Source organism: Cinclus cinclus, chromosome 1, assembly GCF_963662255.1.
Source record: "Cinclus cinclus chromosome 1, bCinCin1.1, whole genome shotgun sequence".
In the NCBI taxonomy this organism is placed as follows: Eukaryota; Metazoa; Chordata; class Aves; order Passeriformes; family Cinclidae; genus Cinclus; species Cinclus cinclus.
The window spans coordinates 129,309,520-129,370,467 of NC_085046.1; the positions used below are offsets into that span (position 1 = coordinate 129,309,520).

Sequence of the window (60,948 nt, forward strand, 5' to 3'; positions counted from 1 at the left end):
CTCTCCTAACATTTATGCAATTAGCAATAGAGATATTAATAGAATGGAGAAGTAAGATAGATAATTTAGAAGTTTTACCCTTCTGTTAGGATCTCTATCAATAATTAAATAAATATTGGGTGAAGTAAAGCATATTGATATATGTACAACTAAAAACCATTGGCTTTATGAACAGCTGTCCAGAGGGTCTCTTCTGAGATGACACCCTGCCTTGCAGAATTGGAAGGAAGGGAATACATATGGCAGCAATACTACCCACAGCTAAAACAAGGCACAGCCTGCTCACAGACAGGACTCAGAGGCTGGGATGGAGATGGACACAGAACTTCTGTCAAATTAGCCTCTGGTACTTTTCCGCTGCAGGTAATAGAACAGCAGGGATCATCCCTACAAAGACATCCTTGAGCCATGACACATGTGGCAGCCACAGGTCACAGCAGATTAAACATAACGAAAATATTTCTAGCTGCTGCAAACTCTAAATTAAGATGTAACTAAAAGGCAGTTTTCTCTCCCTTGAAGCTGGCCAAGAAAACCTGTACAATGGCCCAAGTTTACCAGGCTCTTTCCTCCCAGCTCAGCAGCAGTGCAGCCTCTGAACCAGAACAGCATTGCCCAGCTTCCCCTGCCTGGACTCCCAGAGTGGGGACTTCCACCAGGTTCAGCAAATCATGTGAGTGCTGCCTGTTGCAGAGGTGGGGAGGAAATTAGATGGTTGTAATTAGGTCTGTTGTATGTAGGTGTCATCTCCAGGCAGGTGACACCGTGCAGGACCCCAGCCAGCAGCACTGCAGCCCTCTGCATTCCCAGGAGTGGGTGGCTCACCAGACAGCAGCCACATGCTACAGCCTTACAACAGTTGGTATCCACTCAGACACAAACTCTTACTGTGGAGTTGTTAACATCATAAAATGCGTCCTACAGTAATTTCAGAGAACTCCACACTCACTGTGAACCTGTCACAGCTGAGACTCTCCTCCTGCAGTTGTCCTTTGCTTGCTAAAGCATTGATTTATTAAAGACTTGATCCTGGTATTATTTCACAGCTATATAATTCCACTCCTATGACATTATCCCAAAAGACTTTAGAATACAATGCATAAATGTGGAAAAATTAGGAGGATTGCCAAATGGTACATGGGCAGAACATCCCTGAACATTACCTCGATGCTGAAGACCATAAGCCTGATTTGTCCCTTCTTGAAGACTGGTAAAAACCAGGGTATGTGTATGTTGCAATTGCAAGGGTAAATATGAGAGGTTAATTAAGATGACTTCTATCACAGAGCAGTATTTTCTTTCATCTGTTTATATACTAAAAACCTTTCAATTTCTGTGTATAATCACCAAGGGTGAGTGCTGGTGACTAACTGTGCTTTGTAATGAAGCACAGTTGTCCAGCTCTGTCCTACAAAGGACCAAGTCACCACTACCAGGGTCTGCACTGCTATCAAGGACTGCACCACTTCCAGTGCAAAAGCCACCACTGGTAGAATTGAAACAAATTTATGGCAAAAATTAAAACATTTATATTTTAACATCTCCAGACTTTATTAGGTGTTCTTTATAAGTCATCTGGTATGTTTAAAGGGTGAGCAATCATATAAAAGGAAATATGGTCATAACTGATTGAAGTAATAAAACCCTGAAACTAAATAACATCTCATAATTCATTACACAGCATATATTAGATTTCATTACATCAGTATATGACTTAGTAGTAAATTCTCCCGTTGGTCATAAACCTCTGAAGTGTTGTCATCCTGAAAAATGAAATTAAAAAAGGGAAGAAGACAATGCCAGGACGTTCTGGTGGTGCTTGCACTGTTACAGCACAGCCCCACCCTGTGTCAGGGTGAGCTGGCCTTGATGGGTGATGAAGATGGGTGATGTGTTTTTTCCCCACTGTTATTGTGTCCAGGACAAGGCCACCCCTCCACCTGAGGCACTAGCATTGCCAGGGGCTCGTTTTCGTGTAGCTGACCTGCTGCAGAGCTTGTGACCCTTGTGTGCTGATGAAGCCACCTGCATCTCTGGCTCGGGCAGCTCTTGCAAGGGTGGTGGCTGAGCACACCCTCCCCGAGTGCACCCCAGTCTGCACTGGGATTCAGGAGCCCCACTGAGCAGGCGCTGGTGAAACAGCAATGTGCTGGTAACAGAGGCCAGAGCCGTGGGCTGGCAGCCTGTGTTCCCTCTGCTGTGGCACTGGGCAGTGTTAGCTGCTGGTGATGTTTGCTGCTCACCACCCTGGGCAGACCGTGTGGGGGTGGTTGCTGCCCACCCAAATCTCTCACCCTCACCGCGCTTTCACCTGACCTTGTTCACAGCCTGATATACTGCCCCAAGCTGGCAAACGTGGCTCTGTCACATGCCCTGAGATGCAGAGAGCTGGATGGACACCCTGGCTGCTGGGACGGTGGGACTGTGGCCTGGGGCTCTCAGAAGGGACCTTGGAGAGGCAGTTCACCAATTCATGTTACCCCATGGAAACACCAGCAAGGGGGATTTTCAAAACCTCCTCTCTTTCTAAGGCTGAAGCATCTCCCAGCTGATTGCCAAAGGCTGTTCAGTATGCTGGTGCCTTCCCAAATCCTTCCAAGGGCTGAGCAGAAGGTCATCAATGACCTGAGCACGCTCCATGAGCCCAGTGACCTGCTGGTGTGTTTAAGGGAGGTAGCAGTCACACGCAATAAGGAGAGGAGCAAGGGCTTATTTCTGGCATAAGCTCACCGTGCCCACAGCTCCTTTGTGCTACAAACAACAAATGCTTCAGAGAAACTGCACAAAAATGAACCTTTGAGCTGGGGACAGGTTCTGGTAAGTGTTTGAGCCACCCAGCTAAAGCATCAGGGACCTGCTCTCCCTCTTCTTGCAGCTCCCAGCGTCTTGAACTCTGGTGCTGCAGCACAGCACCAACACCTCATCTGAGGCTCCATCCTCCAGCTGCTCAGGCCAAGTCTGAGCAGGGGACCAGCCCTGTGGCTGGAAAGTTGTTTTCCCCCAGGGTCTGCAAGGTGGCAGTTTTTACCCAGGCTGCCTCTTTCCCTTTGAGTGTCAGGGCTGGCATCTGCTGCCTCAGGATCAGATGGGCACCAGATGCTAGTGCAGATGCCCACCTCTGCTAGTGAGGTGGGCAGCAGGTCCCTCATTCCAGGCTAGGAGATTCTGCTAAAATTATTTCTGAGCAGATTTGCAAGGATCAGTCCACAACAAACCTCTTGCTGCAGTAAGAGGTCCGGTCATAGCTCAGGTCTAAGATAGGCTCTGAGACATGTCCATGATACTGATCTGGCAAAGTCAGGAATAGGCAGAGACTGTTGTGGTTCTCGGTCAGCTGTGAACAGTGGATCTTCCTCTCTACAATTCCCCAAAAAGCTTTCATGCTGTTTCATTTGAGAACCAATCTCCCCTCCTCCATCTGACAGTTTATAATTACCCAGAACAACTGATTGGCAACTACACCATTTGCAACATCTGGGAGACCTTAAGGCAGATCCCAGTCCAAGCTGCACTGATGTAATTGTTTTGCTGGGTGAAGGATGATAACTCTCCCCGCTTATGATTATACTCCTTCAAAATAATCCAATAGTTTTTTTGAGGCTCACTTATGTCAACACGTGCTTTATTGTGTCTTATGTGTTTTTAAAGGGCTGGGTGGAAGCAGCTGGAGGAGAAGTCCCCTTTCAGAGCAAACCTCCTCTTGTTCTTTTTGAAGTAGCTTGTTGAATAAGACTTTAATGGCTGTTTTGGATATATTCAGTTCAGACACATAACTGGGTTTTAACTGGTACTTATGAAAAGCTAAGGATGGAAATTCATGAAAGAGATCCCCCCAGAGCTCCAGAGGTGAAGATGACTACACTCCTCCTTTCCATGAGAAAGAGCAAGAGTCTGTGACCAGATAAAAACAAAGCCGTATTTCTGAAAGGAAATATGCTCTGTTACTTCTGTTATTTTTCTCAAGAATTTTGTTGATTTATAAAATATATAAATAAAGCATGTCTAGCTGCTGTCAGTGCAGCCCCATGTCCTGACTTTGCCCTGCCCTAGGAGCCTAAGCGCTCCTAGTCAGGGATGACTGCCTCTATAGAGTTCTGAAATTATGATCTCACTCCTCCTCTGGTACCTTGGATTTTGCAGTGCACAGTGCTGAGCCAAGCCTCACCTGGCAGCAGGATGCATCTTGCTTTTTATCAGAGCCACCTCTACACTGCCACGACAGTGTGGTGAGCTCCAGCAGCCCAGCTGAGTGCCGAGCATTGCTGGGGGCCTGCTTCACATTGATGGAGCTTTCATCCACTTTCTTCAGGGTGAGAGACTGCCGCCAAGAAACATGGAGAACTTGGAGAATTTTTAGTTAATTGAAGTAAACCAAACATATCAAGCTGCTTTTATGGTTATTTCATAATAGTATCTTTTTAAACTAATACTCCACTGGGGAACACGACTTGCAGACAGAAAACCCTCTGAAGTGCCTTGAAGAGATCTGAGCTTTGGACTCTGAACTTTGCTGCTTATAAACAATCGTTTCAATCTGCTAGGCTGCAGTGGGAGTATGAGGCTTCATAAAAGGGCTTAGGTGTTGGAATACTGAGTGCAGCAGTGCTTAACTCCACGTCTCACTATGCAGCCTCCCCTTGCAATCCAGAAGCTTTAGACACAAAGAACCAGATCCATGCAGGCCAGCGGGGAACCACTTTAGGAAGGACTGAGGAGAGCACAGCCCAGCTGTGCTGAGTTACCTCCTTCTGATCAGGTTTCAGGCTCCAGATCCTTTCCCAGCACAGGAACCAAAGCAGCACACTCTCATAAAACAGCAACAGCAATTCCAGCACTTGCTTAGGCTTTGGAGCAAAAAGATCCAGTGTTCCTCTTTTGCAGCAGAGATGTGAGCACCCAAAACTCAGACCTACCCTGTAACTGTGGAGGCATCTTCTTGAAGATGTTCCAGTTTTCACGAAAGAAACAGGTGAGCTTGGGCCACAGGAAAAGGACACTTTAGGCCACATCTGGGCACCCTGGAGGCAGGACAAGGACAGTTTGGATTCCACTCACAATAAGCTTCAGTGGATGATCTTTAAATATTCTTTAGGGAAAACTTAAGCCCCGACGTGTGCCATGAACCTGGTGCTCCCAAAGTTAGGACACAGGTGTCACTCTCCGCAGCAGCCTTGTCAAACAACCTCATACCTCTCTCCACATACTCATACTCAGTGGTCCCTTTTCCCAAAACATATTAAACCACATTTGCACATAAACACATCAACTCCACCTCATCCTCACTGTGCACCTCCAAAGCAGGCAAAGGGGATTGGGGTCAACTTATTTCCCTTATACTTCCTTCATATCCCTGCACACAACTTCCTACTCCTGGGTCTACCTCAGCCCCTCACCCACTCTGCATTCCTCACTCAAGCCCTTGGCTTATCTTCCTGATCCAGTGCCAGGGCTCAAGTACTAGAAGAGACAGCAGGGCAGAAGCAGGTGGGCACTAATTTCCTGAGTAAGCAAGTGCCTCTAGGCAGGTAGAGTCAGGCATTGTCCTCATTTTAAAGCACATCATAAACCAGCCTAGAAAAAAGCTCTAAACAACCAATTTGAATCCTTGTGTCTCTTGGTACAGTTTATCAGATTTTTCATAGAAGAAGAGAGATAGCCAAAAGGACTAACAGTCCCACTTGCACTCCTGAAAATATGTAAATATTACATAAAAATATGTAAGCATTCACAGAGAAGGGAACTGTGAATCCACACCTTTTGTGAGGAAAAAGGAATTGAGCTGACAGGCTGCCAGCATAAGCTAGCATTCAATCACAAGTGAGCAGGAAGCATTGAGGGCTCCTTCTCCAGACATGTCTTAACACACCTCACCAGGAAGGCAGAGCTGCAGATGCTTAGATTTAGATGCTAATACAAACTGTTTACAATGAAGTTCATTGCCTAAAATTTCTCAAGAATTCAACTTAGCCCTCTGGTTTGTAGACCAGCTAAGAGAGGCTATGAGAAGTGAAGTCACCCTGGTGTCACCCTGGAAGGGTTGGCTGTGCCTGTTCTGCTGCCCAGGAGCAGCCCTTGCCCTGGCCAGCTTCAGCCCATGAAATCTGACCGCCAACACTGTGGAGAAATCCTGAAGGTCATCTTTGACCTTTGCTATCTAGAGACAAAATGCCTCAAGTCAGAATGTGTTTATCATACTAATGCTAAAATGCTTCCATTAAAGTGACAAGTGTGATGTTTTATCAAAATTCTTATGGGATTTGTATCTGCTGTAGCTCTTCCTCAGATGGAAGTTGGATGTAAAACAAGCATGTTTCTTGTTACAGTGCTGAAAAAAATCCATTGTTTTGGGTTGACCAAAATTTGAAGAAATCAGTCTGACATAGCAAACATGATCTTCAGCAAATGTATTCTTATATTTAATTATGTATTCAATAAAGAGACTTCAAGTGAAGCACAGGTTTGGTCAAAAGCAATGAAGAAGAATTTAAGCTAAAACTATCATCAAACTGCAGGACTAGCAATGTCAACTGAATTTTACAGCATTGATGTAAAATTATTGTCATTAATTTTACACACAACTCTGATGTAGTGAACTGAAACTACAAAAATACCTCAGTAGTTTATGGAATCCCTATAAAATATATATCCAAAAAACTACATTAACCAAGATGAAAGTTTCGAAACCAGGAATAAGGAGATGCAATATTCACTGTTGCATTGTACATGATGACATGACCTTAAAAAAATCTACAGGTTCACATTTTACCCAGTAGGCACTCTTCTCATTAGGAAATTCTTTTCAATCCTCTTCAGTGCATGACTCATCCTTGATTTCTGAAAGTATCAGGTACAGGCCACAAATACATAATCTTCTATGTTAAGTATTTTTGCACTTACCACCAGAGGAATGAGGATTGTGAGAAGCTCGGTGAAATTTGCTTCTGCTACCACCCTGTGTAGTAACCATTGTGTGTATGGATAAATACCAACACTTGCACCTAATATTTTTAGAACTCATGAACCTAATCTAGACATAGATGTAATTACTTTGCACTTCCGCAGATGTAGCTCCAAGCACAGAGATACTAAGTACTTAGCAAAATTCTTATGCAGCTTCTGTGAACTGTCTTGCTTAGCATTACAGAAGAACCTTGTGACAGCAGAATAAATAAACCCCAGTCTCTAAAGCAGAATGCTCCTTTCCTCACCAGACTTTTTTGTTTTTTTCATTTCTTTTCGCCTCTAGCTATTTGACCCCCTTTACTATTACCAAGCTTTTCCTTAAAATGAGGCAACTTTGCAGATAACACGCTAATGGCTCCACAGGCCAGGATGATTCAGAGGGCAGGATCCCACAGAGAAACAGACAGGTGGGATGGAATCATTACAGTGAAACTGCAGGTCTGAAACCCCGTTTTTACAACTGCATTCCTTCCCATCCCAGATATTTTTAAGCATAATTCCGAGCATTCAGAATTTGGAATCATGCTGACCCTTCAACTTGTCACCAGCAGGATTCAAATCTTACATACAAGAAAACTCGCATTTCTTCAGGCTATGATTAATACTTGTCAACTCAGTGTGCACAGAGAGGAACACCAGAGGATAAAACATGAAATGTCTCCCAAATTACTCATTCATTAGGCAGTAGCAGAGGCATACAAATCTCACATCACATATACTAAAGAAGAGTTTGGTCTCTAACACAAAGCTGCTATAGCTCCTGGTTCCCAGGCAACAGATGCCACTCTTACACCAGCCTCCTTCCTACCTATTCCTCACCACTTTTAGATACTCCTAAACATTTCAAATACACACCCATCTCTGCCAAAAAATGGCAAAAAACATTTTCCCTAGTAATAGCCTTCCAAGATACAACTAGACAACAGTAATTTTTTCAAAATACTTTGAAAGAAGACTACTGCACATTATGGAAATTTAAAGTTAAAAAATATCAATCCAAGTCAGAAGCATCTGAAAACTCATCTAAACAAAGCCTCAGTGAGCAGGCAAGCCCTTAACATGGCCTCCTTTTTCCTCTTTCCCTTGAGCTGCCCAAAACATCACTTGGAAAGACTCTTTTATTAACTTCTACTACTTGCCTGACTCTTTAAGATGTTACATTTGAGAGTAAAGGGGTCAGTGATTTCAGATGCTTTAGGCCAACTGGGGAAGGCTCCTCTGCATTTCACTCAAAGGTCAGCCTATTTTAAGCACCTTATGCCAACAAAGCCCTTTTGTCCAAACCAAGTAATTTTTGAGAGACTTTTTTCTTAATCCAGACCTGTGGTAAAATAAGCAGACAGTCTTTCCACACAATTCTAGCTGTCATAGAAATTTGACCAGGTATGCTTTTAAAGTACTTACTTTCAGTATGTAATTAAGTCTTTTAATATAATTCTAAGAGATAATGAAATAGTCCTAATTTCATTAGAAAACTATAATAATTACATAAAGAGAAGTGTGAAACTCCATGCCCTATTTGTCTCTAGGAAGAACATCATAAAGTTCCCAAAAATACATCAAAATATGTATGATTCAGTCACTAGATTTTACTGTAAAACGAAACGTCAAATTCTTAATATAATTTCCACACAGACTTTAAAGGAATATTGGCAATGCAGATATTTTTGCAGAATTTTGTTTTGCCACATCAGGCTGTCAAGTTTTGAGGGATCACTATCCATCCCACAGATGTAAAGGACTTAAGCAAGCAGGTGAAGGTTAGTTACAAAATTATGAGCAGAGCTAAAAGCTTCTAATCCAGTATTTTATTTATTTGGTCATACCAATTCAAAACTGCAGATGTGCTTTGCTCCTTCTTCTTTTGGTAAACCAAGTGTTGCATTTGGCAGACAAGCATGCACAACAAAAGGCCAACGAAACTTTGAGGCCATCGTGCAAGATTCTGTACTTCATTCAGAAGGTTATACAACAGGCTCTGAATTTCATGCCTTATACCAGTATCTGTCCCAAATTCACACTACAATTAAACTATGGAAGGCTAAACTCCAGGTTTTCAGCCAGTAAAGGCCAGTAGTTTCTGGATACCAATCGCTAAAAACTAGAGCATGCTTTAGGTGGCGAAAAAAACAAAACATGAGAAGTTAACTATGTTAGGTGCTACGCTGTTTAAAGAACATCAGAATACAACTTTTCTACTCTTTAAAATAATAAAAAGTCTCAAAAAGCTGAAGTGACAGAGTCGTTACGGTTTACATGAAAACAGTTTTTAAGGCTTAACAACGTACATGGTATAAAAAGTTAGTGAAACACTTCCTATTTTATGATTAAGGAATCACCTGTATTTTCCATTTTTACAATACGCATCTGCTTGGGTACGCAGAATATTATATTCTGCTGTCTCACAATACCATTGTAACATCAAGCACTAGTTCAGTATTACTGTCTACAGTAACAAGTGATGACTGAATACCAAATTCTTTTTAATTTGCAGAGCAACTAGCACCAACAGCTTTGAACATTTCTTACCCAATTCTACTACTGCAGAAAACAGCTGTATGATGAAAAGAGTAAGAATCAAAATTTGGAATGAAGACTGCATACCACTAAGCTAATGTGTAATGTACATGCACACAGGAAAGATCCGAACATTAGCTTGTCAACATTTAGAAAGAACTCTTCCAAGATTTTTATACTTTGACATGTTTATTTTAGTTGGATGATCAGATTCAATGAACAAGCTGAAACAGCATTCCTCAGCCTCACAATTGCCTCCCTAAGGACTTCTACAACCAAATGCATAAAATATCAGAAATAGCTGGATATTTGCATGAAGTAGTTCAATTATTACTTCTTGTTCCATGCTTCCCTTTCATGTCTTTCACGGATTACTTCTTTTAGGTATGGTTCAAGATAACGGTGATCCTGAAAAAGAAGAGAATACATTTAAACTTACAGCAAGGTCCAGAAACATCTCATGTCATTCCCACAGACTATTTGCTTCTCATGCCTCCCAGGTTCGGGAGGACTAAACACCAACCTATCAAGAAAAAAATAAAAAAAAATAAATCCAGCCTTACCCTGAAAAGGTAAACTTTGTATCTGCCAAGTCTGCAAAGACAAGTTCTCTACTGCAGTAATCACCAATTCCTAATGCCTCATCAACATTAACAGGCAAAGTGACACTTCTAGCTATGCTTTTAGAAACAGTGGTGGCTTTGGCAGACACCCAAATGTACCAGACCCACTTTAATTAGTTTGAAATCCAACAACAATATTCCAGATAATCTCTTTTTGAGATTAACTTCTAACCAGCACGGTAAACTTGTATTTGACAGTACACCCAACCATATTTAACACTTAAAAACCAAACTGCTGCTTGAGGAAATATGCGATCAGTTATTCAACGCAGCAGTTACCTAAATATGACCTATGAGACCACAAGAAACAGCCTTTGCTTATTCAGAGGTGCATTAATACCTTTATACTCTCCTACAGTCAAAAGTTCAACAATAAAATTCCTCTCTGCCCGGTAATCTGGAGAAAGCTGAGGTGAACTGTGATGCAAAGTCTGTGAATCAATTCACTACCAAAAAATGTAGTTTTGTTACATCTGATAAGGAAAGTGCAGTATGTTTTTTAAATTATAAGATGACACGCATTTTAATGCATGACTTCCCTTCAAATTATTCTTCCTTGGCACCTTTGTGAATAAAAGCTTTGGCTCAAGATTTTCTGCAAGAAATCAATCAGAAAAACAGGAGAACTTCTTTAAGATTTCCAAAGCTATTTACACTGCATTTCTTTATCTGACAGCTTAGAAGAAAGATTTTGTCTGAACACAAACAATGTGCCGTGATTCTGAGCTGTAGCTTAATAAGCTTCTGTCACCTTGAGAAAAATTTAATAATTCTTAACTGAAAAACAGATTTTTAAACTGCAATCAGAAATGTTTTCCAGAGGCATTCCATGAGATACTGACTCATTTACTCACTACAAAGAACATGTAACCATGTGTCTCCTCAGAGAATGAAAATCCCAACCAACAGTCCTAGCAGTGCCATTTGAGACCTGCACCTTGGAAACACTCTGTGCACGTACCTCCTCATACTTCACCCACTGGTCTTTGGGCAGGATCTGATGTTTCAAGCTTAAGTCCAGTGCCCGCTTTATGCGAAATACTCTTTCATTGTACAGATGTTCTGGAAGTCTCTTCAACGCCTCTTTTACATCATCATCTTCATGCAATGTATCATCTCGCATTAACCCTGTAACAAGAAGAATTTACAGTATCACTGAATAAATGTTCTTCAGTAAGATTTAGGATTGATACATGTACCATGGGCAAAACATCTCCAGTACAAAATTATGAAGAAAAACCAAACCAATCCAGGTGAGCCACTCGTTGCTCACAGAGAATATGCAATTCTGAACACTGACTTTCACAGACTATTTACTTTTTTTACTCCTTTTCTTAAAGAAGAATAAGGAAAATGGGTATTTAATTCAATGTGTTTCATGAGAATATGGATATGCACAACAAAAACTTCTCTGGATCTAAGGGGTGAACTTATGAGCATCTCATTTTATATCTCTGCTTAAGATAAAGGTTTTTTGAGAGCTCTGAATCTCCGAGTCAGTCAGCCACAAATGAGACACCTTCAATACTGAAGAATTTTTCTCTAAACTGCCCCTGCTCATAATGACCAGATCTTTGCTGACTGTTTGAAGCTATGGAAACCTGAAGCGCTATGTTGGTGTGTGAGTTCCAAACTGTAAGTTAAGTAAAGGAGAAACACCCACTCTTCTCAAAACTAAGAACACTCCCAAACCTTCTGTGGAACAAAGGATTTTTACAACTCAACCAACATTTCTGTAAGTATGTATTTGGTATTAACAAAATAGGACAAACTATTACTTCAGTAGCCAATTTCAAGATGATTACTACAACATACCTACTGACTTGTGGTTAAAGGATTTCATCTCAGGTGACTGATCTGGCAGTAGCGCCTCAATAAAACAAAAATTTCTTTTGAGTCACATATTCTTAAATTCAGTTTTGTAATTTGTTTCAAAGGCACAGAGAGCACTACTGCTAGTTTAATCACTATATTAAATTTGGTGTTTCTCTAATTTTTTACTCATATTTCCAGAGAAGCAGCAGAAAAAAAGAATTACTGCAGAAGGGCATTATTAAAGGAGATTTAAGCACTGCAACTGTGGAGGAAGGACCTAAGCTTACTTGATTACATTCTTCTTGTAATTTTTTTCTAACTTCCCCATGGCAGGAATGTTAAATTCCTTTAAGAGATTTGCTTGTATTGTGGCGAGCAATAAATTGCAGCATCTGAATATTAAGACTCTTGTCATCTAAGAACTGTTCTGCCATCTAAATGGCTGAAACAAACTTGGAAACAGCTCTGAATAAACTGAAGAAAATACCATTAAGGGACCCTTTTCTCCTTAAGGAAGCCCTGTTTTGACACCTATTCCCTCACTGTGCAGGCCAGAGTGACACCAGCTGAAGTTATGGTGACACAAAGGGCAGAATAACCATAATCTTTTTTGCACTTTGGATACTTTGCATAAGTACTGCAAACAGGCTGACTACTATCAGTAGGAACCTCTCCAGCTTCAAGGGCAGTCTTTGGGTTAGAAGACACTGGCCAGTGAAAGTGACTCGGTGGGGAAATGTAAATAATTGAGTTTTCAGGACTGCTTTGAGAAAGCTTTTGTCAACTGTCCCAGCTTGACCGTAGCTTTTCTAAGTTAATTCACTGGAACATGAGCAACCACAGAAAGAACTAACTGAAGTTATTGCTAACTTTTTTTTGCCACAGAAGTAGTAGCTAATTTTGATCAAAAATACTTATGCCAACCTGCACATAGATATGCCAGCTATGGAAAAACAACTAGTCTGAGAACTGTTACAATTTCAGTTTTTAAAACTCAATGAAACACTTACCAAGTTTGTTGAACCCAGCTGCATTGTAATACCACTTGCGAATCCTGTCTAACAGACGACCGCCTCCTGCAACTGAACATGACCATCATCAGCTGCACAGCAAGGCAAAATTCAACATTTACACATTACTGTAGCAGTACACAAATATTTGCTGGCCTCCAACACATGCAGTAATGTAATATTGCATCAAATTTTAACTTGGCCACATGTGACTTGGCCTTTATTTCTCAGTGACACTGAACAGGTAGAAGGACTGCTCATTATGTATGAGAGTTTAAGCCATTTCACTAAATCTGAAAATTGGGCTACTGTAAGACTTGGAAAAATGCTACCAATTCCTCATCAAAGACAGCAACAAAACTCTTAGGCTCTGTAACACTTACATGAGCCAAACCCACAGAGTCTACATAAAGCAAAACCATCAGGCTTTTCTGGTAGTTTATCTAAGTTCCTCGGCTTTTACTATGTGACTTCAAGCCCAGCATATTATTATGCTAACCTTCTGGTCCACTCTCCAGATACTCAAATGTTATTCCTTTTTCAAGGAGCTGCCAAAGTCAACCACTAAATCAATACTAAAACCTCAAAAAGACCCCCACAAAACCAAAACCAACCAACCAAACAAAAGAAACCCGACCACCCAAATCAATCAGAGAAAAAAACAAACCTCCACATCACATATAGCGTGTTCACCTTCCTTTAAATGTGGTTTGGGACGGCAGAGGCGCTTTTACACATAATCAAGTACCTCAACAACGGGTCTAGAAGTGCACGAACGTCAAAACACGGGCAACGCAGTGCAGGCGAGATGTTTTATGTCACCTCTAACTAAGCCAACTGTCTTACCACGTCACCCCCAAAACACTCCTAAGGACGTCATTAGTGCACTATCTCAGCAAGGTACTTAGTCCTTCGTCCTTTAGGACCAGACAAGGAGCAACCTTAGACCAGCCGTGCGCCGAGTCGGTATCCGCGCAGGACAGCAATCCCCGAGGCTCCTCACGAAGAGCCAAAGGCTTTCTCCCCAGCACTCTTTAAGCCCAGAAAGCTCAGGTATGGCAGCCAGGCTCCCTCCGCTGCCACGGCAGGGCCGACGAGGAGATGCACCCGGCGACTGTGGAACCAGCACTCACTGTCCCCGTCAAGGGCACACGGTGCACACCACCTCCGCCTCCTCCTCCCCCCGCCACGGCCCGCCTCGCTGCCCAGCGCGCGCCGGGCCGCGGCCAGCGCTGCAGGCGGGTCGGGAACGGGAACAAAGACAAGGCCGGGAACAGACCCGGAGCCGCCATCCCCCAGCCCCCCCACCGCCTCACCAGACGCCTTTGCCGCCATCTTGACCTCAGCGCGGCGCGCGGCCTGCTGGGTAGCGCGCGGGGCGGGGCGGGCCGGGCCCGCCAATGCCGCCCCAGCGCCGGCGCATGCGCCCTGGCCGGAGGGCGGGTATAGTTGACAGCTGGAAAGGATAAAATAAAATGAAATAAAAGTGAGCTTTGTCAGGCACGATAAGCAAACACCCATCCGGCACGACGAGAAGCAGAAAGCAGTGTGTGCTCAGGTACCGCAGCCCCAGGTGAGCGGCTCTGAGTTCGGAGGCACAGATCGCTGCATCTGCCCTGCCATTCCTTCGGGAAGGGACCGCTGCGTTTTGAAAGAAATTAAATGCGGAGGTGGGAGCAGCCCAGAAAGACGTAGAAGGCAATGCAGTGACAATTTCAGTCCGAAAAGGTGTGGTGTTTTTTTTTTGTTTTTTTTTTTTTTGTGTGTGTGTGTTTGTTTTTCTGTTGTTGTTTTTAAATCGTAAAGCCACAAAATTTTTGTCACGATCTTCAGAAAATTCTCTCCCCTTCGAGTTTAGCACTCCCCTTAAATGTTTTGCTTCCATTCTTCATCGCGGTTCGGGGAAGCTATGGCGGCAGAAGCTTGTGTATTTAACATTTCAAAAGAAATCGGTTTAGCTCTGGCAGCAATAATGTCTACATTTAAAAAACATTAGAGTTTAAAGCTCAAAGGTTGAGACATTCAAAGGATATACACTCTGTAATAAAGTTCTGGTTAATATATAATATGGTAATATTACTATATTAATATAAATAAAATATATTGTGCTGTACTGTAATAAACTATACTATAATATTACATAGGCAATAAGGCTAGTGGAGCAAGTCTGCAAAAGTTAACTCAATTCTAAAAAAATATAGTAACATTTTTACAATAAACATTTTTTACAAGATTATTTGAAGAGTACAGTTTGTTATTAGCATTTAATACAGTCAAAAATCCAAGTAAGGATATTGGACTTGGATACTTTTTATTTAAACAAGAGGAAATGGGGGAAAGGGCTTAGTCATCACATTTCAGCCACCATGAAATTTGTTATGCATCTCCAACCAAGAAAAGTCTATTTAATGGAGTACATTTCAAGCCATCGTTCCAGGCCAGTGGAACAGGAAACATGAGAAAAAAAGACAAAATATATAATCTGAGATATATATTGCAGACAATGAATGTGGTTTTTTCAATGTGTTTCAAGCACTTCTTTTTCAAATTCTTAATTTGGATGAATAAGAATTTATCCAAAGTCATAATCCAGAGATCACTACTATTCTCATTCTTTAAATTTCTTTAACCTTGCTTTATTTCCCACCTATTCGTAGAATTTAACCTTTTGAATTTTATTCTGCTGTGTGCATAAAAATTTCTATTTTTAGGTTCAACAATTAGGTTTTAAAACACTGAGGATTTTTCATTAAATAAACTTAAATCCAAATTGAAACATCTGGATTTCAGATTTCCTGAACTGTTTTTAATGAAGGAATGGAAACTTCTAAACTATATCAGACAGTTTGCATGTGGATTTAGGCAGCTTTTTCATTTTTCCCAATACACGGTGAAGCATTTGATAATTCTGTATTAACATGCTTTGTTTAATGATAATGTTTTCAATACTCCCACTATGTCCAATGTCAGCATTTACTTCAGCTTTTATAATTGACCAACTCTATCACCTTAATATATACTATAGCCTCTTTTCATATGGTTACTTGTATATTAAAGCCACACAAATCTCATTGGTATGGGGGGGGGGGGGGGTGGGGAACTGAAGAAGGGGAAGAGAAAAGTAAAATAAAGTTGTTATAGATTTCTTAGATTTCGGGAACAATAACAGCTTTAGTTTTCTTTTTATAAGTAGCCTAAATTTAGTTTGCTGTGGTGTTTGTTTGTTTTTTTTTTGTTGTTGTTGTTTTGGTTTATTTTTATTTTTTTTTTTTTTTACATTTCTAACCAGCTTTTAGGATACTACTTTCAGCAGCTAGCTGCACAAGGAAACACCTTTGTAACCTACTGAAAGAATGCCTTTCTGTATGGGGATCTTCACATATTAATGGTGTGATTTTTTTTTGTACCATACAAGGAAAACAGTGACATTATTAGCTCAAGCAGGTAAACATGACACTATTACCACACTATCTTGCTATTCTAACTTTTGGGGAAGAGGGTGAAAGGAGAAGACAACAGAGTGCAAGACAGAGAATAAGTCAGTAGCCAGTTTTCCCATCTCCCAAAATTCTGCCACTATTAAAAGAAAAAATGAAGAATTTGAATTTACCTTTCTGTTAATGTTCTGCATCATCCACTCTGAATTAAGATAGTGGTGAATTACAAGACTTGAATTAACAGCAACCAACATATTGGCTCACTCCTTCTGAAATACATTTTTTTAATTACTCTAAGTATTACTGTGAGCCTTTAAATCCTACACGCTTCATAAACAATGACTTCTGAACCAGCAATTAAGAAGTTAAGAGACCTTAAAGGGAAGTAGTTTTATAAAGTATGTTTATTTTGTAACTTAATTCTAGAACTTTTACATGTGCAACTAATTAAAGTGTTTTTAAGAAATTTTCAAAGTCCTGCATAGACACTTTGGCAATCTCTGTACAGAACACCTCATCGGGCAAGGATACCAGCTGATCCAGAGAGATGTAGCTGGGTTGGGCTGGGTCATACTGGGCTCTTCCCAAGAAGGCAAGAAACATATGCCTCTCTCTGATTCGTAATAGCTTTGAGTTGAAAACCTAAGAAAGAAAAGGGAAGAATTTTTTAGCCTGTCTAAACTTCAGACCTTGAGGCATCGAAAATAAGAGCCTTTTTTAGACAAACTGAAGATCTAGGAGGCAAACAAATAATATGCTTATTTTCCTTTAATTTATGTCAACACCAGATAGACTACATTTGTATATAAATTCTAAACTCTAAATAAATACTTCAGTACAATATGCTGACATACACACACTATAGAAAACAGGGAGTGATACAAAACACCTAATGTGCTTGAGAGTTGTTTCTATATAACAACTATATTACTTTTGTGTAATCACAGCCAAGAAAGTGGAGACATTCAAATAACAGGGAGCGCTTCCCCTGGAGCATCAGACAGGTTTAAATGACTGCTGTTACAAGGAAGAAATGAAGAGATGGCCACATGGCATAATGCAAACAACAGGCTGGCATAGTGGCAAGGGCAGAGGTGAGCAGATGTGATTCCTGTCACGATAGCATGGCCAAAAGGCACAGTGTCGGGGCTCAAAACAACCATTTGTCTTCTGCTGTACAGCAATGCCTACCTTTGAAGATATCTACCACCAAAAAAAATAAAAATCTAGACAGTCAAAGATGAGAACAATGGTAGGGGAAACAAACGAAATCAGCAGAACATTTAAAAAGAGGGGTAAGTAGAGAAGATGAGATGCACAGTTAAATCATAAAAGCAAAGGTCTAAGTTCATTCCTGAACAGTACAACTGAATAGTGAGAGATGCTATAGAGGAGATAATGACGAAAATGTGACTGCTACAGGAGGCAGAGATTTTACTAAAAAAGAGACTCCATTGATGGAAGAAGAATTCCATGAGTTTGCAAACTAATTTGAACAAGGAGGGAAAAACAAAACTACTGTTCCTCCTCTGCCTTCCTTGAATTTTAAGAGAGAGTCAGAATACAGGAGAAAAAAAAACAAAACAAAACACTTAACCACCATTTATGGAGATAGCTGACAAAGATTGGTTGCAAGGGCAGCTGTAACATCAGAGAGAATTTGACCCCCAAAAAAATAAATCCTGTATTCGTCCTATTTTCAACATTACTATCATTCAGGATAGAAGTGAGTACAGATGGAAATAAAAATGCATTTGTGAATGCACAAGTTAAAGGCCCAGCCCAGACTGATGTGCACTAACTGTATCCTGGAACTCAGTTTTGGAAGGTGAAAGGGAAAAACAGGAAAGAGAGGGAGAGACTGTGCCAAAAACAAGGAACAGAGGAAACTCTCCACTTACCCTACCAGATAAAGGGAAGAAAAATAATGAGGTGAGCCACCATAAAGCCAACAATAAGACAACTGAGAAGAAGTGAGCAAAACTTGTGGTCACTTACAGATGAAGGAGGGTAAACTGGCACAGATGAGCATTAGAGCAAGCACCCTTGTTAAGTAATGATATATTAAATAGCAAGAAAATCAAAGTCCTGAGGAGTAGTTTTATTTCCCCATGCAATTCTGGCTTTCCAGCCACTTAGATTCTCTACTAGATTTAGCTTTAGAAAGAAAATTACTGCCATTCAGAAGCTGCAATCTGTGCTTTCATTTTTACCTTGTAAGAAGATACTGCAACTGCATGTCAGCATTGAATGAAGTGACTAACACTTTCAACTTTTAATTTGTGATGAAATAGCAGTAATGAGGAGGTAGAACAAAATCCCAAAATAGTAATCTGAAAACTAATCTGTTTTCATTCCTGTGGTATTTTAGCAATTGGTGCAGCAATAAGAAGACCAATGAGAACCTGACTGCCTAATGGACAGAACTTATCTTTATACTGTATTTTCAGATCCTAAAATTTCTAAAGCTTATTTTTAAAGCAGACAAACCTGAAATAAATGTTTTTACATATATATATAATGTTATCTAATGAAGAGATCTTCTGCATAATCTCTCATGTGTCTCTTATGTAAGATTTCAGGACAAGCAAATCCCTAAACAGGTCATAATCTCTCTTGCATGAATACAGAACAGATGAGCGTGACTATCTCTGCTGAAAACCTTAAAATTCACAAGACTGCAGGTAGTAAGGTCACATGTGCTAAGTAAAAAAAACAGCAGTTCCACACTGAAATCCTCAATAGTTTCTGGATTGCTGATTAAAGTTATCCCAGTTAGAGTAAAAGCCACAGGCTAGCTGAAGAATTCACTTATGTTCTGCACAGAGTAAGGGTCCACTTTCAGCACATTAGTGAAGTGGGTTGTGACAAGAGCACCTACAGTTTATTCCCAGATTAACAGCTCACCTGAGGAAAGCGAGTAAGCATGTGGTGGGGAATGCCCATTATGTTGTGTAAGTAGTCAAATGTCTGTCTGAGTCTCTTTTTACTTGCAGTTAGAATCTTGGGAGTTTTATACACTATCTGTTGAATTTCATTATGTTGAAAACCAAGTTCAATTCGACAAACCTGAAAAAGAGCACAGTTTTATCTTCACAAGTCAGCTACAGCAAACAGCTTATTTTAATGTGCCACTGAAAGAAACTAATGCAAAATTCTTCTATCCTTTTGCACACAGCAACAAGAATGCAAACCACAAAATATTTGCCACATCAGTTTTTCTCAAGTCAGACAACACAAATTATTTATTGTTCTAGATTACAGTGTAATTTGCTTATAGACTATCCCCAAAATAAAGATGACTTCTGTGAATGTTATATATTTTTCAGATTGTCTGAGATGTGAACAAAAAAAAAACTATGTCTCCATATGTATGGCAGTTACAAGCATAAAAATTCTCCCCTAAGAGTCCTTTATCATTTTCAGTACCAAGCTGTCAAGAGACTTTCTTCCTGTGGAGCTCTGTAAAACACAGCCATCAAATAGCTAGTGCCTACTTTTTTCTAATGTGTTACCTCTTTTGCTAATGCACCCAAGTTACATTTTTATAATCGGGAGTATAGTTTCTATAGTCTCCAAGTTAAGACTGCTGAACCTAAAAAAAAAAGAGATGTGTAGGATATGTGGTGTATTCAATTCATTCTACAGCTCAATAAAGTCTAAAGTAAGATGTCTTTTTCAGAGATTGCCTTGACTTCAATTATGATTTCCCAAAAGAAAAACACGACACATTTTTTCAATAAAATCATGAGCACTCCTCCCAAAGTGCAGAATGGCAAGCAATTCATTGAGTTGTTAAGAAAGAATTCAGCATACAAGAGTGTCTGTTAACTCAGTCATTTCTTCTATCCTCCAACGACACTTAGAAGCAGCTTGCTTTCAGTCATGAAGTGGGTGTGCTTGCCAGTTAACATAACCAGACTTTCATATCAAACTAAGGTACTTCATTTGGCAAGAAGGTGGTGTTTTTGTTTACCCAGTTAGATGTGCCAGACTGCAGCTCTTTTCCAGAACTGCTTGTCAAATATAAAGGGAAGGACTTAGAATCTGAGTTTTGAATTTACCTTAGGACTTCCAAATCCTTACAGGGAACTGTTTTTAGAGGCAACCTATAATCAAGGTCTTTCAATTCCTCATTTTAACTTTCCTGCTTTATAAATATTTGTGTACCACACAAAATGCCAATCAACTAAGACAGGATTCAAGTATGAAAATAAGTGTTTGCACATGAGTGGTATCTTCCATAGACCCGAGTTGGCAGGGGTAACTTCCTGCGTCAAGATACACAACCAGAGATAAGACCCCATGTTAAATCACTGCAGATACAAAGCTGGGCCCACTGTAGAGGTAATTGTGGCAAGAATCTTGAGCTTTTCTCTTCTACTCTGTGATATGAAATAGATCCCTCAACATGTTCGGTGAGCTCAAATATAAGTTGCTTCAACTGCACTCACTCTGGCAGCAAACATTTAATATTCAATAACTCTCTAGGCCACACATGCTAATGTCCTTACTCAACAAAGTATGTATTATTCCCACAATAGGCAGTGGTAATGCAAGCTTTCATGTTTTACTCTGAAAATAAATCTCTAATTGTGCTTGATGAAACCCTCAGAGGATGGACTAAGCCATCAGTCCATGACTGGTATCTTACAACAACCAATATCAGCTACTGTACTTGTTTCTAAATAACAGTCTATTCACAATGAGGGATACAACCTGATCACTTCTGAACTTCTGGTATCTGATATCACTTCCCAAGTACTGTCCTCCCACCACCAATTTAGGACATGCAGATTCTGAATCCAACCTCCTGAAAAGCTTGAACTTTTAAGAATTAGTAGACTCCAACAGTGAGGTCCTGAAAATCCTTCCTTTCTTTCCCTCTCTCACTCATTTTAAAAATAGAGGTCCTATGCTGTATTTCTTGGTAGATAAACAGGATAGTCACATAGAACTGAAGATCTTAAAAACACATTCATTATAATAATGGCTCCCTAGCCTGTGGAAACAATGTGTGTTAAAAAGAAAGCACTATTAATTAGAACAGTCTGCTACTTTCCAGTCTCCTCCCTTACCACACACACATTTCAGATTTCAGGATTTCTAATGTTTAATAGTTTTTAGAGCAGTCAGTCTGTCTGAAAATTATACATTTTGATTCATAGTTATTTGTTATAGGATAATGGAATTTCACAAATTGTTACACTACATCATGCTGTTTGGCCTCGATGGCTTTACAGCACAGTAATTAAACCAATACACAGTTACATTTTCAAAAGGGAAAGGAATCCCCATGGATTTGAAGTTATTTACCCAACAGTTGTTAATAACGACCATCTGCTATCAGACAATAGGTGTCAAATGCACATTTCGGCAGGCTAGTTACCTGCCAGGAGAAAAATAATCAACTGCACATTTCTTGCTCCTAAATACTTATGGACAATCCAAGTTAGCAAAAAAACCCCATAATAATTAAGGGGGGAAAAAAAGACTGAGTATTTCTCTACTCATTAAAAAATGGGCAAACATTTATATCATCATATAGCAACTTTTGGCAGAAAGGCACTACATCAGAGTTGAAGACAGAATAACATAGTGCTCCATGTATTGGGTAAACTTGCACGCTATAGAGGAAAATACATTGTTTAACAGTTATTTTATATCACCGCTAAAATTATTTCATTAAATTATTTCTGTACACAATCCCCTACTAGAATTTTAACTGCTGACAACTCAAACTATATGGATAAACAATACACTTTTATTATCTACTCATAAGCTCACCTGAAGATTTTCTTTTACAGGCTCTAATTTGCCAGTCAGTAGCCTTGGAAGACGAATTACCAGATCCTTTGTCTACAGTCAGAACAGACACATAAATTAAAGAGTTTTACTGAAGGGTTCTTTGTAAATTTTTCTGTGAAAGAAAGGTCTATATAAACTATTTTGCATTTCATTGTCTATTTAATCTCTACACCAAAGATGAATTTGCATGAAGCAGCAGTATATTAAGATGCAAAACATGACTCAAATATGTTCTTTTGGAAAACAAAAAATAATACAACTGTAAAGCCGGCTGGAAGAGGGAGTAAAAGCCCCCTTTAAAAGATGGAAGTATGCTCAGGTGCCCAATTCCTCTCAGCCCTTAAGCTGTTTCTTCCCATCTTTTTTAAAAAAAAAGTAAACAACACATTACCCAATGGAGGCTATAAAAGGATTTTTCAGTGGAAGTGGAGCTAACATCAGAATCTGGTTAGACCACAGTGTAACACCACTACAAGAAATTACTCCACATTCCCTGAAGTGTCCGATTACTTGTAATCCACCCTGAGTACAAAGTAGTGACTAAACCCTTTCCCAGGAGATCTCTCACCTCAAACATAGAAAGGCCAGCAACAGGGCACTGTAGCAGCCATGACTGTTCATCTAATAGAAGAATTCCCAGATTCTACTTGGAATTTGGCATTCATTGCAATCCCCACCTACTGCAGGACACAACTAACACTGCCCACTTACTCCAGGCAAGTCCAGCTACTCCCTGCCCTGAAGATCCCACAGCACAGTGCTGAATACCTCCTATGCACTCATGGGCAAACCCAGAGGTCACTCTTGGTGAGCTGAGCATATGATTTGGCATTTATCTTATTACAATATTCACAGATTAGACTATTTTTTAAATGATGATTTAAGTATGTTACTTCATAAAGAGATGAAGAGCACCAAATAATTTTCCAGCTTCCTGTTTCAGTAATTAATTCAGGCCTCTGACCCACCTCAAATAATAAACTGGACATACACGTGCTTATTTGATAATAAGCTGTAGCAGGTCATCTTCAGAAATTGTACTTCAGATCTTCTGAATGTTAGGTGTCCATATCAATGCCATAGACAATTAAAACCATGTTACACTCCTGTAACCCTCTAGTGACATTAGTGACGATAACAATGTTTGTTGGTAACCTCCAAACCCTTGCGAGTATTCATATTGCAAGACCTTACATGTGTCACTGACAAAATACCCGAAGACTTCAGTCTTTACCTTTTTTACACTGAGACCAAGTTCATTTTTGAAGAAACCCAGTCTGTTATCCAGTCTTTCCACTGAAAACAACAGCAAATATGGAGCTCTTGAGACCATCTGAGCAATTTCTGATTTACCAAATTTTTTTGATTTTAGGTAAGACACTCTAGAAAGAGAACAAAAACAAAATAAAATCCAGTGATGAAAATTTTATTGCCTCCATTTATTCAGTGATCACTTACATTCCTCAGTGATATCTTATAAATGGACAGATGTTCTAGCATTAACATGCAACCCTGCCAAAAATAATTAGGGTGAAATCTGCAGTTATCGTAAAAGCAAAATACCCTCCCTTCCAATTAATGAGAAGTCAAATAAACCTCAGAGCAGAATGTCAATACTGAAGACAGATTTTAATTCCTTCCAGCTGTACTTAAGCAGATAACTATGTTAACCTACATTTAACTACCAGCCTGTCTCCTAGATTGCAAACACATTAATAGATCATCCTAGGGTATGGACAAGAAGATGTATACAGCCTTTTTCTATTTTAATGAATTTCATTTCTACCACTGAAAGAACGTAGTACTACACCTCATACATTCCTGTTTTGCCAATAGCATTGGAGTAGAAATATTGTACAGTGATGCTGTGTGTAGAGATATTATCAAAAAGACATTCCTACATCAGCTGAAGTTATGTTTGCTGAAAATAGGTCCCTACCTTGGTCTAACAAATATCTGGTTGTCAGCAAGCAAGAGGAGTTGACTGAAGTTTTGATATTTAATAGAGCATTCTTTTTTACTTTCCAAAAGTAAAAAAGCTTTTCCCAAACTTTGTTGATTTCAGTGAAAGCGAAATCCTATTTCAAGTACCACTTATCATAGCTCCCAGAAAAAAAGGCATGAAGAGGGGAATATACAGCACACAATGTAAAGAGACAATTAATCCGCATACTACCATGTACTAAACAACTAAACTACAATTTGGAGAGGCTTCCTCTGGTTATAGATGAGAATAATTGCAATGTGAGAATTATTTGCAGTCAAATCAACTTAGAGCATACAAGAATTGGTTTATCTGGTAGCAATTAAGATACTAAATGGGTTGCAGAATATTCTGCAGAAGCAGATATTCAGCAAAAAAATGGACTCTTTGTTAAACCATGTCTTGTGGAGAGAAAAAAATTAAAATTACCTTCCAGTCAGTACAACTTCCCTCTTTCCACAAATCCTCAGAAATTAAGTTATCATGAGCCAAAAACTCCCAGATAGAAGATACAAGAACAATCTTTAGAGGACTGATTCCTAACTGAGCAGGCACCCCAACACAGACACCCTAGGCTCCAGACAATGACAATGGAACTAGCACAGCTTCCAAAGCATCCCAGAAACAGCTAAATGAACAGATTAAAAATCAAATCTTTTGGCTGTCCTGACTCCACTTGTTTTCTGTTAACAAGTCATTAAAATTCACACCTGAAGCATTTCTTCCTGGAAAGGCAAGAAACTTAAAAGAGGGAGGGATGGCAAGAGTGTAGTAACCTGACTCTGGAAACTAGTATATTAAAAGAAACACAACTATCCAACCTGGCCAAAGTTTGAGCTACATCTGTGAGTGCTGGCACCAAGGTTAGCCCGTGTTCTACTACAGGGCTCAGCAGTTCTATGTAGCATGTTAACAGTTTTAAGTCATCATTAACACCAGCAAAAAACAAAGCATCTGGTGCAGCTGCAGTACAGACACTGATTTGCAACTGTCAAAATTGTTAGGAATTATGGAATGTTTTGACTTTTACAGTGTTTATCTGAAGTCAAATGCCAAACCTATTGAAATTTGTGTTTTGTTTCCTGGCAACACAGAATCCATAGCAATAAAACATTCCAGAGTGATGTAACCAATATCACATCCATCTGCACCGAACTGTTTATGCAAAGGTGATACTCAGCTTTCAAAAGACAGCTGAGACACACTCACAGCCTCTACAGCACACTTACTTTAAACCCTGCAGGAAATCATTCATCAGTGTAAAACTTACAGAATAATCATACTGCAGAAAATTAAGAATAAATCAGACTGCTCTGCTTATTCACTCTATTTCACTCACCAGCCAGTACCACAGCAGTGGCACTGAAAATAAAGTCTGACTTCATGGAAGAGTTAGGATATTGATCAGAAAAAAAACCCCAAACCTCTCTTCAAAAGAACATGAGCAAAGCTCTGATATCTGGACTCAAAACTTCTGCTGGAAAATGACACAGGATATATTTTTAGATGTTACTTCTGAAAGGCCACTTATTGAACATGAGATTAGAAAAACAGAGGGTAAAGAAGTTAGGTCTATCTTATACAAGAGTTTACTCATATGCCTGTTTCTAAATATCTGTACTTTGAGATTTCTGTTTCAGACAGAAATGCTACTACATGCAAGAGCCAAGTCAACAGACTTTTTTCACTAGAGTACTGGGAAGTTTTGAGTTCAATAAATATGCACATGAGTTGATTTGAAAAAAACTATTGAGTTAGAAGTAATATAAAAAAATTCATTTTAAGAACTGAAGAACAGTTTAGGGCCATATAAGAGTCAACGAACACACACACAGATTAGTTCATTGTAGTGTTGAGTTTCAGCTGGACAACAGGAAAAAAGTCACTAAAACCTCCTGCTGCTATTAGATGTCAACACAGAAGAGATCAGGTCTGCTTCTTTGATTGCAGAATTCATGAGGTTTCAAATTGTGACTGAAGAGTTTAATATTGTTCTACAAATTTATGTAAAGCCTCAGGGATGTTATTTTGGAAAGAAAGCTGACATGAGTAAAGCAAGTGGCTTAAGATGGCAAACTGCTTCCTCTGTGGCAGAGAAACAAGAGATGGGCAGTAAAATTTGTTAATAGACAGTTTTCAGGTGGATTAAGGTGTTGACTTATGATACCATCACATGCTAGTGTCAGCAAACAGGGAGGCACAAGAACATGGAGCCAGAGATCGAGTAAGAAAGGAGGCAGGCACAGGTTCCTTCAGAAAAGATTAAACCAACTGGGAACCAGATCTTCAAGCCAAGGTGCTTAACACCCTGCTACTACTTGAAAGGCTCACCTGGTTTCTAAAGCTTCCAGATCTTCACCAAGGATGTATGGATTTTTGGTCAGGAATAGTCCCAGTTGATTGTCTTCTATACCCACATCCTTAAGAAACATAAGTATTTTTTTTACATCTTTCTCAAAGTCCAAGGTCAGTAAGAGCTGACCTGCCTTTTGACGTTTCTCCACTTGGGATAAGTCAACTCCTAAAACAAACAAAATTAAAAATTGTTTTAATTAAACACAGACTCTGCTATATGTAAATGTTTCACAAAGGCATGTTGGAATTTATAGGACTACTCAATATTTTACACTGATTTTGCATTCCTTAATTACTCAACACAGCAAGGATATAACACCTTGTATATTGTGGAAAGACTCCAGATAAAATAAGCAGTCATTTTGAAGCTTTTGCTGAGTTTATTTTTTGAAGGAAGACATTTGCAGTGAATCCTGCACGTGCCACATTTAGAGACCTGCTCTTGTTGCACATAAGCATGTGTGCATGAAATTTCCAAATCTGTAATAAAAGGGAGGAGGACAATTTTGCTGTGAAGTGACTTTGTAAACTGACTCATACACGGCAATCTCTTACTACATGGGGACAGATTCCCCCTCTCAAATATTAATTTCTCCAACCTCTTTCTAGTCTTCCTTGCATGTTTGGGCAACAAGGGGGTCAGGAAGCTCGAACTCAGGTATGCCTGTAGTCCAAGTGTTTTTGGATGAGAAGGAAGGTTCTTGTCAATCCCTTCCCTCTTGCCTCTCCAGTGTGCAGCCTCTCACTCCTAAGATTATGCATAGCAATCATTCTCTTTCCCTCTTTCCAAGGTTGGAGAGCTGCAAATTTTTTTTCATCAAATTAAAGCATCCCTAACCAACACAAAAGAAGAAAGATCAATTAGTTACACAGCGATCCCCACTGCCGGAAGCTGTGGGAGATACCTCCTTGTAACACCCACAGCACTAAGGCACTAACACCAGCCAGCTTTGTTTCCAATTAGTATGGCATTGCTAGTGACACAGTCCCCCCTTCTTGTCCATTTACACCAGATAACATTCTGCAGCTTTTTACAGAATGGCCACAGTTCCCATTTTCAAGTTTACAAGGTAACCAGTAAGAGCAAAGCACAAATTACAGGATCTCCAAAGCTCCTGCCATAGGCAGACCACACAAACAAAAATCACACATACCTAGGTGGACAAGTTTCTCAAGGGTTTCTGAGTGATCAACATAATCACGGAGCGTGGAAGACTGAATGGGGACAAGTGGTTCTGCAATGATCTGTACAGCTTCTTCCTCGGAAATCACTTCCAAAGCAGATGAAGGTGGGACGTCATCCCAGTCTAAGAAACAAATACAGAAGACCCAAATGCATTTTGTGAAAAACAAAGCTGCTCCCACCAAATGCTATACAGATCTCTTAAAATCCTTTTCAAAATGCAGAAACACTGTACCAGTTGACAAACAGGCAATCTATTATTTGAAAATATAAAAACAGCCCCTGCTCCCAGTTTTTGCCTCTGTTCCATTTCTTGGTTGCTGCCCATCAACTTTTACTCATATGGCCAAATCTGAGAGTAGTACCCAGCAAGACTGCCTTCAGTCTGCTGCCCAGACCACTGCAGACAACAGATCACATCACCCTATGGAAAATTATCATCTTTCATGTCCTCACAAATGCATTCTTGCCTGATCACAGCCAGATAAAAGGCTACTGCAAAGATTATTTTTCATAACCTGGCAAGCCCACTACTTTGTGGCTCTCCTGAATGTGACACTGGAAATGCAGCTGTTTTAACTTTCAATGTATTTCATAGCCAACTTCAGCCAAGCTATTATGTCTTATCCACTGCAGAAAGCCAGGTGACTGCCACTATCTCTAATAGCAAAATGAATTATTTCCTACTCACTAAGGTTTCAAAGGGAACATCATTATGCTTGTTTTCCCTTAAGTGTTCCAAGTTACAGAACTCAGTGTCTTTTTTTAAAAAAACCTCTAAATAGATCTATTTTTCCATTGACAGGATCTCAGAGCAGCAAGATTAAGATTACTGATTGCAGGCGAGCTGCTAACATACACACCAATCATCAGTTTGATTACTGATCAGATGCCCTGATTATAAACTCTTCAGGAAGGGGATTTTCTGTGCTTTATATCTGTGTTTAATGGCTTCCTAGAGACCAGGATAACACTCTTTCATGTCAAAAAACAAAGGTGCACCAGAACTCTACTATGACATATTCCAAAGTAATTAGGATGTGCCTAATACTCCAGGAAGAGTTGCACAGACTAGCTTGACAGCTGTTGAAGGGCTTGTCTTTTTCTCACACCGTCGGAAACAAAAGAACAGTAAAATGTTTTCAGCAACATTTACACACTGAACAAGAACTCTCTAGGCATCTATAGGAATATTACGTGTTTTTTCTCAACTTGTTGAGGACTCAACCAATATACAATAAAGTCCATTCCAGATGCATGCATGTATTTTATTGCCACTTTAAGGTCTTTATACTTCCTATTGGGACTCATACTTGAAGTTACCAAAACCCCCCAAAATTATCAGTTATGTTTATTCCATTATATAAGACTGTCAACTGGGCAAAATGCTACACACACACATTCTTCAGTCAGTCTGCTAGCAGATAAAATTCTGGTATGTGGATAAATTGCATCAAAGGTGCAGCCACATACCGTCTGGCTGACCCATCATTTTGGTGGGGCACTGTTTCAGAACCAGTTACACACACAGATCTCCATTGCAGCTCTGAGACACCCCAAATAAAAAGCTCTGTACAGTCCAGGCTGGCTAGGCTCAAAGCAGAATCTGAACATTCAAGGGTGCTTGATAATTCAGAACAAGTTTCCTCAGCATACCCGAAGCTATTCGAAAGGATAGAAATATTATAATCCTTGTTTAGATATAAAAGTAGGGGGAATAAACGTGAGTAAATTTCCTCAGGGCACCAACACCAAGGCGCCGTTCTATTTATCTCCTTTCCTCGGAAGATATTTGGGCTAACACGTCTCATCAGGGCAGTGCTTAAGGAGGCTTCACACTACTGCCTCCTGTTGCTCATCCCTGATCCCTCAAAAGGCCGGGTAGTGCGAGCTGCTTCAGCCGTGGAATCTCCCAGCCTCACACAAAACAAAAAAGGAACAAACAAAAAAACCACACACACACCAAACCCCTTTAGTTTGTATCACCACATCTGTGAGGGAAAGGCAAACGCTCAGGAGATGCAGGTAGGGTTATGAAAACTCCTTCAAACAGCAGCTCCATTAGACCTACATTTCTACCCAAAACATTATACCTTTATCTCACTTTAAAGGTATTCTTTGTATGCTACATTGACCATAAACACCCGAATTAACTACGGAGTTAGTAAGAAGTGAAAGTTAGGAACTCCAGATACATATTTTAGGTAAACAGGGCAAAAAAAGGAGAACCCAGCAGGAGTTAAACCGCAGCATACTGAAAATATAATTTGAAGACTCGGGAGAAATGCTATCCCTTAAGGCCTCTTACCTTCGTCCAGTATTTTTGTATTCAGATCAGGTAATGTTTCTACTTTTGCTTGTTCCTGTTGAACTGAAGGCAAGGTGCTTTTGGTAGAAGAGCAGGATCCACCCTCGGCGCTGTCGGGCGGGGAACATTTTCCTACAGACACCTGCCTGCATGCCTGCAGTCTGCACAGAAGAACCTCCTTCCCAGCGGGCAGCGCAGCCACAGGGGCAAACCCCCGGCAGGCCCGGGCGGCGCAGCCGCGACTCCTCGGCCGCCAATGAAACTCAGCAGCACGGGCCGTGCTCAGCAGGCAACACCAGCGGGAGACGTGCCGAGCCCACAGCGCCATCACCCACCTCAGCACAGCATCCTACGGAGAAAAGGGCGCGGAGTGACACCGGGCGCTGCCTGCCTCGCCATAGAGCCGGGAGCGTGAACGCCTGTGCGTTACAGCGATCCCTCGCTGCAAAGCACCACGTTTTAAAGGCTCAAGGCTTTAAACGCGCGACAGACGGAGGAGGTGAGGGAGATCCGAACGGGTCTGAAAGCCACCGCCCGCCCTATACGACAGCCATTCCCTCGGGAACGCGGGGGAAGCCCAGCCAGGACCTGAACCCTCCCAGGGGGACGGGGCCCTCCGCGTAAAGCCGCCACTGCACACTCGCCACAGGGCGGGGAGGCTGGACTGGGCCGCGCTCGTCACACTCCCCTCGCAGGGCTCCCCAGGCCCGCAGCCTGCGGGAGAAGGGGCAGCGCCGCCCGACCCGGGAGCTGCGGGACCCACCGGCGCCTCACCTGCGCCGCACGGCGCGGCCCGGCCCACGTGTGCGCCCCGCTCCAGCGGCGCGGCCCGGCCCGGCCCGGGCCAGACCACTCGGGGAGGAAACAGAGGGAAAGCAGGCAGCAGCGTCCTTCTCTCCGCGTATTCTAAACGGGCGGTGTGGCGCTGCCACCCCTCCTCTCGCGCTCCGTTTTTTCCTCCCTCCCCTCGTGGGCGCGGCAGGGCGAGCTCCGCCCCTCGGCGCGGCGGGCGCGGCGCTGCCCCGCTCGGCCCGCTCGGCTGCGCTCGGCGGGACGCGGCGCGGAGCGGGCGGGCGGCCGGGCTGGTTCGGGCCGCGCCGCCCCGCGCAACCACAGCTGCGCTGAGACGAGGGGACAGAGGGGCGAGATGGCGTCGTGCGTGGGGAGCCGGACCCTGAGCAAGGACGACGTAAACTACCGCCTGCACTTCCGCATGATCAACGAGCAGCAGGTGGAGGACATCACGCTGGAGTTCTTCTACCGCCCGCACACCATCACCCTTCTCAGCTTCACCATCCTCAGCCTCATGGCCTTCGCCTTCACCAGGTGCGCGGCCGCCGCGGGGAGCCTCAGCCCCGCCCTTGGGTGCCGGAGGCTCCCGCGCGGGGAATGGAGAGGGTCGGGTCGCCCCGGGGCGAGCAGGGGCAGCGCGCCTGAGCCGAGCCGAGCCGTGCCGAGCCGAGCCGTCCCGTCCTGTCCCTGCGGTGCGCTCCGCTCCGCTCCCCCGGCGGGTGCTCCCGCGCCCCCCTGCTCGGCAGGCCCCTGCTCGAGAGCGGGCATCCTCCCCTCCTTTCCAGAGCGGCTATCACGCTCGTTGCTTTCCCTGGGAATTTGTTAATCGTTTTGAGGATCTCTGCTGAAGCCTCTTCTAAAGGAGTTGCCAAATATGGGCTTTATTAGGCTGTCGAGCAGCCCCGCAGTGACATCACTGATGGAGATGGTTTCCCAAGCGTGCAGTGGACGGCAGGGACTGTTCCGTGGCATCGCTGCTGTGCCCCGCACGGTCTGTGGCCGGTCTCAGGTTGGCTCAGGCCCTGGCAAGGATGGGCTCAGCCGCATCCTTTGAGCACCACTGGAAGGGCTGGCTCTGTGGGCATCACCCCTGCAGTCATTCATGGCGATACTGCTAGGCATGGACAGGTTATTCGGGAGCCTTACTTGAAAACAAAGGGTACAGCGATGCAGCGCAATGGGTATCTTGCATATTTTTTTGAAGTTATGCATACTTTTTATTGCCTCCTACTGGGTGTGAAGATGATTGCATAGTCCTCCTGTAGACTAAATGTCTGTGGGCAGTGATTCCTGAGTGGTTTTGGCTAGGTAGTGCAGTGTGTTTTAGGCTCATGTAAACTTTTGTGGCATTGTGTGTACACAGTCATGGATTTCAGCGGTCTTGTGGCTTAAACTCTAAAGGTGGTGAATCCCCCCCTTGGAAGTGACCTTAAAACATTAATTCATGACAACTTTCTATTTGATGTAGGAAAATTATTATTTGTCACTATGCCTGATACACAGTTCAGTGTGTAACCTTTATTCTAAGAATCCAAATGTATAGTTTTCATCAGCTGTGAAATAGTGGCCAAGCTTGGCATAAGACTGCAGATGGTCTGAGGTGTCCCTTTTCTTGTTTCAACATGTGCATGGCCCCAAGGGAGATACTTTTGGTGAGCACATCCCTTGTTTTACTTGTATCCCTTCTTAACTATAAAATCAGAGACATATATTTGTGCTCTGCTACAATGTTTAATTACAGAACTTTGCTACAAGTGCTCCTTATCCCCTGGCCTGATCACTTTTCTCCCTGAAGGGCTAATTTAGGTCAAACTTCTGAGTCACTGTGATTCTCATCACAATGTCATTCTGAAGGATTAATGGAACTGATTGCTTACCTTTGGGGAAGGAATTTTGCCATTAGTTCTTTCAAGCAGAAGATGAGCTAAGAAGCAACTTCAGCACTTTGGAGTCTTCTAGGCCTAAATAAAACTGCCTCACTTCTGGGATGTTTGTTTGCATTTTTCCAAGAGGATTGCTGGTTTGTCTTTGTCATTTGTTTTGCTGTCTAACTGACTTCTTCAGTTTCATCTTCTTCCCTCTGTCTATCTCCACCTCACTTCATGTGTTTAAATGCCAGTTGACTTGTCTTTAACTATTTTCTATTTCTCCTCTTCTCAGGTTGTGGAAGGCACTCTGATTTTACTTTCTCCCCTCTCCTCCTGCTATTTTCAACTATTGTAGGAGCTTCATCAGAGTGCTGCCTCTGGCCTCATTTGGGACACTATCCAAACCATATACAGTCTTTGAGAAACTGGGGAAGAAGAGATACTTTACCACATGCTTTTGCAGTCTTTGCTCCTTTCCATCAGCTTATTGCATCGAGTCTACACGGACTCATGCAGTAAGGTGATATTTATGTTTATTTGCCCACTTCCTGGGCACAAGGCACTGTAGACTTCCCTGTAAGGTGTCACAAGTGATTCTTTGCTTCCCTTGTGTTGTCATTTGTTCCTTAGCTCTCCTGGTCAGTTTGTTTAGTGGGGGATTTTCTGTGATAGAATCATGCTGATGTTGTGAAGTAAAATTTATTTTTTCAGGAACTTGACCATAGACAGAGGAAATTCTGTGTTCCTTAAATTCTTTCTTGTCTCTTCTAAAATTGTTTTGTGGCGGAACTATGTGGAGGGTTCTGAGAAACTTAGAAAATGCTTTTCCCTTGTGTAGCAAGCCATACATAACATGAAGTCCTCCTTAGGATCACTGAGAGTGGCTGCTACTGTCTGTGAGCTGACAGATAAGGGTGAAACTGCACTTCAGATAGCAGTAATCTTCAGGTATGATGATAATAACAGTTACAGTCCAGAAAAAGAAATGTGTGTTTAATTTTTCCATGTTAAAGTGGGGAATAGAGGGTATTCTGTGCTTTAAAGTACATCCTTCTAGGGCTTCTGACAATGGCTGCAACTTCCTTAGTTGTTTCCTGCCAAATGAGCTAGACACAGGCTTCTCTGCTTCCATCCTGTGCCTTGGGGCAGAGGTGTGGAGTGGCTCTAGCTTTCCCTGTCCTCTTCCACCCTAGATAGAGGTGTGCAGCCCTCTCTGAGCCCAGAGGCAACTAGCAGGAGTCAGTCCTGGAGGAGATATTTTGTGGGACACAACAATAGGACTGAGGAGGGTGACAGACTAGTGGCTTCTGGTATGAAGCTGCAGGGGTTTGTGGAAGCAGGAGTAAGACCTGTGAGGGTGTAGGGCTTTTGTCTCCATGTCCCTTGATTAAACTGCATTATTGTGTATTTAGGTTTGGTTGAGTTTATATAAAATTTTTTTTCTTCCCTCTACCACTTTCCAAATTTAGTGTCCTAGCTATTTTTTCTGGGTTTTCTTCTGGGTTTTTTGTTCTGAGTTTTTTGGGTTTTTTGGGGTTTTTTTTCTGCTTTTTTCCCCTGGTTTTTAGGGTTTTTTGGGGGCCAGTTTTGGGGGAGTTTTTTTTTTGTTTGTTTGTTTGGGGTTTTTTTTTGTTTGTTTTTGTTTCTGTTTTGTTTTTGTAATGTAGTAACACAGCAGTTGACATTTTTGTAATCTAGTGTTCCGGAGAAGAACAGAAGAGGGATAAAGATTATGCACTTTGGTTTTTTTTCTATTTCTTCTCTAAGAAGTCACAGAATTGAAAAATGCCCTTGTCATGTGGGTTAAAACTGTGAGAATTTTCATCTGTTCTCCCACGTAAGCATTAGAAACCTTAGTTTTGCTGCATGAATACCTGTATTTCAAAATCCAAGTCAACATTTCTGGGGCTAAGTAAGGAGATGATTTAGCACTTTTTCCCAATTGCAGTTTGTTGTGATTGAATCTTTCCCTTTGGCATTCCCCAAAATAGTTCTTCCAAGTAACGCTATAATTCTTATACCAGCTGATGTGCAGCAGCACATTTCTTGCTCCCACCTGTTCTTACCTGCTTCTGGCAAGAAGATTCGGTGTCTATCCCTTGTGAAATGCATCTGCATGCCAAAATAAAATGTCTTGCCACTCAGGCAAGGAATTGGAATGAAATGCAGTTTAACACTGCATACATCTTCGTTGATTTCGGGGGGAAATAGTGGCAACATGACTAGGAGAGCTTTCTTGAAGCTGAGTAGTACTCAGAATCCTGATGTGCAAAGGTGAGGACCTTTCATCCCAGCTGGCACAGCAGTTAAGTGATGTAATCACAATGTCTTCCACTTCTTTGTTAGCCGTGATGAATTGATGTGATGTGACTGCAATTATTTGTTCTATCTTACAAAAAAAAAAAATTAAAAATCATCCTCTTGGTGGTAGCCATGACAGCATGTCCCTGTGTGTTATTTGCATGTGTTAAAAGAGGGATATGGTTTTGCTCTCTGAGCCATCAGAGGCAGAGTCTCTGGCTAGGAAGTGCACTGGATGGCATATGGTCTTGGGATTGCCAAGGGTGCCAGAGTTAAGCTCTGGGACTCGGGGTTTATAGCTGGTATAAAGTGTCAGCCTGTGCAGCATGGCTGCTGGAAAATGACTGGTAAAGCTGAACTCAGCTGGTTTGAAAAAAATACTGTGGGGAGTCCCTAAGGCCTGCAGAGAAACCATTCATGTTTAATGCACTTTTTCCTTCCATACTTTTAAACTAACACAGTGCTTACATGCTTCACAGTGATGCAAGCCTGCTGTGGAGCTGTTAAGGGCTGTTAAGGTAGAGTTTTGGGGAAAAAGAAAATAATTTGGCTAAGTGAGAAATATTTCGTAACTGCAGCAAGTATCTGATGTGATTTATGCTGTCGTGGATTCTGTACTGAACCATCCAGAAATGGATGCTCTGCCAGGAAGTGCTTCATACCTTTAAAGTTTGCTGGGAATTATTTTGTTAATGTGTTGTGAGTAAATTAAGAAATATACTTAAATGAATAAACTGATCCTAAGTACATGAAAACTACCCAGATAGTAAAACTTTGACTTTGGTTGTCGTGGGTTATACATTATGAAGTATTCACTGTTTATACTGTGATAGTCTGAAGTTTGCTTGCTTGTATTACTGAAGTATCCCAGAAACTGTCTGCTGGTTAGAAAAGTTAGGTGAAGGTTATTTTGTTAATCTTCCTATATTCTAACTGCCATATTCTAATTGCCTGAAAAGAAAGGGCTCTGCCAAGTTTGCTTTGGCATTCCAAACTGAATTCTTAGGTGGCTCTTCTGGCTATAATGTAACAGTAGCACAAATAACGCATGATACTATATTCAGAGCTTTGGCTTAATAGATCTAAAAGCAAATTGATATTTTTCCGTAGGCTTTTTATTTTGTGCTGTGTCTCTGTTACAGATTGTAAGATGTACATTAATTATTTCTAAAGACTGATTATCATCATTATTTCTAGACTCATCTCAGGCATTTGGAGTTGGGGATAGGCAAAGGGAAGTGAGCGGTATTGCAAGTAGCACCAAGACGGCAGAGGGAGACCTAGGAATTGCATCCAGGCTTCCAGAGATTTTACTTTAGGTGTGAAAGTATAAGTTGCTGTGTACAAGTAATTTGATGATGTTTCTATAAACATTAAAGCAGGAAGATTTTTTTCTACCTTATGTTAAATTTGGTCATTGCTTCTACATTTACTTCTAACAATGCGAGTGGCTTGCATGTGTTTACTAAATATTTAACCCCCTTGTAAGAAAGGGACACCTAGAAGTGTAGTGTGAAAATCATTCAGTGCAATTACTATCTTAACTTGTTACATAATAAGCATGCATATTTCTTACATTTAATTTCCATGTATTCTTTATTTAAATAATATATCTTGAGAGCCTTTTGACTACATCCTTATCGTGTACTTTAATACTGTGTTGTCTGTCTCTTTAGGGATGATTCTGTACCAGAGGATAATATTTGGAGAGGTATCCTCTCTGTGATTTTCTTCTTTCTAATCATCAGTGTTCTAGCTTTTCCTAATGGTGAGTAAGGTTTATACAGCTTGTACTTCATGTTTTTTAATTGTGAGTTTCTCTTTATTGCCACTATATTTACTTTGACTTTTATTTAAATACCAATTTTCAGTATATTTTTTCTTTACTCATTTGAATTCTTTTATATTAAGCAACAGTCTAAAAGTGGGTTGTAGTCATACTGAGCAGAGATAAGTGTTATTTATAGCTTGTTATTTATAGTCTGTATTTAACAAGGAAGTCAAGTTCTCAGAATCAGTGTCCTCTTTGTAGATGTGCAGTTGCAGCTCAGATTGTTAAGCAATGATGCTAACAGACCCATAAATAATGTTTAGGATGGCTTTGCCTCAGTGTGTTTCAACAGAAGTGTAATTCTGAAAATTCTCAGACATAACACCTTACCAGAAGATAATGATAAAAATGGTTTAGGTTGCATTTACAGTGTAAAACCTCAGTTGCTCAGTAGAAGTTGAAGTTGGACAGAAGTTTTGGTAGTTGTGTGAGGAGCAGAAAGTGTAAAAATGTAAGAACAATTGTGTGTTACTTAATTGTGTGGAAGAAATGCTTCTACCTGGTTTGTCTGTTTTGGTTTTTTAATTTTTCTTATTGCTGTCAGAAAATTCATGATTCTTGGGTCAATTCTAAACTGTCTCACAATTGGCAGTGTTCAGAAAAAAACAGTGATCATGTTCAGGACAGCTTTGTACTGCACAGTTGGGATGTGTTTTTCCCAAATGTTAAAAATCCTATATGCACACTTTTCACAAAGTGCTGCCTGAAAAACTGAATGCCAGAGAAGAAGGAGCTATATGCATACATTGGTGAAAGAGTGGTCTTCAGTGTGTGCTGAAAATATTTGTTGAGCCATTTCTTGTTACCTAAATGTGTAATTCATCTTTAGATGTTTTCCAGTTTTGCCAGATTTACCTTCTCTGCTGTTCACATTAGCTGAGATGTTTTTAGTCTTATTAATCAGTTTCATCACTGGTTCTTAAGTAAATAATTTGACATTGTGGGGGTTTTCCTTCTTGTCAGCTATATATGATGCTCAGTTTGGAAATTTCAGGAGGCCTGTTTGGTAACATTTCTTGTTGCACTGAAGGCTAAGCATCATGTTTCTTTGTTAACACAAATAAATTTGTATGGGATGTCTTAACTGGGAGCAAGCTGCAGTCTGGAAACCAAGTCAGGACATCCTCAGGTGATACCTGAGATGTGGTGTTTGCTGCACAAACAGCATGCTACTGTTCTGGACGTGACTCCATGAAAACAGTGAAAAATTGTCTTCATGTTACCAACTGGCAGTCTTCTTTTTCCATTCTGAAATCTGCTGTTACTTCTATTTTTAACAACATAGAGCTCCAGCTTTCAGATGTATTATATAGTTTGATGAAGAACTGATCCTTGCTCATGCCAAGTAGTCATATGCAATATACTCAAAAATAAATGTTGTGGTTCTTACTGACTGTCCCCTAATATGCTTTTTGTTTACTGTATATAGGACCCTTTACACGTCCTCACCCTGCTCTGTGGAGGATGGTTTTTGGTAAGTTTGTGTTTCTGACTTTTGCATTGATTTTGCAGGACCTACCTTTTAAGCTTTCTGATGAATGGAATTGGCATGAAACATAATTGTACATCAAACTTGTGTTGATGTTACTTTCCTCCCGCTCCGGAGCAGTTTTTTATAATCTGTTCGCAGTTATGTTTGGGAATATTGTTGTAGTTACTCTGTGTCAGGATGGTGTAAATGAAATCACCAAAAAGGGATCATTCATTCTGATACTCTGTTTTAATCCTGTTTTGTGCTTCCCAATCTCCTTCCCCCACATCTTTCCTACTGTCAGCTCTTCCAACCCCAGCTACTGCATATACTGTTTGACTTCTAAATCCAGTTGAGTAGGTGGTTTCTTTTTATTATTGGCAAAAGTATCAATTACTTTATATGTTTATTAAATTGTATCATTCATAGATCAGTGTTTATAAATATTCTTGACATGTGTATATATATTAAGATTTGTATTTCATTAAAAGTACCTGTAAATATCAGTTGCATTCATAGTTTGAAAAATAATTCTGTTAGCTACAAAACTAACTAGTGAAATCCTGCTCTTAAAACATCTGAATTACACAGCAAAATCATGAGGAATTTTATATTCAAATAATTCAGAGTTCACAGAGTATATGCTAGACAGCACATTTGATTATTTTTAGGCAGACTGAACGTTACTCTCTCCTGCCACCTTATAGCTAAAAATAAGTAGCTTCCCAAAGTAGCTGATTACTCATCTGTTGACATTGAGACGATTCTGCAAATTAGACAGTACTTGTTAAACAGAACTGCTTCTTGGGAAGTTTGGGAAATACAGGTCTTACTGCTCACTTCAAGTTTCACCACATGTAGGATAAAGATCATTCTCAATGTTGGTACTCCAAGAGCTTGATCCCTGTACTTTTGGGAAAAGGCTGCATGCAAAATCAGGAGCAACATTTTTCCCTGTGTAATTTTCTTTCTTCTGGCATGGTTCATTTAGCTGTGCTTCAGTTCTCAGACCCCTTTGGTAGATGAAGGGCAGGACTGGTGTGTCCTCAACATTTCCAGATATGCCCTGCCACCCCCTCCTTTAGCTGGGTGACATCTGTTCCCCTCGTGTTTCTGGGAGGAACTTCATAGAACCATGTAGATACTTCCTGTGCATGTGTGTGTCTATGAACAAAAGTCACTTTCTGGTGTACGCTGGGGGCTATCAACATGTGAGTCCTGGTTATAGTTTAAGAGGCCTTTTTAGAATTTCTGCAGTTTATTTTGCATGGCAGATCCTGACTTTATTCACATTAATCTTCCTGCCTTCCACGACACTGCTGTAGGATACAAGTCAGTTTGAGGCTGTGGAAGTAGTGCTCATATGCCTCCTCCAAACGTGGTCTTGGATGTCTGTGAGCTCATGAATAATGTAAAGCTATGGTCTCAACAAATCTTCAGCTACCCATAGCACTACACCTAGGACTCAATTTCTAATAAGTTCTTCTTTAAAAAAAAAAATCCTTATACAGACTGGAGGAGAGAAATGGCACTCCCAAATGCAATTGTGTTGCACAATTTGTAGTGGTGTGAAACTAAATAATAGTCATATTTGTCTTGAAAATATTCAAGCAGCAAATTTTCCAGCACACAGAAGTAGCTCAGACATGCATTGGTTTATATTTATAATTACTCTTTATTGCCAGCATAGCTCAGAATTGGCAGGTGACATTATTAGATTGATCTTTATGTTGAAATTTGTGTAAAGGCTTAGAGACTTTAAGAATACTTAAAGCAAAGGGACAGAGCTAATGCAATCCTGGATCCTAATGTATCTCTTACTAAAGAGCTTCCTGATCACAACCTTGTACTACTCATGTCTAAATTGATTAGACTGATTTTGTTTTGACTGGGTTCATGCAGTTGAGCATGTCTTGTATCACTTGTCACAGGAGGGGGTATGAAGGGCGGAGTGCTCAGACACTGGTTTCAAGACTTCAGCTTTTCTGCATGTAGCTGCAGCATATAGAAATTCATTTGTAAAACAACTATTTCAAAATAGCTTTTTGGACACTGTGTTCCAAGCAGTTTTGTAAGTGAACGTGATTTTAAAATTGAGTCTTTTTGCAGGTCTCAGTGTGCTCTATTTTCTGTTCCTGGTGTTCCTGCTCTTCCTTAACTTTGAGCAGGTAAAAGCAGTGATGTACTGGCTGGACCCTAATCTTCGATATGCCACAAGGGAAGCAGATATTATGGTATGTATCTTTGTGGCACTTTATTGTACGTACTTTAGGCATGTTTTATATGAGTGGGAATGGATAAATCTGAATTTTCTGGCATGAGCAGTGCAAGTATGTGCCTATACTCAACAGAGTCAACAAGTCCTTTGTGTCAATGACTATTTATTTACATTGAAGTCAGCTGGTGTGAAAAATAGCTTTCTTAATTTTTTTGGTTTAATGTAGATGTTTGGATGAGTGAGCAATTTAGAATATGATATGTGTTTGCAGTGGGACAGCTTTGGATACTTTTTGGTACTAGATATGAGCATGGATACTGAAAATAGACTTAGCAAGGTAGTATCTGAATGAAGCCTGTATGGTATGTGTCTCAGATCAGGGTTTTTGATCAGGGTTTTCATTTTGCACAGTGCTGCACTCAAATAACTTTGGTTTCATTTTGTTGCTCTGAGCTCAGTACATTACTATCATGCTATGGAGCTTGTGGAGTATGTGTCTGTATGGCTCTCTTCCAGTCAGCAGCTGAGCACTGATGCTGTTACCATTGGGAAATAATTTCCAGAGACCATAATCTGGAGTGGCATAGAAAGCCAGGCTTGTTCTTCTGCTTACTGAGCAGCTTGCAAAGAGTTTTCCATACAGAGAATGTTCCCTTTCAGGTGGGGACATGAGCACAGAGAGCTGAGATTGTAAAAGGAGGCCTGGGAGTAGGGTGTGAGTTGTGTGGGGTGGCAAGCAGAACACAGTGTGCGCAGTTGGGCACCAAGCAGAAGAGGAGGCTGCATGAAGAGGCAAAAGTTGCCAATCTTGCCCTCCTTACTATCACATCAAATTACTCCTCACTGCCTGACCAACATGCTCCCTTGACCTTGGGTTTGTGCATCTGTCCACTATGGTCACCTGTTGTATACTAGGTGTTTTTATGGGGATCATGCCTCATGGGTATGGAAATTGTCTAGTTGTCTTTTACACATGGCAATTTACTGCTTGTGCAAACCAATGCACAGTACCTCATCAGCAGTGGGTGCAAGCTCCTGCCCTGTAGCACATGAGGGAATGGAAATCTTTACAGTGCAGTAAGCTCATGTTAGTTGATTGATAGTGAGGGCTGCATGCAGGCTCCTTGCCTGGAAAACTGAGTGCTTCAGGTATTGAGCCTCAGCCTGTCAGCAGTATGTGCTGTGCAACTCTAGGGCTGTGACTTTGGGTTCTGCAGGAACTAGCTGTCCTGGTGGAGAGGTGAGAGCCCCAGCACAGGTGTCAGTGGTGTTGCTGAGCAACAAAAGCCTGTTGGTTTGTCAGATTCATCTGGCTCTCCTGTCGTTTAAATTAGAAATAGATTGTAGTAGTGGAGGACTAGTATTACTACTGACACAGAATCACATTGCCTGACTGTAGCAGTCAGTGGAAACTTGCCCTGGTCTGCTTTGGAACCCAGATATTTTAATTTAAAGTTGCAGCAAATTTTTTAAGTGCAGCTGTAATGAAGGTTGCAACTTGATCCAGCAGAGGCTTGCACAGGACTAGCAAAGTTGCTTGGGCGTAAAAAAACGGTCAACACATTTCACTGTACAGCTGGCAAAACTGCAGTTGGAAAAATGAGACAGAGGAAAAAGCCCCAGTAAAAATAAAAGCAAAAAAGCAGGTGCTCTGGAAAAAACCTTAGTTTTGGGGTAGCCTCATTGTGTTCACTTATCATAGGTATTGTGGTGTAGGAAGGAACCTGCACCTCCTGTGGTGTATTCTGTGCTTCTCATGCTGGCAAAGGAGCAGTTTCAGTTCTCTTGGTGCACTAAAGCTGCAGGTTTACCATCCTTTGAACAAGTGGTGCACCTTTCTCTGACCAGCAGCACAGGCATGCACAAGAAAGCAGCAGAAGTAAGGGTTACTTATAGTGGCCTACACAACTCCTGTCATCCCATAGTGGGACTTAGCTGCCTGTTGATAAAAGGATTTGTATGAGACTGCATTCTTCTCTTTGTGGTGGCCAGGATTTAAATCTCTCTGCTATCTCCTTTTCAACTTCATCAGTGTTCTTTTGTGCAGGATTAGCAATAGTTCTGACCTTTGAGATTTCTTGGTTCAACAGCATGAGCAGTTCTGTGTTGTCACCTGCAGGTGGCAATGTGTATTTTAGGAGGATTGAAGACCAGAGATTTTTTTTTTCAAGTGTGCTTCCTAAGAGGAAGCACACTTGGAAAAAAAATCTCTGGTCTTCAATAGTTCAGTTAGTGCCCAGTGATGAGACAGAACCCCACAGTTGCAGCCTCCTGATAGCATGCAATTTTTTTGCTTGGTGGCCAGTGATTTCTAGCACTTGCTGTACAACATGTTATAAGAACCCAGTTCCTTTGTCTTTGGTGGCTAGAACATTAATTAGTATTCTTAAGGAATCTGCTGCTCATCTGTGAAAAAAACAAAAACAAAACATTTGCAAGTTCCCTTTTATCTTCTCCTAGGTCTTTTTTTTCAATCTGAGCCTGTGACTGAATATTCTCAATATGAATAGGTTCTGGGAAATTGATTTCATGAGTAAAATAAGACACATAAGATACTCAAGTAAACATTGACATGAGTAACATTACATCAAAAACTGGGGAGGATTATCCATTAATGAGATACATCTTAGTACCAGACAACATGAATGTTGGGAAAGGTGGTTATTTAAAACCAAGACTCCAGAGAAAGACAAAAAAGTATTTTCTGGAGTATTGTTTGCTGGTTTTATTGTTACTGAATTTATTGTTTTTGTTGCTTCCCTATCACTTAGGAAATACGTGTGTCTTCAGGCACCAAGGTCTATTCTGTTTCCCATTAAATTTGAGCTGTACAGTGATGGCAGAGTGTCAATACTGAAAGTTTTCTGCTACAATTTAGAAGGATAAGAAAATGAAATAATGCTATTTTAATAGCCTTATAATTTCAGACTTATTGCAGTGGATGGAAAGATGTTTCTTCTTTCTGAAGTCATGTGTTGATGGAGTAATTTTGTTCTGGGTTTTTTTCTTTTCATAACAGGAGTATGCAGTGAACTGTCATGTTATCACCTGGGAGAGAATCCTCAGCCACTTTGATATATTTGCTTTTGGACATTTCTGGGGCTGGGCTATGAAGGCTTTGCTGATCCGCAGCTATGGGCTGTGCTGGACTATTAGCATCACCTGGGAGCTCACTGAGGTTGGCCACTCTTTTATCTTAATTATTGGCAAAGGTATGAGGTGTGAATTCTTGGGGAAGAGTGAATGTTACTAGAAGGATGGCTCTCTAGTTCTCAGTATAGATTTACATTTTAAGTCTTATAAACCAGATGCTGAGTAATTGATGCAGCTGAATGAGCAGACAACAGCAAGATGGGGTTTAGGTAAGTGATTTATTACTGCTTGAATAGAATGGAAGTCTAGGTTGGCCTATTTGTGCCATTCATAATTTACTTTCTGCTGTTATGGGGTTCATGCTACTTTTTCTATTTCACATATTTCCTGATTCAGATCAACTTTTCTCCTTTTTCACCTTGCAATATCTCATGGTTCCTTTACCTCATATACAACAATATCACACATTGTGTACAGTCATGCATAATGTACAAGTGAAATGGAGTTGAGGGATCTCGATGTAAATACTTGAACTTAGTCTTTAAAATAAGTTTTCTGTAAAGCTTGCTGTCTTGAGAATGCTTGGCTTGTCTGACAAACCATTTATAATTTAGGAACATAGATAAGGATTTATTTGTCTAAAATTAAACTTTTGAGTTTCAAAATCCTGGTGCCATGAGTTCCTCTTCCCTGTTTTTGTTCTGTGGCATTGATGGATACTGTGTTTTCTAAGTGATTCTGAAATTGCTTAAGATTGGGATTTCACCAGTACCCATTCATAGAAAACACCTTAGCTAGTTATTATACCAGTTTTTTCCCTCTGGAAAAGAATGTGTTTGGATTTTTTTCACTGGTACTCTTATTTTTCATCACACAACCCTCATCTTCAATCTGACACAGCATCAGGTGTCTGGCCTTCCTCTTGTTGAAGGGCAGATTATTGGAACAGACAATGTGTTGGACAAGGTTCAAAACACAGATATGCTATCACCACTCAAATGGATTTTGGATGAATTAGATAATTCAGGAGAGTAATTAGAAACCCCCAGAAGTTATCATGGCAGTTAGACAGAGATTTAGCTGAGCATCTCCTATTAGCATTAATGGATTTCAGCCAACTCCTTGTTCTGAAACAGGAAACTTGGCTCATACTCCATACTGTTGGATAAAAGTTGGGAAGCAGGCAGGCCTTTGTCTCTGATTCTGAGAAAGCAGCTAGAGAACATTCTAGACTGTCAGGCTAAAACACCTGTACTCTGGGTTTTGCTGCCTCCTTATCTGTAACTTCTGGTGGCTTTGCCTGGATCTGACTGACATTTGTAGGCTATCACCACTCTCAGGCTAAATTAATTTAAAAGATGAAAGGGAAACTTTATCAGGACAATGAACAACACTGTAGCTCTTGGGTCCTGGAGAAAAACTAAAATTTTCTTTTTTTTGAAAATGTTGAAATTCACTTAGCTTTGTCAAAGAAAAACAAGTGGTTTTGATACACTTTTGCAAGAGTTTTCACAGGAATTGTCACTGCCAATATTAGTCACTGTAATCTACTATAAATGGGCCAGCATTCATTCTTGTTGTATACAGAAAATATTCTTCTTGTTCCTTTTCTCAAATATGATTTTTTCAGTAATTTATGCTTACATCTCTTAACAAAACATACTTCATTACAAAATCATACCAATAATCTTCCACAGCCACAGTCTGTGTACATTAACTGACAAGAATTGTGCTATTTTTGTGGAGGTAAATTCTTTGCTTTGCAATGTGTTGTGTTAATTATCTCCTTGAGTATTGCAGAGGGACTGCTTTACACATGACTGTCTTGATTTCCTGTCCATAGGTAACTTTTCCAGTCTATTTTTTGGATTGCAATGATTTTTCTCATAGAATAAGAGAATAAAGTATTTTTTCTTAAAGGAGAGAGAGGCAGTGAATCTGTTTCTATCTCTTGGTAAAATATGTTTATATCTTGCCTTAACTCTGGCCAGTTGTTCCCCTCACTGCATCAGTAGAGTGGAATGTCCTCTTAACTCCTTGAGCCATTCAGTATCAAGTATAGCAGCAAAGATTGATGAATTGTTGTCTGAAATGTTGTTGAACTCTTAATTTTTTTACAGTCACTATTTCCTGAAAATAGAGTTTTGCAATAGTGAAGTCTTATGTCCTGAACACCACCATACTTTAGTACTGACAGCTGTTACAAATGCATCCATTTTACTTGCTGCATCTTGTTGCTGGTTTAGAAAACATACTACTTAAAACTATTTAGCAAAAATGAAACAAATATTATCTTAATTTTATTTTTTTAATGCACAAGCCACCTTGTTTCCTCCAAGCAACACAGTAGTTGTGCTTGTTTCATACATTTCTATTAATGTATCATGTTTCATCTCTGAGAGACCAACAGCTGCATGATATCCTTATATACAGCATAGCCTCAGCAGGAAACAGTGAGAAGAAAACTTCTGATGTCTTGTGTGGTTCTGTTCAAGACCTTCTGAAGTTAATGGAAGGATATCCATCAAATTTCAGTGGCAGTGGCTCATGCGCTTGAAGTATGCTGTGTACTTGAAAAGCTGATTTTTGAATGTGTACTTTAAAAGTGACTTTATATTAATTCTGTGCTGTTCCTCACCCAGAATCTTTTTGCTGTGTTCTATAGCTCTTCTTCATGCACCTTCTGCCTAATTTTGCTGAATGCTGGTGGGATCAAGTAATTTTGGACATCCTGCTTTGTAACGGGGGTGGCATCTGGTTGGGCATGGTAGTTTGTCGTTTCTTGGAGATGAGGACCTATCACTGGGCAAGCTTCAAGTAGGTCTAAATTAAAGTTTGATAAACACTGTTTTGCATCAGTAAAAATAGCATGGAATCTGCCTGTGCTAACAGTGCTGTAATTTTATTTTAAATGTTAATTATCGATGTCATAGTCATGTTCCTGTACATCATCATTTTGTAAATGTGACTGTATATATGATTTTCCTTTGCAGTTTTAAGTTACAAGCACTGATGCCAATAGAAAATACAAAGTAGTAAAGCTATTTGCATTTTCAGTTTATTTTGTATATGTGAAACTTTCAGGAAGTGAGGGAGAAAAACAAGTTGTGATGTTTTTCTCATTGCACATTTTTAAACTAGATTTGGGCTTACCTGGGTGATGAATTATTGTGGCAATCTGTCAGCACTAGTTGTAATTGCAGTAGAGACATGGGGCTGATGGTACCTGCTGTGAATTGCCTTACCTCATTGTGACCTTCTAAAATAAATGGAGTAATTGTGAAATAAAGAGGCATTTATTGTGTAAAAGGGCACCAGTTTATGGCTGTGTGTCAGTTCCTAGCTGTCCAGGTGTGGTTTCTTCCACAGCTTCTTGTCCCTCTCCTGCCTTCTTTTCTGCTAGCTGATAGTGAGCATGGTTATCTGCACATTACCAATGTTGTAGATGAAACAGGGTCAAGTGTAGTGAATTGCCTTGAGAGATGGAAAAGGAACTCAGATCTTGACTTCTAAATTTGTACCTTGTGTGAATTCTGTACTGCTTTCTTTTTTTACTCACAGATTTGTTAATTACTCTTAAGAACCATCCAGCCTTTAGTCTGAATTCAGTTTTCCTGCACTTCTATCAGAGTTGATGGTCCTTCTGGTTTTAGAGAGTTCACTGAAAGTTTAAACAGCAGACTATCTATGGCACAACTAGTCTTTACTGTCTCTGTGGAATAATTTTTCCTCATGTTCTTCTACATGCACAGTAGATTTTTCTGACCTTTAACATGAAGATACTGCAAAAATGATTGTACCCTTTTAATTTATTTTTCTTTTTATTTTTATTTAGTAAATACAGATCTTAAAGTTTAGAAGATTCTCCCTAACCTAAATTCTCTGTAACCTAGAAGAACACAAATATTGAGAATATAAAATCTGAGTGTTTTTTGGATTTTGGTTTTTTTTTTGGTCCAGAAAGGCGAGAGAAATAACAAGGTGAAAACTGCCTTCTAGTCCTGCTAGTCTTCCATGAGAAGAGGAAGATTCTGTGTCCTTTAGATACTGTTTTAATCTGAATTTATATTTCATCTAAATTAATAATAATAATAATATATTATATATGACTACAATAATATACTAACTATAATACAATATAATTGATAACATATTGATAATAATTATATTAATAATATTAATTAATATTGAGCTGAATTAATATTATCAACAGCAAGAATCAGTAATACATGTCAGATGAGCCTACATTAAAATCCCCTTTCAAAACAGAACGTAAATGCTTTCTAGCTTTTAACAGTGCTATCATACCTCTCCAGGAGGTCCAGATGCATCTGATATCAGAACAGCAGGGCTTATGTGTGCTGGAGGTGTAGTATTATCAAACCTGTGGAGCCAGCCCCTTACAGAAATGATGAGTAAAGATTCTTGAATGCCTGATATCAGTGATCTCTAAAACAAGAAGTGTTTGGGGTGAGAGCAGTGGACTAGGAAGAAATAACCTCTAGATTTTCCAAGGAAGTTGCAGAAATATTGTCCTTGTTTCTTTGTGAAGAGAATGATAAATGTGTTTTGTAGTTAGTTACTGAGTTATTGACCGAGGATAGAGAAGGGTGGACTTTTATTGTAGAATACTCACTTTGACTGAAGTGCTTAGTAGATTATTTTTCTGCATTCCCCCTTATGTAGTACATAGTTGTGTCTGAGAAGATCTCTGCTGTTAATCAGAAAAATGTGATTGTTCTTCAGAAATATCAGTAACAGGGCTGTTGCTTTTTTGTTTTTCCCTTCTGGCATATTCCTTGTATTTACTCCAGCCATTATTTTTTTCCAGGGACATTCACACAACCACAGGGAAAATCAAAAGAGCTGTATTACAGTTCACCCCTGCCAGCTGGACCTATGTCCGCTGGTTTGACCCAAAGTCTTCATTTCAGAGAGTGGCTGGAGTCTACCTTTTCATGATTATTTGGCAGGTAAGAAATAAATTCTGTGAAATCAAAGCTGCCATCAGCTCAGTTACTTGTTGGCTATGTTGGACTAAAAAAAATAGTCTAATGGAATGCATGTCTATTATTGAAATACACAGTTAAATGAATTGGTAATGCACTTTCACGAGAGTTAAGGAGTGGTTAAGGAGTGTAATTACAGAATCTGTGGAAAAAGCCAAATGTCACAAATTGTTATATTGGCCTTTTGCAACTGATTCAGATTTAAAAACTGCTAGGCAGTGGGGTTTGGGTGGTGGAATTGTAATTTATTTTGGTTTTGTTGTGTTATGTTGCAGGGGATTGTTTGTTTGGTTTGTGTGGGGAGTGTTTGTTTGGTTGTCTTTGCTTTTTTTGGATTTTTTTTCCTTTCCTGTTGATTATTGAGTGGATCAACAATACCTGGAATACTGTTATTGATCCAGCAAGACTATTTTGTGTCACAAATGCTTTAAAAACTTAAAGTTTTTGTGAATTTTTAAAAAATTTCTTCATTTAGTGTTTTAAAGGAAATTCATAAAAATTTGGTATAGTTGTTCAAGGTTTGTTTTGTTTTTTTAATATGTGATCTCTTCTGCTTCTCTCCCAAAATTGCCTTGGTCATTTGTACCTGATTTAGGATATGCAAGTTATCAGAATATCTACAGTGTGAATTAGTGTCTTGTCCCTTAATGAGTTTTGGGAAAGAGACAATACTTTCATAGAGGTTTCTAGGCAAGAATTCTTTGTTTTACTAGTATATTACTTGCCTGTCCTAGCAAAAGACAGAGCAGGAATTCATCTTTCAGTGATCAATCTATAGCAAGACTATAGTAGAGCATAGATTTCTTTCCATGTTTTAGTTTCTGTATTAAACTTTGCACATTTTCTGTACTAACTCATTAGGAGTATTATAAGTTGAACACTATTAACTAGCTTTTTTTTTAATCTAGCTAACTGAGTTGAACACATTCTTTTTGAAACATATCTTTGTGTTCCAAGCAAGCCATCCTTTAAGCTGGGGAAGAATTCTCTTCATAGGAATCATTACAGCACCCACTGTAAGGTAATTTTTTTGCTTTGGTGTTTTTTTTCAGTTTAAAGTAGCTTAACTGCTAGACATTCAAGAACTACATATAATTTGTGAATAAGTATGTCACATTTCACAAAATGTATGCTTTTGCCACCATGCAATGCAAAGCAATCATCTCTTGTCAATAAAATGTATTTCCTGACAAATAAACTAATGAGGTAAAATGTACAGAAACAACTGTGTTGCCATAGGGATGCAGAGCCAGTCTGTTCCTTCTCCTGTTTGTGTAGAATCTCCCTGTTTTGAGAGTTAGCTGCATATGTTGTCCTTGAGGACTGTATGTCAAAAGTATTCAAGTTAATGAGTCAGGTGCTCCCAAAAGTGTCGATGAGGAAAAATAGAGCTGTTGGCTTTTTTAACAGCTCCTTATTGTGATTGAGCAGTAGCTTATTGTGAGAACAGAACCATATATATATATATATATATATATATATATATATATATATATATATGCAGCATTAACAGCTGGATGGGAACATCAATCTGCTTTTGGTCATGTGTGCTATTTTACCTTGTTAGCAAAGTCCCTTAATTTTCTTTTTTTCCCCATTACGTAGTTGGAGGTCGGCAGAATGCACGTAGATATGAAGTTAGAAGCAGAGAATTCCCTGTTCATGTCCAAAGTGATGTTACCTTGCACAGCTAAATGGCAGCCATGAATTGGTTTATTCCTCAAATACTGTCTGAAGTTATGTGCAGTGATTTCACACTATTAATTAAATCACATTAAACGCCCTGGGAGCTCTTGTGTAGGTGAATTTGTAGGGTTATATTTATTTCTTTGTAGCACTTGCACAGCTGTAGAAGTCTTTATTCTTTACCAGTCCTTGTATTGTTGGAGTAATAACACTTGTCTTCCTCATCTATCAGTGGAAATCAGAAATTGAGAACAGGAACTTTGATTCCCTTTCTTTGGGATTCCCTTCTCCAAACTCTTAAATTTCTGGAGCATAGAGAGCAGAGCAGGATGGTCTCCATCCTGTTTTCAAAATAGTGAAAAATCTTACTGTTCTTGAGAAGAGAATATGCCAGTGGTTAGGTCATTCAAACAGGATATGCAATAGCCATATTCCTTCAAGGTTCAAACCCACATTTCTCCAGAAAATTCAGTTGTTAAGAAATAAAAGACAAACTGGGGAAAAAAAAGAGGGACTCTCTAATTTTTTGTTGCAGTTTGCCTATAAGAATTGGAGACTCAGTGGAGAGGCAGGAGACAAATGTTGCTAGCCTACTAGTTTGGGTGCTTTCCCAGTCCTTGCTCTCAGGATTGTTTTCTGTGTTGTCTCAAGCTATTTGATATATGTGATAATCTGTCCTACTAGAATTGAAGCCATCTGGTAGACATCCAGAATGATTGCATGTAAATGGAACCTTCAGCACTTCATTTTCGCTACAGATACATCTGTATCAAAAAGGTTTTTTTTCTAAATGTAAATATTCTGGGGACTTTCAACTTCACTGAAGAATTTTCTTGCTTCCCTTCTCAGGCAATACTATGCTTACCTCACAGACACACAGTGCAAGAGGGTGGGAACTCAGTGCTGGGTGTTCGGGTAAGTGTTCTTGCAGCATTCCTGAGGCACTTGGACAAGTGTTAAGGATGGGTCCAGCACAGGAACAGGCAGTTCTCATGAAGCCAGTCCTTGTCTTGTTTTGGTTTTGCAAGTTCAGATGAAAGGGAAATTCTGAATTTGGAGGTAGAACATGGGAAGTGATGGAATGAGTAAGGACAACAGAAGGCAGAACTAGGAGCTGCTGGATAAAGCTAGGCTCCTTCAAAGTACCATTGGCCTTTCTGTCCATATTCTCAGTCAGGTGAGGACAAAGCTTTTGCTTCTACAGCTTGCCTTTGCTTGATGGTTGTGAGAGTAATATTTCCCTGGCTGGGCATCACCTTAGCAGCATCACAGCAGAGGACAGTGAAACAAGCCATGGTTATCCACTGTTTCTACAAGTGTACTGTCAGCCATGGTGACCTTGGCTGAAATCTCTTTTTCTCTTAGAGGATACCTTTAAATGAAGAGTTTTCACAATTGCTTCTGAAAAATTGTTAATGATTAGAGAACCCATCATCCTTGGTCCAGAATTCTTACTGAACAATGTTAATGTCACGTGTGTCAATAAATAACTAAATCAATAAATAATAAATCAAATATGTCAATAAATCCAAATATGTCTGTAGGATTGCTTTACAGTTACTGCAATAGAACATTCACCCACAGTCTGATGTAATAGTGGGAAATGTGTGTAGAATAAGCATTCTCCTTCCTACTCCTTACCTCTGTAATCTGCTAGAGAAAACAGAGCATTGCTAGAGTTCCTGTTGATTGCATAAAAAGAGGAAATCTTCCAGTAATTTAACTATCTAGAATATAATTTCTGAAGCAATTAAAGTATATAGAACACTCCCATATGTGGTAACCAAGACACTTCTAAAGGCATAAATGGAATTTTAAGCAGCCTAAGTATGGGTGTAGTTAATATTAGTGCCTTTCATTAGTAGGAAACTCTTTCTTTTCAACTTGACATAACTATTGCATCACTCTTGATAGATGTACAGTAAGTGATGTAAAGCATGAACAAGGTCAATGCAACAGCCCTGCTGGAATTGCACTATTTTAATTAAGATGAAGCTTTTCAAAAAGGAGTATCTGTTAGGATGTTACAAGACCATTTTGCTTGAATGAAAACCTACCATATTTAGTAAGTTTTAGTTCTAGTTTAAACTATTTCCTAGTTTATTTCTATGGAATACTCTCATGACCCTTCAGTAGGACACTAACACCTTTCACCTTTTTTATCGTGATTTGCCACTTCATCAACTGTAATAGTTGTCCTATTGTAAAATGTGCTTACCCAAGTATGCTTGACAGGAATAACAGAAAGAATGCATAAATTCAGGGTAAACAGCTGTGGTTTTTTTCGAGTCCTTACTAAAATTACTCTATTTTTTGTTTATACCTTTGAGTATATCATAACCCTGTGCTTGTTTCCTGATGGTGGTCTTTCTCTTCCCACTCCTGTAGTTTTGCTTCATGATTTTTTACTCTGCAGCTGGATCAGTAAGAATAATATAAAACCAAGAAAGAAAAATAGTTTGAGACTCAAGAGAGTAAAATACTACTCTCAGATTTTTGCTAATATGCATCTCACTGATTTATGTATTGGTCAGCTGGGTGTTACTGCCACAGTTTTAAGCTTTGGCCCCACTCATCATGCTGGAAGTCATGTTAAATAGTACAGGGAAAGCTGTGATTTGTTACTTGCACCAGGACCATCTCTGCAATACGAGTGTCAAGCACACATTTTCCTTCCTCTTTCATGTGGGAAACTGGGTCTTCTCTGAAAGGCAGTAATGCCAATTTTGTGAGCTGGTTATGGAGAGTGCTGGTAGGGAATGTGTCCTGCAATGTCAAGAGTGGGAGACTGGAACACTTGACCTGATGTTAAGTGTGTCTGCACATAGGTGAGGAGGAGTTTTCATGCATTGATCAGATGTACAACCTTAAAGTCTCTATTGAACAAGCTAAGTGTTATTTGTAATTTAAAATTAATTGTGGTTTTCATTATTCGCTTCAGATTGAGATGAGTCAGTTTTCTACACTTTTAAAGCAGGTTTTTGGTGTCACTTTTCTACACTTGTATTATTAAACATATGTAATTTTCTCTTCAGGATCTATACAAACTTGATTTATTTCCATGCAGACAATAGAAACTTTCATAAACAAGTGGTGGAAAAGCTTTCATAGCTTTGAACCTGAAAAGATGTAAACACCTGGTAGCAGGGAGAGAGATGGAGATACTTTTTATGATTCTTTTAATGTCAGAGAGGAAAGTAAAAACTGCATTTCTTCCTCTCATGATTCTCCCCAAATCCTCTGAGGTTGTCATGTGGACCTGAGTTTACAGATAAACCAGAGCAAATGCATGGATTCTTGGAGAATTTGAAATGTTGTTTCATATGAATTTTCTTATATGTGAAAATATGGGAAATACATGTGAAGCAAACAAAGTAGACAGTTGAGAATTGTAGTAAATTTACAACTAGTGGAGAAATAAACAAAGCACAGTTCTCGTTCATCCATCAAGGGAGTCTGTTGGGTGTTCAGCATGGAAAAAAAAAAATTATATGTAGTGAGAGCTGAAGCACAGTGGTATGCACAGCTGAAGATTCTCTGCTATTAGCACACACTCCTTGTTCCCTGGAGCCCCATGGAACAGGGAACTGCCACTCAATCACTTACTGTGTGTTGTTTATGCTGAGAAAAGTATAGAAAGAAAAACATTTATCAAAGCATTTCAGTTAATGGTGGTGTCAGGGAAGTGTGTGCTCACTAGAGGGTAGTGCTTGTTTAGAGTTGGCAGTCTGGGGTCTGAGTTATGAACATGAGTTAAATCCTTAGTGTTTTTAATCACTCTCCCCCCTGCTTTCATTTACCCACAGGGTAATTGCCTTCCTTGAAGCTATTGTGTGCATAAAGTTTGGACAAGATCTTTTTTCCAAAACACAAATACTGTATGTTGTGTTTTGGCTTCTCTGTGTGGTAAGTAAGATTTCTCATGTGAAAGCATTGAAGACATCTAAATAGCTTCCTCTCTGGAACATTGGCAGCAGGGGATCATTATGGGCAGTGCTGGTAAAGAGCTTTATGCATGTCCTAGTAAAAACAAATGCTAGATTGCTTAGAACTCACTTTGAAGGGATTGGAATAACTTACTTTCTCATTTCTTGACACAGCAGATTGCTGGTGCTTAACAGTGAAACAAACAGTAGTTATAGGATGCTTTATCTTTATGGAAGATGATGTCAGTTCAATTGAGCCTAGCTTTGGTGGAGCTTGCTGTAGTGCCTGCTGGAAATGATCAGGAGTTAATGGATAGTGTTAATAAGCAATGCTGTTATGCTACACTGAAGTCTTACAAGTACATAAACGACCCTCATTTATCAAGCAAATCATTCTCACTAAGCCTGTAACTTTCTGTACTTCAGTGTATTACTGCAAATGCAGCATGAAATGCCTATTTTGTAACAGTAAATGGACATTTGTCTTGCCAGACTTGTAATTCTGATGCCAAACACATTTTTCATGGTCAGTGAAAAATAAGGCATTTATAATGGGCTGACAGATAAATGCTTCTCGCTTCTAATTGGGAACACAATTTGAACAGGTGATGGGGAGTTGGAATTTATTGTTCTCTTATTTAGCATGGTGATTTTCTTCCTGATACTTCAGAGAAGAAAAGTATTGAATTGCTTCTCAGAGCAGATCATGAAACCAAGTACGTTACCCAGCCTGAAGCATGGGGCAGGGAGAAGGAGAATTTGGTTTTCTCCCATACTGGTTGTTCCTGATAATATACCTACAAGTGCCTACAAACTGCCTTTGTGTGATGACTGTGCAGAGTGTGGACAGAAATCCTGCTGGCAGTGTTTCCTATGGGTGATCTGGATGCATTTTCCTGTTCCCATTGAGAATTGTTCTGCATACCCCACCGTGGCAGGTTCTGTGCATAGCTTGAAGTTGATACATGAGTCTTACTCATCCTGACAAAAGATGCAGGGAGAAACAGAGCATGAAAGTCTAAATGCGGCATCTCCAGAGACTCTGAGACTTTGAATCAGCAAGGAATTTGGAAAAAGTTTTACGATTTTTTTTTTTGTTATTGTTCTTTTTCTTCTCCTCCCTTGTCTAGGCCTTTACAACTTTCCTGTGTTTATATGGTATGGTTTGCTATGCAGAGTACTACGGTCACAGAGAAAAGGTACTTATATAAAAGAACCCTGTTTTGGTTTTTTTTTATTCCAGAGTTAAGACTCCAAAGCTCCTAGATATTGGAATTCTTTACCAGTGTTAGCATAAATGGGAATAAGGGGGGGATGGTGTAGAGTGTAACTGAAGTCAATAGAAGGAACTCTGAATTCAGCAGGCCTTGGACAGATCCCAAATTGCACTGTGGTTTCTAAAGAATGCTGTCCTCTTAGTTACTCAAAATGAGGTCGTAATTTTAGCAAAGCATTCAAGGATGAATGGTTAGCTAATGTTCCCATTGTACAGGTGGAATGCTAGGGGAATATTAAGAATACTTGGTTACACAACAGATCACATGGCAAGTGGTGAGTTCTTACTGTATTATCTATGTGGTGCCTTCTAACTAGGAAAGGAAAAATCCTAAGTACTGTCTGAATGTTTTATGAGGACTTCTGCCAGTTTATAAGTCCAGTTGCAAATGGGAGGAGTACAGGTAACAAGAACCACCAACATCCCAACTACATGTGTCCTTGTTTTTGCAGACCTTATCAGAAAGTGAAGACAGTCCATACAGTCCGGATGCTTCCTGGCTTCATTCTAAATTCAGCAGAGGTACTGGTTCTTCTGTAGCTGTATTCCTGAAATGGTATCATTAAGGCTCAGCACTAGAAAATGAGGCTTGAGAAACTTGCCTGGTTTCAGCTGGACTTGTTTTAACATCCCTGCAGGACCAATGCAGATAAATAATCTGCAAAGCTATTTTTCTTTACTCCCTTTTAAATTCTGATTCTTGGAAATGTTTCTTTTTTAATGTGTCAACTGATTTTTTCTGCTGTTACTCCAGGCATTTATGGTAGGTGTAGGGCATTATCCATTTCATAACTGTTGTGGACAGGTTTTCTGTCTGAACCTTGCATGTTTGATTTGCTGTACTTTAAGTTTTGCTTGTTAAGAAATAGTCTGCAATGTACCCTGGAGCTGCTGTTCTTTCTACACTTGGCTTGTCAGTGCAGTGCTGATGGTCATAAGCAGCTTTCTCTGCACTAAGCAAAGGCAGCTTCTTTCCATCTTCTTTTCCCTACACTAGAGGTCAGTTATCTGCCTCCTCCTCCTCCTCCTCCTCCACTGGCTTTTTGGTGTGGTCTTGCTTATTGAACAAATACCAAAAATTCACACCTGGAAGTTACCTGTCAGAGTTTATGTTCCAGGTGTTTTTAAAATAAAATATATTTCTTATGTACCCTGCTTGAAAAGCACCTACAGCAGATCTTCTTTATATTTCACAAATTATTTTTCTGGATGTTTATTCTTAGTTTAGTAAATTTGTGGACTTTCATATTTTGGATAAAAATTATTTGCACTCAGAATGTTTTTCCCATTTATGCATGCTGGAGAAATCTGACCAAAAAAGCCCTTTCTCTGTAACTTCCTGTTACTTCATTAATTACATGCTTTGTCTTGTTTCACATTTTGTTCTAGATTTCTTCTTTTTGTGCCAACTGCCTCACATTTTTTCTCAGAATAAAACATGTTCTGTCATTTGAAAGACTGAAATCTTGAAGTGTACTCTTAAAACATCCTTAAAATACTTTGCTTACATAATTCTTAATTTCTGATAATAGCACCTGCCACTAAGAAAAATGAGGAGGTTTAATTATTGATGATTTAAAATTGAAGATGTTTCACCACTGTACTCTGATGTGGCAAACTTATGATATTTTTTTTGGGGTGGGTGGAGGGGGGAGAGAATTTTACAGGAGTCTTATGAATTGCTTAAAAAAAATAGGCCACTAGATGGAGAACAAGTATCAACCAGTTTGTATTAGCCTGAACTAATCCATACTGTAAGCACTGTAGCTCTAAAAAGCCTTACTGCCTTTCAGATAGAAGCTTGACAGTGTCAACTACATAAATATATATATGTATTAAACAAATATTTATTTCTCAGCAGGTGCTGACAATAGTCCACCAAAGCATGCAGTCAATAGTGAAAGCCATTCATCTAGAAGGAGGAATCGACACTCCAAATCAAAAGTATCAAATGGAATTGGCAAGAAATAATGGAACCTAAAGGCATCCTACAGTGAGACCAGAAGTAACGAAGATGATCAGACCTGGCTCTGAATTACCAAATGGAAGATAAATTTTTAAATTAAAGTTTAAAAAATGAGGTGTTGAAGAGAAGGATGATAAAGATGGAGCCACCAGTGTAGTGCATGTCGATGCCTGACAACACTTGCCATTCACTGATGTAAATCTAGTTTCTTCAGCATGTAGCACCAAAAGTTCATGAAAGGGCATACTGGAAAAAAATGTCCTTTTATCGTAGCTGGTACTCCCTCTTTTGTGTTCAGGTGTTGCAAGTTCATTTTTAATATCTTAGCTGAGGACTTAAACCCAAAGGTTAGTAAACTGATAGTCAGTTGGCATAATTGATTGAATTTTTGTTTTGGTTGGTTTATTGTGTTGTTTTCTAGAAGAGAACCCTTTGACTAAAAGCAACTCTGCTCTTCTTTCTCAGTCTCACATAAACCTTACCCATGCAACTGTTAGTAAGTATTAAAAAATGTCATATTTCTTGCTTTTATTTAAAGGCTCTTTAGGCCTTGTGTCAGGGTTTTACCAGGAAGGAAATGGGTCCAGATTTCTTGTAAAGAATGTGAAATTGGTCTTCAGACACACAGGGTTTTTTGTTCTACATTGTATGACTCAAGCAGGTGGACATATTCTTTTTTTTTTAATTTTCAAAATACATATATAAAAATCTGCTTCTTAGTAGCCTTCTGTCCTCAGTGACAAAAGTCACATTATTTCATTGTTTCTCCTCCTCTGTTGTGGTATATTTTGCATTTTCAAGTGTAAATTTGTCTTTTTTTCATCTGTGCCACGTTTCTTCTGACTTCCTTCTGTTTGCTTCCATCTTAACTGGACCCAGAAATCCTATTGTCCTCAGACTGATATCAGAAACTGCTTTGAAGGCTCAGATGCCCTACTGAGCTGGGTGATAAGTTTGTTGCTGAAGCTGAGTTGCTTACTATCTCCCTAAAAATAATTCTTTGTGAAGACTTGCTGTAGTCTTTGGTGTCTGAGGGGCAGTGTGATGTCACTGTGGTAGACCCCATTGCTGTGGTGTTTCCTATCATGCCTCAGATAGTCAACAGCAAAGTCACTCTTTCTTGCAGGGTTTTGTTTTTGTTTTGTTTTGGTTTTTTGTTTTTTTTTTTTTTTTTTTGAGAGGGGTGATTTACTTTTTGTCTGGGTGTTCTTTTGGGTTTTTTTTAATGTATTAATTGTGACATCTAGCAAAGTGGATAATTCTCCAGCAGTGAATGTAATGACTAAGTCAAGAGGTAAGCAATCATGAGCAATCAGTTTCTGTATTAAGTTATCAAAATGTTTAAGTGCCAATTAAATTTTGGGATTCAAGGCATTCAGAGGGGTAGGTAGTTTAAGGATGAGTAATACCCATGAGTTACTCAGTTTTTATGAGAAAATGGTATTTCCTTTTTCTTTGATTAATATTACTGTTATTTGCCACGGGCTAGGTACTAAAGAAAAAAATGCAGCAGAAACTTTATACAAGTGTATGATACTGTAAATAGAAAAAGGTATCCTGTGTAATCCATCAATTCCTATGTGCCACAGATTATCAGTGTTTTCTATGTGCTTAAGTGTTGCTGCTGAGCTCCTCAGAGGCCTTTAATTTCCTACCCTGTTTTTCAATCAAACATGGAGTGTACGACTTGGAAAGTAATGTAGTAGAAGCTGCTATATCATCATTGCTGCAGTGACATTTAATGTTACATGAAAAAAATGTTAGGAGGACTTTTGGGCTCTCCTACAATTATTTGGTTTTCATTCACATTATAGCAATTCCGTATTTTCCCTTTGTATGTGTAATGTACTACATACTGATGAATGTATTTGGAGATTTCTTTGGATACTGAGACTTGTTACTTCTTTTATATCCTTGGTTTAAAACTCAGTCTGTGTAAGACTGAAGAATGGCATTGTAAATTTTCTATTGATTCAATACCAAAGCAAGAGATGTGAAATCTAATGGTTTAGGTATTTTAAGAACTGTGGTTTTCCAGTGTGAGAGCCTATTTTGTACTTGCAAGGGGTGTACACATCAACTATGTATACAAAGCTTTCATGTGTAAACAGATGCTGAAGTACAACATCTACCTGACTGTGGGGACAAGCACTCATTTTGTAAATGCAGACCTGGTGCTCACATTGCTGAACTGCACCCTAAAAATATTGGAAAGAAATATTGAAGTGTCATCTGTTGGAAGCTGACTTCTGTATACAATTACAACAGCTTGGCCTTGAAGTAATGTTGTTTGACAACACATTTAAATTATTTCCAATTAAGTCTTTTTACTTTAAACTTTTGTGTTTGGTTGGGTCTTTTTGTTTGTTGTGTGGTGTTCGGTTTGGGGGGGTGGGAGGGTGTTGATTTGGGTTTTGCTTTTTTTCTTTGTTCGTTTGTTTTGGGGGCTTGGTTTTTTGGGGGTTGGTTGGGGTTTTTTTGCTTGGTTTTTTGGGGTTTTTTCTTTCTTTACTTTAAAAGAGAGATGTCTAGGAAGAAGGGAGACTTAAGTAAACTGTTCAAGTGCTGCTTGGTAAATGGCACTTTGTCTCCTCTGTCAGCAGTTCTGTCTGGAATTCACATGTATTCTGTATGTGTGTAACACCTATAAATCACTGAGCTGTTTAGCAACAAGCATCCACGTGTGAGTTCTGCTGCTAGAACAGTATTTTGTAACAGTCATGGATGCACTGTCCTGTTTCTAACTACTTGTTCTGTCACACCCTCTCATTCCTTCTTTCCTGCTTCTGATGTTCTTTCCTTTCCCTGTCCTCCAGTCATCTCCCGTGCTGCTATGGAGAGATTGGAATTGGCCCTCCAGAGGCTGTCCATCAAGGTCAGTCATTGAAGGGAGGCTAATTCGAAGCAGTGTGGTGTAAGCAGAGGGTAGTGGCAAGAATTTTAAGTAGTAGATTAAATAAAAATGGAGAGTTTTAAAGTAGAGGTCTATGTTGAACCAGAGCTCATGTTGAGTACTGAATTCCAGTATTAAGGTTGCTGCATAGATCATACACCACATCTAATTAAATATTCTGAGTGTGGTTTCAACCAATTCTCTTGTTACTCTTCTGTGAAGATCATCACTTGATGTTCCAGCTGTTAAAACTTTATTTTTTTTACTTTGTTATCACAATAGGACAGAGATATTACCACATACTTAATAATTTTTGAGTAGAATTGCTCTGTATGGATTGCAAAGTATTGTATTTTGCAATGATTGAGTAAATCAACCCATGTCACCAGCATGTGTGTTTGTCTGTACCTGTAAGGCATAGGAAATCATGATATACTGCCTTTAGAAACTATTATGTTTTATTCCAAGTAGATGAATTTTGACAAATGCAGTGTTTCCTGAACAGCCTACAGTGCACTCTAAGGTTTTGCTGCAATTTATTATTTTGGAGCAGCAGATCTGATAACAAGAACAGTTACATTATCCCTTCTGAAGTTTTTCTAGTGTACAAGATAA

General features: G+C 39.8%; 3 protein-coding genes across 4 annotated transcripts; 1 reads left to right on the forward strand and 2 right to left on the reverse strand.

The window, feature by feature from the left end:
* Positions 1–8,756: 8,756 nt before the first annotated feature.
* On the reverse strand, positions 8,757–14,347 carry LOC134050208 (cytochrome b-c1 complex subunit 7). 2 transcript variants are annotated; one of them, XM_062503132.1, is made up of 4 exons: positions 14,245–14,347; positions 12,929–13,000; positions 11,065–11,231; positions 8,757–9,888 (listed from the first exon to the last, which is right to left on the reverse strand). In XM_062503132.1, exons 1-4 carry the CDS (start codon positions 14,261–14,263, stop codon positions 9,811–9,813), a joined length of 336 nt encoding a protein of 111 aa, XP_062359116.1. In that variant the 5' UTR covers positions 14,264–14,347; the 3' UTR covers positions 8,757–9,810. The 2 variants fall into 2 exon arrangements, with proteins under 2 accessions (XP_062359116.1, XP_062359124.1); XM_062503140.1 differs by lacking the exon at positions 14,245–14,347 and adding an exon at positions 13,596–14,063.
* Positions 14,348–16,152: 1,805 nt separating this feature from the next.
* On the reverse strand, positions 16,153–30,346 carry MTERF3 (mitochondrial transcription termination factor 3). Its single transcript, XM_062503152.1, has 7 exons — positions 30,004–30,346; positions 27,667–27,819; positions 26,489–26,678; positions 23,408–23,555; positions 22,153–22,224; positions 19,273–19,434; positions 16,153–17,007 (listed from the first exon to the last, which is right to left on the reverse strand). Exons 1-7 carry the CDS (start codon positions 30,329–30,331, stop codon positions 16,813–16,815), a joined length of 1,248 nt encoding a protein of 415 aa, XP_062359136.1. The 5' UTR covers positions 30,332–30,346; the 3' UTR covers positions 16,153–16,812.
* An 804-nt stretch (positions 30,347–31,150) lies between these two features.
* Positions 31,151–60,699, forward strand: PTDSS1 (phosphatidylserine synthase 1). Its single transcript, XM_062490388.1, has 13 exons — positions 31,151–31,329; positions 36,641–36,732; positions 38,225–38,269; positions 40,376–40,500; positions 43,504–43,662; positions 46,243–46,394; positions 48,409–48,550; positions 49,495–49,607; positions 51,122–51,187; positions 54,079–54,178; positions 55,329–55,397; positions 55,927–55,996; positions 57,336–60,699. The coding sequence occupies exons 1-13, from the start codon at positions 31,151–31,153 to the stop codon at positions 57,443–57,445; spliced, it is 1,422 nt and encodes a 473-aa protein (XP_062346372.1). The 3' UTR covers positions 57,446–60,699.
* The last annotated feature ends 249 nt before the right edge of the window (positions 60,700–60,948 follow it).

What these genes read in the sequence shown, in the direction of transcription:
- PTDSS1 (XM_062490388.1), top strand. Translation starts at nt 31,151, where the DNA reads ATGGCGTCGTGCGTGGGGAGCCGGACCCTGAGCAAGGACGACGTAAAC. An exon ending in ATGGCCTTCGCCTTCACCAG is followed by an intron (nt 31,330 to 36,640) that starts GTGCGCGGCCGC and finishes CTGTCTCTTTAG; the next exon opens with GGATGATTCTGTACCAGAGG. An exon ending in TGTTCTAGCTTTTCCTAATG is followed by an intron (nt 36,733 to 38,224) that starts GTGAGTAAGGTT and finishes TACTGTATATAG; the next exon opens with GACCCTTTACACGTCCTCAC.
- LOC134050208 (XM_062503132.1), bottom strand. An exon ending in AGCTGGGTTCAACAAACTTG is followed by an intron (nt 11,232 to 12,928) that starts GTAAGTGTTTCA and finishes TTCTTGTTACAG; the next exon opens with GGTTAATGCGAGATGATACA. An exon ending in AGTGGGTGAAGTATGAGGAG is followed by an intron (nt 9,889 to 11,064) that starts GTACGTGCACAG and finishes CTTCTTTTTCAG; the next exon opens with GATCACCGTTATCTTGAACC.
- MTERF3 (XM_062503152.1), bottom strand. Translation starts at nt 30,331, where the DNA reads ATGGCGCTGTGGGCTCGGCACGTCTCCCGCTGGTGTTGCCTGCTGAGC. An exon ending in CTGTAAAAGAAAATCTTCAG is followed by an intron (nt 19,435 to 22,152) that starts GTGAGCTTATGA and finishes GCTCTTTTTCAG; the next exon opens with GTTTGTCGAATTGAACTTGG. An exon ending in TGCTTACTCGCTTTCCTCAG is followed by an intron (nt 17,008 to 19,272) that starts GTGAGCTGTTAA and finishes TTTCTTTCTTAG; the next exon opens with GTTTTCAACTCAAAGCTATT.